Raw genomic sequence first — 72,089 nt, forward strand, 5'->3', positions numbered from 1 at the left:
TTTTAGAATTAAATGAAAAATGATTCCAGAATTAATGAAAGAAATAATTACAAATTAATGAAATAATTCAAAATCAATAAGACCAGGCAACCTACCAGGGTCTTAAAGACCCTGTGTGGGTTGCGTTTCCTCACTGTAGAATTTTTTTCCTTTTGACTTCAGGGAGTTAAGCCCTGCCTTGAAGGATTGTGTAAGTTTTGAGTTAGAAATATGGTGGATATGAATTTTGTGAGTTTTCATCAGAGGGCAGCGCTTAGAGTTTAACTATTAGGGGGGGGGGGTTACATCAAAAATATGCTGGATGCACGTTGTAACTCCATTATGGAGAACGGGCCTTACTTGCCCATTCCGCAACTAAGAATGTGCCCCTGATTTTTTTCCTGTGTAGCGCTGGAGTTGATCAGATATTCACTGTCACGGTTACAATTCTTCTCATTGTTTGATCTGGTTAAATTCTTAATGACAGATACTGTTTTAGTGAATGATTTTTTATATCTCTTAAAATGCTATTCCAAGGAAAATTCTATTTGTTTCTGAGCTGCTGTTGTGTTTTTTTCCCCGTTTTTTGTATTGCATTGTGACATATCTGTGTAACTCCTAGTGATCAAATTTGATGATTCTGTACGCAACCTATTCGCCGTTCTTTTTGCTGCATGATTGTAATATAAGGGCTCCGACCTGTAATGATAATAAACTTATTTTATTTAGGGGGTTTTTAAGATGGCTTCCAGGAGAAAGTACCTCCGGGAAAAGTGTGATTTATTGCTTAAAAATTTAGCAACAAAATTCTAGAAAAAATTTTATGTGAAGATGAAAATATATCCTGTATCTCTCATGTTTGCTAAAAAGTCTGAACGAAATGAATTATTTCTTCACAAAAAATGAATACATAAAAAATTGAAAATTTAAAAAAAAATAAATAAAGATTTGAGAACATATTTATGTTTTTAATACAATATTTGATTATCAAAAATGCGAAAACATTTTGAAAATTGCAAAATATAAATGCTCGGGTCCGAAAGGGTTACACCAGGAGTCTTTAACCTCTTTCAGGCACTGTGAGCCAAATTGAAATTTCCCACGAAGCCCACGGGCCACCAATTCATGTAATTTAGTGACCTCTTAATAGAAAGGGCCAATGGGGGCCCCCCCGAGTTAAAAAGGGGAAAAATAATCGAAGCCGTTTTTTTATTCTGAAATTACTTCTTTTATTAATTATTAATATGGATTAGTTCTGAAATAACAGTTTTCACTAATTCTGAAAATTTCTTAATTAATTACTGATTAAATAAATTAATTCAAAAATTAATTTTAATCTGAAATCGCTTAAATTATTCTTTAATTATTTATTTTGGTAATTCTGAAATTTTCCTTCTTAATATAACTTGATATCATTTCTTTCAATAATTATGCAATTACTTTTTTATTGATTGTGAAATAATTTCTATGAGAAATCACTAAATCATTTCTTTCATAGATTTACAAGTTATTTTTTTCACTAATTCTGAAATTATTTGTTTCAAAAATTTAAAAATTATTTCTTTCGGTAATTCTGAATAAATATTTCTATCCGAAATTATTTCTTTTTCATTATTCTAGAATTAAATCGATTTTCAATGTCTTCAATCATTTTCTGAAAATATTAAAAAGCTCCTAGTGCCAAGGCGGACCATGAGGTGAAAACCCCTGGGTAAAACGAATATAGCCTTTCTCGATGACGTCAGTAAGCAGTAAGAAGGCCTTCTGGCTATAGATGGCGTTGGTGGAATGCGCCGCATATAAAAATGCGACGCGTACCGACGGAAGTCAAATACAATTTTTCCATTGAAGGAGCGACTTCACGGATTTACTGTCTTCAGAATTTCCAAGATGAAGTTCTTAATAGTGTTTCTACTAACAATCCCCTTGGTTTCAGGTCCCTACTACTCAAGCAAGGATGACGTAAGTGAGCGAAAATTTTAAATTAATTTTTTTTAATAACCTCGCAACACATACTACAGTGGAATCTCCCCTAACGGACACTTTTCTGATCCCTGGTCATATAGGGCTTTAATATTATATTAATACAATATTAAGCGCCACACAATACAAAATCTAATTACTTATTTGCCGTCAAATCATTCAATACTAATATTGGTAATTACTCTGCTGTAAACCGATTTTCTGAATTTTATAATGCGCTTCTCCTCAACATCTGGATATTTTTCATTCGTCTGTTACAGACTTCAGAAGATTTTTGCTGTAATTGCGTTGTATATATCTTTGTATAGAATTTTTGTATTTTGCGTAATTTTTGATACTTTTTATTTGCATTTTGTATACTTTATCATGTCGTGTTTTCTATTCTGTGCTAATATTATTTTTACTGCAAGCTGTAATTGGGTTTCAACCTGTAGCTTTGTATTTTAAATAAATAAATAAATAAATTTATTAATTAGATCAAAACCGAGAATTTATCACATTCAACTAATACTATGTTCAATCCCAAGATCGTGTTGATAAATATGATAAATGGTCAATCAATTTCTTAATTAACTGAACATAACTGCAACTGAAATAAATCAAGAGCGTGCTGTTTATTGTATACAGGAATTTTTTTACGCTTTACGACGGACCAAGTGGTCCCTAAGAGCTGCATTGTGTATGCATTGTATTTGTTGTCTTTCATTTGTATTTGTATTTTTGTTAAGTATTGTATGGTATGGTGTCTGTATTGTGTTGTTAAATAAATAAATAAATATATATAAAACTATGGTCCAGGGCAGGACCGTCCTTATCAGACGCGGGGAATGGTGAGAATGTAATATCAGTGCCAAAGACCGTCTCAACAATTTTGGGCCCCAAAAATGTTTAGGACCCCTTTGCCTCGAATTTATTTATTTCCGGGGGGTGCAAATCAGCATCCATTATTTCAGGATGTACAGAAATGCTGAGATATATCCACACACATACAAAGACTTGATTTCTTGAATGATTATATTGCAGGAACGCAAGTGTCGGGGGGAATATGATCGAAGTGTTTAAAATTTCAACGGGATGGACCATAAAAAAGTTATTATATATAAATAACACACTGTCAATAAACTGCTTCGACAAAAGGAACATTTCAAATTTAATGAAAGAAATAATTCCAGCGGTTAAAATTCCGAATTGATGCAAGAAATAATTCCAGAATTGGGGAAAATTCCGAATTGATGCAAGAAATAATTCCAGAATTGGGGAAAATTCCGAATTGATGCAAGAAATAATTCCAGCGGTTAAAATTCCGAATTGATGCAAGAAATAATTCCAGAATTGGGGAAAATTCCGAATTGATGCAAGAAATAATTCCAGAATTGGGGAAAATTCCGAATTGATGCAAGAAATAATTCCAGAATTGGGGAAAATTCCCAATTGATGCAAGAAATAATTCCAGAATTGGGGAAAATTCCGAATTGATGCAAGAAATAATTCCAGAATTGGGAAAAATCCCGAATTGATGCAAGAAATAATTCCAGAATTGGGAAAAATCCCGAATTGATGCAAGAAATAATTCCAGAATTGGGAAATACCCCGAATTGATGCAAGAAATAATTCCAGAATTGGGGAAAATCCCGAATTGATGCAAGAAATAATTCCAGAATTGGGGAAAATCCCGAATTGATGCAAGAAATAATTCCAGAATTGGAGAAAATTCCGAATTGATGCAAGAAATAATTCCAGAATTGGGGAAAATTCCGAATTGATGCAAGAAATAATTCCAGAATTGGGGAAAATTCCGAATTGATGCAAGAAATAATTCCAGAATTGGGGAAAATTCCGAATTGATGCAAGAAATAATTCCAGCGGTTAAAATTCCGAATTGATGCAAGAAATAATTCCAGAATTGGGGAAAATTCCGAATTGATGCAAGAAATAATTCCAGAATTGGGGAAAATTCCGAATTGATGCAAGAAATAATTCCAGAATTGGGGAAAATTCCGAATTGATGCAAGAAATAATTCCAGAATTGGGGAAAATTCCGAATTGATGCAAGAAATAATTCCAGAATTGGGGAAAATTCCCAATTGATGCAAGAAATAATTCCAGAATTGGGGAAAATTCCGAATTGATGCAAGAAATAATTCCAGAATTGGGAAAAATCCCGAATTGATGCAAGAAATAATTCCAGAATTGGGGAAAATCCCGAATTGATGCAAGAAATAATTCCAGAATTGGGGAAAATTCCGAATTGATGCAAGAAATAATTCCAGAATTGGGGAAAATTCCCAATTGATGCAAGAAATAATTCCAGAATTGGGGAAAATTCCGAATTGATGCAAGAAATAATTCCAGAATTGGGAAAAATCCCGAATTGATGCAAGAAATAATTCCAGAATTGGGAAAAATCCCGAATTGATGCAAGAAATAATTCCAGAATTGGGAAATACCCCGAATTGATGCAAGAAATAATTCCAGAATTGGGGAAAATCCCGAATTGATGCAAGAAATAATTCCAGAATTGGGGAAAATCCCGAATTGATGCAAGAAATAATTCCAGAATTGGGGAAAATCCCGAATTGATGCAAGAAATAATTCCAGAATTGGAGAAAATTCCGAATTGATGCAAGAAATAATTCCAGAATTGGGGAAAATTCCGAATTGATGCAAGAAATAATTCCAGAATTGGGGAAAATTCCGAATTGATGCAAGAAATAATTCCAGCGGTTAAAATTCCGAATTGATGCAAGAAATAATTCCAGAATTGGGGAAAATTCCGAATTGATGCAAGAAATAATTCCAGAATTGGGGAAAATTCCGAATTGATGCAAGAAATAATTCCAGAATTGGGGAAAATTCCGAATTGATGCAAGAAATAATTCCAGAATTGGGGAAAATTCCGAATTGATGCAAGAAATAATTCCAGAATTGGGGAAAATTCCGAATTGATGCAAGAAATAATTCCAGAATTGGGGAAAATTCCCAATTGATGCAAGAAATAATTCCAGAATTGGGGAAAATTCCGAATTGATGCAAGAAATAATTCCAGAATTGGGAAAAATCCCGAATTGATGCAAGAAATAATTCCAGAATTGGGAAAAATCCCGAATTGATGCAAGAAATAATTCCAGAATTGGGAAATACCCCGAATTGATGCAAGAAATAATTCCAGAATTGGGGAAAATCCCGAATTGATGCAAGAAATAATTCCAGAATTGGGGAAAATCCCGAATTGATGCAAGAAATAATTCCAGAATTGGAGAAAATTCCGAATTTATGCAAGAAATAATTCCAGAATTGGGAAATACCCCGAATTGATGCAAGAAATAATTCCAGAATTGGGAAAAATCCCGAATTGATGCAAGAAATAATTCCAGAATTGGGGAAAACTCCGAAATGATGAAAGATTGGGGGAAATTCAGAATTGGTGAAGGAAATAATTTCAGAATGAGAGAAAACTCAGAATTGATGCAAGAAATAATTCCAGAATTGGGGAAAATTCCGAATTGATGCAAGAAATAATTCCAGAATTGGGGAAAATTCCGAATTGATGCAAGAAATAATTCCAGAATAGGGGAAAATTCCGAATTGATGCAAGAAATAATTCCAGAATTGGGAAAAATCCCGAATTGATGCAAGAAATAATTCCAGAATTGGGGAAAACTCCGAAATGATGAAGGATTGGGGAAAATTCAGAATTGGTGAAGGAAATAATTTCAGAATGAGAGAAAATTCAGAATTGATGCAAGAAATAATTCCAGAATTGGGAAAAATTCCCAATTGATGCAAGAAATAATTCCAGAATTGGGGAAAATTCCCAATTGATGTAAGAAATAATTCCAGAATTGGGGAAAATCCCGAATTGATGCAAGAAATAATTCCAGAATTGGGAAAAATTCCGAATTGATGCAAGAAATAATTCCAGAATTGGGAAAATTCCCAATTGATGCAAGAAATAATTCCAGAATTGGGCAAAATTCCCAATTGATGCAAGAAATAATTCCAGAATTGGGGAAAATCCCGAATTGATGCAAGAAATAATTCCAGAATTGGGAAATACCCCGAATTGATGCAAGGAATAATTCCAGAATTGGGAAAAATTCAGAATTGATGTAGGAAATAATTTCAGAATGAGTGAAAATTCAGAATTGATGCAAGAAATAAATTTAGAATTAATGAAAGCCTCCAATAATTGCAAGGGTGAGTGCGGGGCCCAACAAAGCTTGGGGCCAGGTGTGACCGCACTGGTCGTACACCCCTACGGGCGGCTCTGATCCAGAATGGTGAATTCGAATAGTAATATATCGGTTTTGTTTTTTGATACGTGTGAAGAAAGCCAACATTACAGGACCGATAATGTTATGTTTTATCTTCCTCACACTTATTTTAATTTAATTTATTTATTATTGCAAAATATGTGTTGTGCACGTATCATGTGTACGTGTGAAAATAATTAACTGGCTTAATGAAGATAAGACGGGTAATGTTGTTATGATGTTTTTCAATGTGTGTTTGTTTGTTTGTTTCCATATTTATGTTTTATATAAAAATGTTTCCATATTTATCAGACTTTCCAATTTTATTTGGGAAATTGTACATAATCACCGGTAAAAGTTATAAAATGTATAGAAATTTAATAAAACTTTCTTTATCGAGACGATTAGAGTGATTATACATAATGACCAGTTTATCACTTTAGCGCACAGTAGCACACGCATTTTAACATTAAAGTTGATAAATGAGTGTTGATGAATTAAATCAGAATCACAGATTTATTTCTTTCATTTAATCTGAATTTTCGCTGGGGCTGGAATTATTTCTTTCATTATAAATCTTAATTTTCGCCGGTGCGGGTATTATTTCTTTCATTAAATCTTAATTTGCGCAGGGGCTGTAATTATTTCTATCATTAAATCTGAATTTTCACCGGTGCTGGTATTAAAATAAAGTGTTCCGGACTCAGTCACGAAGCTGGGCCGAAAGAGATCTCGGCAACGGGATAAGTCCAGTGGCAATGTTCTGGCTTTCATGCTGGAATTATTTCTTTCATTAAATCTTAATTTTCACCCGGGGTGGAATTATTTCTTCCAGTAAATGTGAATTTTCACCATTGCTGGAATTATTTGTTTCATTAAATCTGAATTTTCACCGGTGCAGGAGTTGTCTTTCATTAAATCTGAATTTTGGCAGAGCTGGAATTATTTCTTTCATTAAATGTGAGTTTTTGCAGGGGCTAGAATTATTTCATTTATTAAATCTGAATGTTCACGGGTGCGAGAACTATTTCTGTCATTAAATCTGAATTTTCGGAGTGCTTTAATTATTTCTTTCATTAAATCTTAATTTTCGCGGTGGAATTATTTCTTTCATTGAATCTGAATTTTCACCGCAGGAATTATTTCTTTCAGTAAATCTGAATTGGAATTATTATTTCTTTCATTAAATCTGTGTTTTCCCAGGACTGAAATTATTTCTTCCATTAAATTTGAATTGTCGCCGGGGCTGGAATTATTTATTTCATTATATCTACGTTTTCGCGCTGGAATTATTTCTTTCATTAAATCTGACTTTTCGTAGGGGCTGGAATTATTTCTTTTATTATAAACCTGAATGTTCACGGATTATTTCTTCCAGTAAATGTAAAAGTCGTATAAACGAATTTCTACTGTATATCGTACCTTCCCAATAGCGGACACTCCCCGTTAACGGACGAAACTTTTGTTCCCGTGGGCTTCCGTTATCGAGAGATTCTACTGTACTTTCCAATATTTTCATATATATACATTTATCGTTATTTTTTCTTTTCAGGAGTTTCGAGAAGCATACGAGCACGATCCCCGTGAGTTATGTTTGAAATATTATTTAAATTTAATTGTGCATCGTGACATTACAGCGCAAAATTTTATGACCCGCCGCCCCCTACGTGATTCTGAGCTGCGCAAAGTCGGTTTTGGAAAGGTAGCTACAGAAAAATCGACCATAAAAATATTTCACGCTGTGTTAGCCACGCCTCAAAACCGGTTTTGCAGCTAATTGAAGCTACGTAGCGCTGCTGGTGTGGACTTTATAAACGGTCTTAGCAGACTATAGCCCAGGAATTTTAAGGGCAGCAAATTTAAGGAATGAGTAGCAGGAAAATAAGAATGGGTAAAGGATTTCACTCTAACCTTTTAGAGTGAAATCCCATCCTTAGATTAGTTATTTCTGAAATATAAAATTTCATTTTTTTTTTTTAGTTTATAGACTTAATATCGTGTGTATAATGTAGGTATCGGGAGTGGGGGACATACCAAAACACTATTCAAGTGCTTAGGGCCTTCAAACGTCTTGATCTGGCCCTGAGTGAACACCGTACGTCGTGGATAACGTTGTTTAATAAAAGTATTTAGATTTAAAAGTTTAAAAAAATTAAAAGATTAAAAAGTAAAAAAATATAAGTATTTAAAATAATTTTAAATATTTATATTTTTTAAATAACTTCTCAAATATTTAAAAAGAAAAAAAATTAAAATTTTTAAATTAAATTTAAATGTTATTAAAGTATGTAATGAATTACAGAACGGCTTATAATTTTGGTCCCGTCAGTGGCCGTCGTTGACAGGATTTATTACATAAAATTGTAAAGTATGGACAAGAGGCAGTTAAAGTTGCTATATCTCCATCTCAGAAGGAAACGGAGGGATAGACGTATCATCATATTTTGATGAACAGGGATCTTCATATGGTGTTTGTAAGGGCATTTATGGCAAATAATTAAAGAAATTCCGTGCAAAATCATCTTTAAAAAGTAGCCAAATCACTTCTCTTTTACGGACGATTTTTTTTGTCTCGCCGGAGTCCGCAAAAGATGTTTTACTGTATCGAGTTTGGGCTCTTGCCATTTATGTCGTACTTCTCATATTATAGGCCAGTGATTCATATAGCTAAAATATAATCAATTCATTACAGGTTTTGTGAAAAAAATGTGTTTATACCAGGGTTGTCAAATTTGCTCCCCGGGTAGATACCCATTCCCCCCCCCTGGGTTATTTAGCTTAAAAAACCCGGGTTTTTTCGGGAAATGGTTTTTTTGGGAATATTGTTTGCTTTCGTAGAAAATGTGTTGCTTTCAGGTTAAAATTTCAGTTTGACGTTAGTTTATGTATTCCAAAAAATGCTGCATGGTGCAGTGTTTAGAATATGCATATTTTTAAATGATTTTTTTAGGAACAAAAGTGTGATAATAAATAATTTCTTGGAACCACAAACACACACACTTTTTTTATAATTCTTCTGACTACCTTTTTTTATGTAAGCATTTAGGAATGAGATTCATATATTAAAATATGTTTCAAGAAGCCGCAAACAGAAAATGTAACGATGGACCTTAATTTAACAAATATACCTGATATGTAATATGTGATAAGCATATCCACAGAAATTACTGCGTATTTATAATACACAATTTTTCCGTTATTGAACACACAGTTAAATAACATTGAATAAGAGTAGGGAAAAACCCAGGAACCGAAAATAAATTCCTCTTTTCGCTACGGAAAACTTTCTTCATAGTTTGGATCAGTTTGACCCAGTCCGCAGTATACCGAAAGTGCCGCGGTTCTAGTGTTAATGATGTTTTAATTTATTTCACTTTATTGAACCATAAAATAAGCACAACAAACTTTTGCGTGCCAATTGTTAAATTTTAAGTAATATTAAAAAAATTAAGAAAAATGTTCAATTTCGTCAGTTTTTCCATAAACTTCAAGTACTATGCGCGACGGGAAGATATCAACCGATTTTAAATTTTTTTTACATTGTTTTCTTATTAAAGGAGGCAACTTTTCTGCACTATAGCAATTTGAAAATAAAAACTTAATTTTTTTCGACCCACCGTAATGTACATACATGTTTGAGTTACATATTTTGAGGTTGAGGAAAAGGGGAAATTCAATTTTCCTCCCATTTTGCCCAAAAAACCCGCCCAGACTGTAAGTGAACAATTATTCCCTTATTGTATGGTCATTTTATTAATCAAATACATAGTTTAACATGACTAAAAATATACATTTAGGCATAATGTAAGATGTACACATAAAAAATATACATACATGTTTAAATTAGATACTTTAAGGTTGTGGAAAAAGGAAATTAAATTTTCCCCATTTTTCCCAAAAAAACCCCGGGTTTTTACAACCCTGGTTTATACAGGGTGCATAGGTAATAGGGCGTGTGCATTTTACTAGCGAATCGTTGATCCCTCATTAAATCCCTCTTGATAATTTAGGAGAAAACGATTTTCCCATATTTTTTTAATGCGGTTTTTTTTTCCAACTTTCCTTCGTTTTTCGAACTCAAATATATCTGCAAATATTGCACTTAGAAACGTGGAATTTTTTTTGTTGGCATCAAAAGCGGCAGGGCAACAACTTTCTAACTGGGTTTTTGAGCACAGTGTCCGTATAAAAAGCAAACATTTTTATTTTAATAACTATACAACCCCTTGCAACATGAATGACGTATCTGAGTACTACACGTTATTTGGATACTTTTCCCAACTGGAAGTATGCCTTTAGGATCAATGGTTCATTAGTAAAATTTCATACGCCGTGTTACCTATGCACCCTGTATACTTCATCATTTAATTTGTAAATGATCTTAATTTTCACAATTTCAGAAAAGTAAGTATCCGTAATTCAAGATGTGTTGTTACTTATGATGAATTTATACTTGTTGCAACGAAACATGAACATCTGATGTCTTAAATATAATTTTTCAAACAGTGCTGTACGAGGACGGGCTTAAGTATTTTGCAGTCCAGTGAAAAAACAGATTTGTGGCCCTCTAAAACAGGTTCTGTCAAAACTCTAGGCCAGAGGGTTCGATGTCTGAATTTTAGGTCTTAGATGTCTGAATTTTAGATTTTAGATGTCTGAATTTTAAGTCTTGGACATCTTGAATTTTAAGCTATTACTTTGTTAAGTCAAAATGTAAATTAAAGTCATTTTTTAAAGTAAAAATGTAATCAAATCATTAAAATTAAATCTCCTAAAAATTTTAGCGACCCGTTGCGGCCGCGCCTTTCGTACCTGCCAAAGTCCAGCCCTGGTGCTGTAATTGATTATCTCTTGCTCTCATTCGCCATTTTGCCCAACTGACTTATTCTACGGCTTTAACCAGCTATAGTAGTCTACTTTTCATTTGATTGCATCCGATAATAAATTTCGTTTCCCTTAGGTACCCGATGTACAGCTAAAAATACGTTCTGGCGGAGTGAACCAATGCAAAGCCCGGAGAGCATTGTACACGGTCGTTTCGCTCAGAAGAATGAGTTCCCGTACGCCGTAAGTAAATAAAAGAGTCGTGTGTGTGTGTAACTTTTCAAGAGCGTAATAAAAGTGAAAACTTATCAACATAAAACACGTTCAAGCAACATTTAAGAAGTCAATGAATTGATTGAATGTCGGTGAAAATGAGATAGATCATCAAATCATTGTGCAATATTATTAACCCTCTATTGGCAGTGTTTCTTAACCTTTTTCAGCTCATGGCTCCCTGTCCTATCCAGAGCCCTCTACCCTCATCCAAGAGTGAGATGCTTTCTACATTACTCTCAGCATTTATCGTGCCTCTCCTTTCATCTGATTCTCACCCGTGGCCCCCCTAGAATATCCCAGGACAGCAAGGAGGGGAGCATATAGCCCCAGGTTGAGAACCACTGCTCTATGGAATATCCAAAAAAATTTTACAGCCCTGCTTCCCAATGTGGGGTCCACGCCCCACATAGGGGCAACTGCATTTTTTAAGGTGGGGGTAACTTTATTTTTAGTGGGAGCAGTTTGAGACTGGGTTTTCGAGACAAAGAATTTTTTTTACATTTCTTAGGTTTTTAATATCAAAAAATAAGGAAGTATGCCTCTAGGATCAACAGTTCGCCAGAAAAACGCCATACCCCCGTTTGCTATGCACCCTGTATATATACAGGGTATGCAGGGTGGTAACTATCGACTGCTCAATAATATATAATATACCTGATTCCTTGTGAAAAAAACTAATACAGAAAAGTGTTTTCCGTTTTGTGGGGGGGATCAGACGAATATATTAAGGAAGCTATAACATTTTTAACGACTTTTACCAAGCACTTCGGTAAATGCTGACAAAAATGCGAATTTTCTAATTTCCATAAATTTGAAAACTTGTCATTTATTTATAAAAATGATCCTAATGCTAATTGAAGTCATAATTAATTAACTAATTATCATTTAAATTCGTGGAAGTTAGTAAAAATGCGAATTACATATATATCGCTTTCTTTTTACATGAAACCAGACGGTCATTTATCATTACCGTAACGAAACGCCCGACGAATTTTGGAATTCCTGCGCAGGGACTCTGATAACTGACCTACACGTCTTGACGGCAGCCCATTGCATACGGAAGTATGTATATGATTTTTATATCTCTATAAAGCAGTTCAACCTGTCACTAGCACCACGCGCCTATACTTATCATCAAACAAAGAGCACCTCTTACGGCAAGGGTGCTCAACCTTTAGAGGGAGAGTGCGGGCCACTTCATTGGTTTGAAAACGTGTCGCGCAGTACTTAAGTATGCGACTGCCAATTGATTGATCCGTGAATGTGACGCGGGTCACTTAAATGATCTGCGAAACTGTGCTGTGGGCCACCCAAGATTTGTGTACGTGATCTTTTAAGTGATCTGTGAATGTGCTGCGAGCCGCTAAAGTGATCTAGAACTGTGTTGTGGGCAGCTTGAGTGATCTGTAAATTGGCCGCGGGTCCCTTGTGCGATTTGGAACTGTGCCACAAATCACTCGAGTCATCTGTAAGTATGCCGCGAGTCACTTAAGTGATCTGGAACTATACCGTGGGCCACGTAATTGACGTAGAACTGCACCACGGATCACTTAAGTGATCCATAAATTCGCCGCTTATTCACACGAAATTAGGGTTTGAGGTCACAGACCACCTTATGCTGGCAGGCCATGAGTTGAGCATAGGAGTGAGTGAATGAGCAAATAAGTGAAAAAGTGAGCATAAGAGTGAGCACACAAATGAGAAAACAAGAGTAAGTGATCACAGAAATATATAGTGAATGAACAAGTTAGTAAGCAAGTGAGCATAGTAGCGAGCAAATGACCATAACAGTGAGCAAGTGAGTATAAGAGTAAGCGATTGAGCAAATCAGTTAGCAAATTATTGCTCACTTGCTCGTGATCTCACTCACTAGCTATAATCCTTGGTAAATTGCGTGACGGTGACTGGAACCTGACCAACCACGTCGCCGGAAACGTCTAACTGTATTACGCTACGCGTTTCTGTTTTCCTAGCGTGGCGCATCATCTGTTGTATCGTCTGCATATCCACGTATTTTTGCCATTTTGCACAATAAAATAGGGAGATAGAAAGGAAGGGCAGAAGAGAAGATCGACGAAACGCACGACGCATTCGACTCCTCCAGAAGCTCCTTGGCTATAGCCCGAGGCAGAAAGTTCGGAGGGGCGGCAAATTTGAGGAATGAGTGGTAAAGAAAATTATATTTCAATGGGAGAAGAGCGTGGTGAAACGTTTTACAGCCCGCAAGCGGGCCGCTATGGTGGTCGAGTGGTCATAGTGACGGACTCACATCGCGAGGATCCGGGTTTGAACCCCACCATCGCCATAGTGATGGTCAGCTGAAGTTAGTCTTCTGTGGTTCCCAGCTTCGAGACGCAAATGCGACCCGATCTCCCCGTAAAAGTCTCGCCACAGAGAGCAACCAACAGGCTTACAACAATACAATTATTCAATCATTACACTTCACTCTTGGTTAGAAAAATTGATGGCAGATGGAAGCACTACACACAAAAAACATTACACAGAAATAAACTTCACGTCAGGTTCACTACACATACACACACTTTCCAACATGAACCAATTTATTAGAAATTCCTCAGAATAATATGGACGAGGTGCGTGTGTGGTTCAGTAGTAGTAGTAGTAGCCCACAAGAGCGGTAAAACCATTAGTCAGCCTCTGCCTAGAGAGCGACACACTATGTCAGTGACCAAACGAGTGACCTACAGAATTCGCAAGCATGGGAGTGCACAAAGGAGTGTGCAAGCACGTGAGGGATCAAGAGTTACCAAGAGAGCAAAGAACCTGTCAATGAGTGACGATAAGAGTGACCGCCTAAAAGAGTGACATCATACTTGACCCAGAGGGCAAAGAATCTGTCAGAGAGTGACTTAGAGAGCAAATGACTATATCAGTAAGTGACCAAAAGAGTTACCTAGAGAGATCTAAACGTGGAAGAGTGAATTAGAAATCTCTCAAGGAACCAGGTCAGTATGTGACCAAAAGAGTGACTTAGATAGCTAGATATTATGTCAATGAGCTCCCCAAAATAGTGACCCAGGGAGTGAGGGGACATGGGAGTTGACCTAAAGATCAAGGAACGAGGTTATTGAGTGACCAAAAGAGTGGGCTAGAGAGATCCAAGCGTGGGAGTGACTTTGAAATAAAAAAACAGTTCAATGAGTGACAAAAATAGTGACCCAGGGAGTGTAGGAAAGTGGGAGTTGACCTAAAGATCAAAGAACCGGATGTGTGAACAAAGTTTGATCAAAACATTGTGTAAGCATGTGAATGACCAAAAGAGTGACGGATGAGGGCAGTGACCGACAAAAAGAGTGACGGATGAGGGCAGTGACCGACAAAAAGAGTGACGTCCCACTTGGCAAAGAACCTGTCAGTAATGACTTAGAGAGCGATAGGCCAGGTCAGTAAATGACAAAAAAAAGTGACCTAGAGAAATCTGAGCGTGAGAGTGACTTTTAGAGATCAAGGAACCAGGTCGGTGAGTGACCTATAGAGCGAGATAATATGTCAGTGAGCGACCAAAATAGTGACCCAGGGAATGTAGGAACATGGGAGTCGGCCTAAATATGAAGGAAACCAGGTTAGTGAGTGAAAAAAACATTGTGTAAGCATGTGAAGGACCAACAGTGACCTACAAAGCGAGGAACCAAGACAGTAAGCGATCAAAAGAGTGACATAGAACCTGTGCAAGCTTGACCATAAGAGAAAGAGGAATATTTACGTGAGTTGGAGGGCAAGAGGGATATGGCACAGAGCTGTTAATTCGAGTCAATAAAATTAGACTTGAATGGGGGGAGAAGGTGGGAGGGCAAACCATGAATGCGCCTCTGGTCGGATTCATTGGCGTCTAAACAAAGACGACTGCACTGATGCATGTGAATAGATCTTGACGGTGGATTCACATCTGCAGACACCGTGTCGGTGTCATACCCGGCAAACATTCTTTAACATTAGGGTGGATTCACCTCTACAGACACTCACCGTGTCATGTCAGACACGGCAAACATTCTTTAGCATAATACAGCAATTAACATATTCATATCTATCGTATCGTGGTTGCGCAAGCGCAGGCAGAAATTTTTATGTTAAAGACTGTTTGCCGTGTCTGACACGACACGGTGAGTGTCTGTAGATGCAAATCCACCCTAATTGGGTTTGAATGATGTCGATTTAATAAATTCTATAATGCAGTTACACACACGTTTTTTTTTAATTAATATAGTGCTAAGTTAGATGAGCTTGCCCTGAGCATTGGAGAATATGAAACGAGGAACAAGAAAAAGAAAGCTCATTTGATTCGTCGCATTGCTCGCATTTTCATAAAGGAAGACGACGATATTGGAATCGTGGAATTAGACGACTTCGTCAAGTTCGGATACAACAAAGACATCGGTCGAGACATATTTGCGGCTACTTTGCCTTCTTTCGATTTCAACCTGAAGGATGGTGATGTGATGTTTACGTTCGGTTGGGGTGGCACTGGCAGTAAGTTTCTTATTTTATGCCTTTATTAAAGATTTACGAAAAATTCTCCACCAAACTCTCACCGCCGGAAAATTCACCGCATGCAATTCACTGCCAGAAAATTTACAACCAATCATTCATTACAAATAATTCACCGTTGGAAAATTCATCACCGACAATTGACTGTTGGAAAATTTGCAACCAACCATTCATCACAAATAATTAACCGCCGGAAAATTCCCCACCAATAATTCACCAAAAATAATTCACAACCAGAATATTCACCACCAACAATTAACTGCCAACAATTCATCACCGGAAAATTTACAACCGACAAATAACTGCCAACAATTCACAACCAACAATTCACCGCCAGAAAATTTACTGCCGAAATATTCACCACCAACAATTCACCGCTGGAAAATTCACTACCAATTCTCACTGTCGGAAAATTCACCACCTGAGTGGGTAAGTGAGCGAGTTATAGTGACCGTATTATAGACCGCGTATAGAGAGCCAGTTACTGAGTGTCCGACCGTATGAGTGACTCAACGCTCATTCACTTGCTCATTTGTTCAACTGCTCTCTCACTCAATCGTTTGCTCACCTGCTTACCAGCCTTTTGACACATTTCATAAATCACTCACCACCAACAATTCACCGCCTGAAAGTTCACAGCTGGTGAGTGACCAAATGAGTGGGTAAGTGAGCGATTTAGTGACAATATGAATTAAGCGGTGAGTGACCGAATGATAGTGAGCCAGTAACCGAGTGAGCGACCACATGAGGGACTCGCTCACTCACTTCCTTATCTGCTTACTCATCAACCCTGACTCACTTGATCAATCACTCACCTGCTCATTCACTCGTTCACTATATCATTTTGTCGATAAATTGTTTGTGGTTAATTGTCATGTCGATTAATTCATGGCGGTTAATTTTCCTATTGCTAAATTTTTTTTCACCGGCGTGGTGGTGAATTGTTTTCGGTGAATTTTTCACACTCGGTTCAGGAAATTTATGACTAGAATTGGATTCCCTAACTTTTGAAATGTTCGCGGCCATTGATCTTTGTTTCCGATCACCATAACCCCAAATACAAATACAACGCCACAACAGGCAAAATGCCCAACGAGGTGGCTGATAAAAAGATGCCCATAAAAATATGGATGTCATATATTTAAAAAAAAAACAGCAACCCAATTAAAAATGCAATTATCACAAATTATAAACAATATATACACATGATAAAATATTATACAATGCCCATAAAGAATACCTATGGTTGTCTTATTCTAAGAATGGATAGCTTCTCGATTTGCCCCAATATGTTTATCGTATTTCTTTTTAAACGTGTCAATTGTGTTACAATTTACTACCTCCGGGGGTAAGCTATTCCATTTATTAACAACCCTATTAGAGAAAAATTCCCTGCGACACCATAACCTTGCATTGTCCCTCACCAATCGATACTGGTGTCCCCTTGTAAAAGCAGTCGATTGGCGGTGTACTAAAAGTTCATGGTCCATCCTATCCATCCCATTGAAAATTTTGAGCACTTCGATCATATATCCTCGACACCTACGTTCATCCAATGTAAACATATTCAAAAAATGAAGTCTCTCTTCATAACTCAAGCCCTGTGTGCCAACAAGGACACGCGTAGCTCTTCTCTGCACCCCTTCAACCAATTCTATGTCCCTCTGTAGGTATGGTCTCCAAAACCTTACAGCATACTCCAGTCCGGGACGAACTAATCCACGAAAAAGCGGAAGAATGACTTTAGGAGAACGCGAAGAGACCTTTTTGAAAATGAGACCAAGCATTCTATTCGCTTTTTTGACCACCGCTGAACAATGTTCAGAAAACCTAAGTCGCTCGTCAATGAGAATTCCCAAATTGGTGACTCTAGTTGCATCCGGGATAGTGACACCATTCAACTCGTAAGAGAACCGTGGGTTGTTCGAACCAAAATGAGCGACCATGCACTTATCAAGGCTAAACATCATGCTCCATTCATTTGCCCATGCTGCAATCCTGTTTAAGTTGGTCTGGAGCAACTCCCTATCGCTTTCATTCCCGATTACCCCCATTAGCTTCACATCATCTGCGAATTTGCAGTAATCCCATCGATACCCTGATCGAGTTTATCGATAAAAAGTGAAAAAAGTATGGGGCCAAGGACACTTCCTTGAGGAACTCCACTTGTGACGTCTGTCCAACCAGAGAATTCCCCGTTCACCATAACTCGTTGCGACCTACCTTTAACCACGATTCTATCCAATTCAGCAAGTTGCCCCCAATTCCAATCTCGTGTAAACGCTTCAAGAGTTTGCCATGTTGGACCCGATCGAATGCCTTCTGGAAATCAAGGTAAACAACGTCTACATTTTTGCTCTTACCCAAAGCCTTAGTCACGTGATCATAGAAGCAAAAGAGGTTAGTTACACATGACTTCCCCTTCCTGAACCCATGCTGATTATCCGACAATACATTATTCTCGTCTATCCACTTCACAAACTGCCTTTTGATGATAATTTCCAAAATTTTCGAGAGGGAGCTCGTCAAACTCACTGGACGATAATTTGACATCGCTTCTCTACTACCCTTTTTAAATATCGGAACAACGTTAGCAAGTTTCCAATCTTTTGGGACGATACCCTCAGCAACACTACTATTGTATATCTGTGCGACTGGCCCCAACAATTCATTAGCACATTCCCTGAGGACCCTGGGATAGATATCATCTGGTCCTGGGGCTTTGCTTGCACATACATTTATTAGAAGATTTAGGACCTCCACGTCTTCTACGAGAATATCGTTGAGGGTTTTATTACCCCATGCAACACCCGTATATCGAACATCATTATCTCCATTAAAAACCGACGCGAAAAAGTCATTGAAAGCACTACACATGCCTACATTGCTCGCTACCCTAGAGCCTCCTATCGAGAGGGGGCCAACTGTCCCCTTACATCCATTATTGACGTATCGAAAAAATGATTTTGGGTCAGAGCCAATGTTATCTGCCAACCTAGATTCAACTTCCTTTTTACTATCCCTTATCGCTTTCTTCTTTTATCAGTAAACAATGATAGGTCACCTCGTCCACTTTTATACTCTCTGAATGCCATTTTCTTTTCAAGATAAAGGTTCCGCACGCTATCCGTGAACCATAGAGGGTGCGATGTACAAACACGCTTTTTTCGAACAAAGGGTATGACGTCGTGCAAAACAGAGGACAGCTTCGTACTAAATTCTTCCCATTGACTTACCACCCCTACTGATTCCAACCGGTCTTTGAAAACTTCCGCTAACCTTCCTCTCAAAACATCAAAGTTAGTTCTTCGAAAACAAGGAACCAGTCTTTTGTTATCAACCTTACCCGAGAAAAGTTACAGTGAGATCTGACGATACGATGATCACTGGAAGAAAACTCTTCCCCCACCGAAACATGTTCGACAAGATCCTCAGAACTAGTCAGAACTAAATCCAAAATAGCAGTACCCCTAGTGGCTTCTGATACATGCTGATACAAAAAATTTTCGAGCACCAACTTAAAAAAGTCTCTTTCATATTGATTTCCAGATGAAAGGTTCTCCCAATCAATACCAGGGTAACTGAAATCGCCTAGTATGAGAACTCTCTTACGCTTACACATGTAGGAAATTTCATCATGCAATTTGGCGATGTAGTTTCGATCCCTATTCGGTGGATTGTAACAAACCCCAACAATAAGTTTATGACGTCTTTTGTTCTCAAGTTCAATCCATATGGTTTCAATATCACTTCTCTGCACGTTACACTCTCTAGCCTTCAAACAGGATTTCACGTATATATCAACACTCCACCCCCTTTCCTATCAGATCTATTTCTCAAAAAAGTATCGTATCCTGAGATGTGTAAGAAAGATTCATCCCCATCCAAGCCCAAGATTCTGTAATGGCTATAAGATCCAAGCCCTCCTCAACTATCATAGTTTCTAAAAAATCTTTCTTTTTACCCAAGCTCCTGGCATTTATTAACACACATTTTAATTTTCCCTGTGGTTTAGTGTCAATCGAGAAGCCATCCAAGTCAGAGGTGGGTAATTCCCCGTCAGTACTGTTGTGATTACCATTAACTAACCCGCATTCCCGACTACGTGGTCTGGGAGTAAAAAACCTGACCTAAGACTATCGTAAACCTCCCAGACCCCCCCCTCTTATTTAGATGGATCCCATCCGAACGAAGCCACCTATCGGTAAATGCTGGAAGCTCCAAGAACGTGACCCCAAGAGAGGAGCAAATGTCCTTCAGGCCTATATTGAATTGGTGGATCCTATTCCTATACCCCCTACTACCCAATGGCAGCACTGGAATCACTGCCACATCTGAACCCCCTCCCTAGCGGATAATAGTAAATCCCGGTACTCTGACAGAGACTCACTAATATTCGCTCCTACCTGATTTGTTCCCACCCACAGAATCACCCGCAAGGGCAACTTTCGGCGATGAAAAACGTCTCGAACGTTGCCAATCTTCCCCCCAGGAAGACAACAGCGCTCGAAACCCCGAAAATCCCTACACACTCGGTTCCCAAGTTCCCTAACCGTAGAATCGCCGATGATTAAATCCCTATCGCTATCCCCCCCTACCTCATCCACGACCACCCATTCACCCTCTAAACTGTCGTTGTTCGTGGAGATTGCTTCTTCATCAACAGGTGGCTCGACGACCAGAGGCTCCGTTATAACCGGGTCCTCTAGCACCCTAACTTTTCCCGTAAAGCTTCGACCTCGAGTTCCAGCCTTTTCCTATCCAAGCATCCTCTACAGTTGAAACTATCAGCTACTATACCCCTAGACCAGGCTCTACACAACACTAGTCGAGGTCGAGGCATACTAACACTATTGCTAAAGCTAGATAATAATAATAATTAAAAATAGGAAAATGAAAAACGTTAACAGGAAATTAAAATGATGTAAAATACATTACTATGCGAAATATACGTAAGAGATTGTACGAAAAAATTACGTAAAAAAGAATGCTCAACACTAAATCACGAAGAATAAAATAAATATGTAAATAAAGAATAGAACACTCACTCTAAAAAAAGTATTAAGCTACAAAGTACAATTTTTACTTCTTAGAATTAGCTAACTATCTTAAATACACTAACACTACAACTATAGGCCCAAGTGAAAGGAAAAACAAAGTTAGTCGAGCCAAATGATTCGTTTGGCAAAATATTGTAGAGTATGACTTCAAACCGCGTGTCTATATGTCAATTTAGCCAAACAGAATGCTAATTCGGCATTATTTATTCCGAAAGTCTTTTGGTGTGTACGTCCCAGATGCGCCTACTTCGGATCTTCTCTCTTTTTTCAAGATGACATCTCTCTATTGCAGACGTACTAAGCGAGATCTATCATTCCTTCATAAAGTTCTTCACGGCAGAATCGACTACTATTATTTGACGAGCCTAATTAATATCTCCGTGCCATCTCGCGAGCGACGGGTTCATAGTTCCCGAAATGTCTTTTATTTTCCTCGTGCACGCACGAACATTTTAAATGCTTCACCAATTTTGCGAGCATGCAAGCATTATAATACGGGTGAATTCCCTGATATATTTCACAGGAATTCCATGTTCTACTAGGTACTATATGAATTTGTATATATTTTATGTTTTCTCATCTATTTTGGTCGTTTGTCTTTCTCATATTGAATTCACAATGTTTGCTTCCGTTGCGCATATATATTTTTGTATTATACAATTGTTGATTTTTTCTTTAACGTGTAAATTATTATTATTTGCTTTTCTATTGATTTCCATTACTTTTCCCATCTCTGTAATTGGGCTCAGCCTGTTGAGGTGTGTAAATAAATAAATAAATAAATAAATAAATAAACAACAGCAGCCAGCAAACATTTTTTTTACGTACAGGGTGTCTCACAAATTCGTAAATAGTTTAAAAATTCATAAAAATTGAAGCAGTTTGTACATTTGAATACGGATTGCAAAAAAGTTATTTTTTATGAAGGAAGAGGTTTTTTTTTTTGCTACAGAAAAAAAATTTCTTCGATTTTTTTTCTATAGAGGGCGCTTCACAAAAAGCAAATCACTGTAAATATGCAAATCCTATAAAATGCAGGGCATGTGATTAACAGCTTATTGCTGAATATTTTTTATTACTGGCGATTACATTAAGGTTTTAATTGTGCTGGTGCAAATTGGTGGATAAAACACTATCGGTGAAGTTGTTTTTCCTCAGCCGCGAATCAACGGCTGAAGATTTATTAAAGTTTCAGACAAAAAAGGGATTCAAGAAAGGGTCAGGTCCAATGAGTGTTATCCGAAAATATGATTTTGAAGAGTAATTCCACTCCTCCCCGAAATTTCAAGGGGTATTTTTGTAAAAAGAGGGACATTTTTTATTTCATCAGTAAAAAATATCTATTCGAAAAAAATTACCTAAAATTTGAAGGAGTATTTTCACTCGTCAACGAAATTTGGAGGAATAAAATGGAATGTTGATGCGTGAATCACGCATAGATGCGTATTGACAAACACTGGGTCCACCCATTCCTGCCGATCTGTCTTTCAGCGGCCTCTATGGACAAAAGTTCGAACTAAATTTTTTCTGTACCAAAGAAATACTCCGCCGTGAGAATGACTTGCGCAAACCACATTCAAATATACCAATTCCTCAAATTCTTCTGAATTTTTAAACCATTTACAAATTCATGGGACAACCTGTACTTTGTATAATTAGCCAAATGACTATAATGATCCTCAACCCCTCACAAGCTGTATTAACGAGATATCTCGCCTCCTTAAATGCCTCTTATTTTAGCAGTGACAAGCCCAGATATATCTTGTAAAATTTATTTCCCAATGGAACACTTTTCCATATACTCCTTACTTCACTTGGGTTTAATGATTTAAGGGATTTAGTGATTTTTGCTATGCTTCTTATAGGGTTAATAAGAAAACATCTCTGCTCATGGCAATCTTTAGAACGATATTATAATTTGAATTTTATCGTATGCCACTTATTAAATTTCCTACATGACGTTCTTTACTCCTGAGATTGTCCCGTATTTCAATTATATGTCCTAGTATTAGATAAGTATATTTTTGGGAATCAATCTTGTCTATCCCGTATGATGATTTTAAGACAAAAAATCGATGGCGTTTCATATGAATATGTTTCTCTCCACCAACACCAATTTCCGTACAAATTACACCAATATTGTGGTGGTTCCAAAGGATCCAATTGCATTGGATACTGTCAGAGGTGCAAATAGAGAATAGGCTTTTGAGCAAAAGTTACTACTTAGTCTATACTTGTACTAGAAGCATAAAGAAAACTCAAATATTGCAGTCGTGCCATATTCTACAGACTGAACCAAGGAACTTTTGAAAAACATCGTGAATGGTGCATGATTACGGTGTTTTGGCCTGAAAACACACTATAGTTAGTGTAGTGTGTTTCACCCTTCAAGGTGCCGCCATCCATTATGAGAAGTCAACTTCTCAACGAGAATAGTCACTCCCCCATTTTAATTTTTGGAATCTGCTCTATCTCGAGAGACTTTAGCAGCACCGTTAAAGTCCTACATAACCATCCATATCACTATCTCTAATCGATAATTAGAATTTTATTTTATACCTAAAATATTTGATGCCAATCGGTTCCCCCAGTCAAATGCCACTGTGCAAAATCGCAAAGAATAAAATGTCCAATTTAGCGAATGACTAAACTGTTATCGTCAAAACAGTTTTTTTCTCGCTGAATTCACCGAGCAGAATCCAGTGAAGGTGGATAATGCTCAGCTAACTTTCCTCTGTTCGGCTATAAATCCAAAATATAATCCATTATATATATAAATTTAGCCTTTTTTTGTTATAAAAAATTACTATAAATACTGCCGCCTGGCAGTCGAGTGGTTAGGGAACTAGCTTCTCACTGTGCAGGTCTGAGTTCGAATCCCGGTTCGGGCATGGATGTTTACTAACACTAACAAATTCCCTGGACGGATCATGCTGATCCCTTGGGAATACGTGAGGATCACGTTATTATTATACAGTAATTGGTGAAACAAAGCCAGTGACAGCCCCCTGTACGTTTAATACTTCTTATACGAGTGATTATCAGCTGTAATGGTCGAAGTGCGTTTAATCATTTCTTTAAAGACGGTACCAAACCAGTGGAGCTGCGCAGAATTCTGCAGTACAGAAAACCTATTTGGGATGTGGCTATAAACGCAAAAATTGACCATCAAAATTGCCAGTCTGTAGCCACGGCTCAAAAAAAGGTTTTGTGCTGCAGAATTCTTCGCAATTCCGCTGGCGTGGATCCAGCTTTAGGCGCAACAATGGCGCACGCGATATTGCAACCCTGTGTGTCGTCCTTCTTACATTTCCCCCTTCTCTCATCAGCAGACAAAGAGAATTTCTTTCACCCGTTTTAAAATTGTTGCGAATAGAAGTCGACACTCAGCAACTTTTTGCAGCTAAAACACGACAAGACTTGAGCCACTGGACCGTTACTTTTGATCCAGGCTCATGCGCAGGCGCAATATGAGAGTAGGCGATTTCTTCGAGCAAAGTGTGTCTCCGGGTATTACGTTTGGCCACTTATCGTCAAACACCAGCGTTCACTAATGATTTCGATTTTGTTTTGTCATGATGTCTCGACGCTCACGCGATAATATTACAATGATACATAATTTAATAATATTATGATATAACATAATTATCATAATATTAATGATATTGACATGCAATAAATACAGCGGTTTGCCGCAACGCAAATTCTACGTTTGGATTCCTAATGAATCTATTTTCATTATGAACCAAGAAATGGATTGGCTCCCTACGGTCACCACCCTACGGGAGCAGCCCCCGTATTCCCGTCTCACCACGTTCGCTGTTTGGGAACAACCCCCCTAGCCTCGTGCATCTGGCGATTGGTTTTGAAAAATACAATGAACCACATTTAACCTGTGGAACGGTTCAAAAAAAATTTAATGTCATAAAAATAAAATTTTATTAACCTCTTTACGATCACGGGCGTAATATTACGTGCAAACACCAGTGGAATAAATTCAAACAAGTTCGCTGTGTTTTTTCTCTCTCTCTTCACCATCGCGAAGCTTTATAACAACCCTATTATCACGATTGTCCGTTATCTACGGAAGTTGCTTTTTCTTTTCCTCATTTCATTATAATGTACATTTATAATGTATCTTTCTATTATGTCCACGTAGAGCGAAAGAGAACACGTTGGCCTGTCAACCCCACCCTCGAGAGAGAGTGAGTGTGTGGGTGGGGATGACAATTATGTAATAGTAGTACAGTTACTGCGTAACATTTTAGTCAGTCTACATTGACAATGACCGATGTCTAAGGACAACTACAGATATTTAAACTAATTAAAAATATTCGATAAGAAATTAAGGATTTTTTGTTTGGTTTTTATTTTAAAAGCATCATAATCTCGCCCGAAGGCCCCCTCCACCCCTTGCGTATTCCAGTGGTAACAAGAAGAGTAGCAGCAAAAAAATTACCGGATATAAGTATAAACCGCTCATAAGAATCAAAATGGCTGAACAAAATGTGATTATTATAAGCGGCAGCTACCGTATTAAAAAAAATTGAGTGACCCATAATAATTCCGCCGGATTTTTTTATATTTCTGTACATATCCAAATGAGTAGAAATAAGTGGTAATTTTTTCAAAACTTTTAAAATACGTCACTTTGGGACCCTTTCCTTGTCGCCCCCCATTTGCGATGTATTACGTGTTTTGTATGCTTCACTGTTAGGGAATCCTTGTCCTATTTCATTAATTGTGTTGAGTGAGAGCTTAACGATCTGTAGTCAGGAGTATGTGTGTCTGTAAAACAAAAGTTTATAAAGGCATGCTTAAAGTGATGTTCCAAAGGGAACATCCAAATTTTGTGCTAAATATCTATTCATTTCTATTTCACAGATGAATCGGACTCAACCATACTCAAAACATTTGACGCCTGGTATAACAAATCGTACTGTCAAACCTCCGACAACATGATTTGTGTTGTCGGAAATCGCAACAATGTATGTTACGTAAGTATAAACTTTCAATATTTAAACAGTACACCATCCAGGCTCTGTCGACACGCCTATTTTAGTCATTGTCCCAGTTAAGGGCTAAAGTTAACTGCTGAAGAAACAATCAACGGTTCAATAATTGCAGAAAAGGTACTCAGAGTAATTCAGAATAGAATTTGTTTTCAACAACGAAGGGGATACACAGCAAGAAAATTAATCTTCACACTATGCGTGAAGTGTATTGATTGAATAAGTGTACCGCTATAGGCCTGTTACTTTCTGTGGAGAGACTTTTTAACGGGGAGATCGGCTCGTATTTGCGCCTCGAAGTTGGGTACCACAGAAAACCAACTTCAGCCGACCACCACTGTGGCAGCGGTGGGGTTTGAACCTGGGTCCACGTACGAGAAATAATTCCGTCACTATGACCACCACTCTACCATCACAGCGGCTGCCGCATTTTACTGGCAAGCTGTTGATCCTAGCGGCATACTTACAATTGAAAAAAGTATCCGATTAGCGCGAAGATACGTCATTCATATTGTCGTGAGCACCATTTTCCCGAAAAAATATTTGAACTTCTGAAATTGCATAGGTAGAATTGTTCCAATTTTAATCAGAGAGAAATACATATATATTTATTTATTTATTTATTTTTCATCGTGCTTGGCTTCCATGACTATGACCAAGTTCATACTGAATGGTGCCTAGACATTATAACATAGGTGTAAATATCATTCCATTCACACGCTTCAATTAACCAATCAGATTAGAGCTTTTTCTGAAACCTAGAAGTATTTCTTAGTCACTTAAACTTTCTTTGCGGACTTTGGTGTGTAGGGTTCGCGTATTAAGTAGTTCCCTAGGCACGGCCTCCCTTACCAGACGCGGAACTCGGTACAAAAATAATAGCGAGGCCGAGAGGCGTTCTAATAATTTCGGGACCTCTATAGCTCCGATTTTATATATTTTGTGAGAAGGGGGAAACGGAACATCCAAAAATGCATACATTATAACAAAATATAAGGGAATGCTGAAAAATTTCCATACAAAAGATATACGCACACAATTAAATTTGAATTTACAAAAAGATTTTAAATTGATGAAAGAAATAATTTCAATACCAATTATCCTTATTAAGGCCCCCACCTTAATCCCTTCACCCATGAAAATTCACTATAAATAAAAGAATTAACTCCGGAGTTAATGCAAATTCACAATAAATGAAAGAAAATAGCTCAGGAGTTGATGCAAATTCACAATAAACTGAAGAAAATAGCTTAAATAACAAAAACCGAATTAGAAAGAGGTTGCCCCGCTTCTCCCGAGACCAAAAAATATGATTTCATGTTTCTAAGTGCCTTATGCTCTGAGATATTAGAATTCAAAAACGGGAAAAAGTTGACAAATAACAGCCTAAACGAAAGAAGATAGCGTTGTTTGTTGGTTTGTGTTGTTCTCAACGTTTCTCTGATTTTCGAGTTGAAATATCTCAGTGAATATTGATCTTAGAAACGTGGAATTGTTTTTCTTCGCCTAGAAACAGGGCAGCAACTTTCTACTTGGGTTTTTGAAGACAGGGTGCCCATATAAACAGTTGATTTTTTTTCCATTTTGATAACTATACAATCCCCTGGAACATGAATGACGTATCTGTGGTCTACACGTTATTTGGATACTTTTTCTTACTGGAAGTATGCTTCTAGCACAGGGGTCTTTTACCTTTCTCGAGTCACGAGCACTGCCTATACTTATCACCCCTTACTGCAAGGGTGCTCAACCTTTAGGAGAGTTAAATGATTAGTTTAAATGATCTGCAAATGGACGGTGGGCCACCCAAGTGATGTGGTGCGAGTCGCTTGAGTGGTCTCTAAATTTTCCGATGCCGCTTGTGTGATTTAGAACTGTGCCACAGGTAACTCAAATCGTCTGTAAATATGCCGCTAGTCACTTGAGTGATCTGAAAATTTGTCGAGGCCACTTGTGCAATCTGGAACTGTGCCACAGGCCACTTAAGTCGTCTACAAATATGTCCCGGGTCACCAAGTGATCTGGAAAAATACACCACTGTTCACTTGAGTGATCTGTAAATACACCGCTGTTCACTTGAGTGATCTGTAAATGCACCAGTGTTCACTTGAGTGATCTGTAAATGCACCAGTGTTCACTTGAGTGATCTGTAAATGCACCAGTGTTCACTTGAGTGATCTGTAAATGCACCAGTGTTCACTTGAGTGATCTGTAAATGCACCGTTTAGTTCATTTTCACAAAATTTAAGTTTTAGGTAGCGGGCCACGAGTTGCCACCGTCACCACAGTGGTGGTTGGTTGAAGTTGGTTTTCTGTGGTTCCCAACTTCCAGGCGCGAATGCGAGCCGATCTCCCCTTTAAAAAAAGACTCGTCACAGAGAGCAACACACCTACAAACAATACAAATGTAATTCAATCATAACGCATCACTCACTTCACTTCTAAAATATAGATGGCGACACTGAAAAATCAAACACATGAAAAATCAAATCTACATACGCACTCAGACTGTTAGGTACACACACAGTTACACTTCCGGTACAACTCATTAGGTAGTAAATCGCCCATAGATGGCCATAGACCTGAGTTGGACTTGGTTTGAAAGAAAGAAAGGCCACATGAGAGTTGAGCATGTATGCCTTACGGCAACGTATGTTTGAGATCTGCATCGTAATTCTTGAATGCAATTTTTAGAGGGTATTTAATTGAAAAGTTGATCAAGAGAGAAGCTCGTGAGCACGAAATTTGGCATTAGCAATGAGCAGTCTTGGTGCTCGCGAGCAACAGTTTGCTTGCTTTCCAGTATTTCTTGTTGCACAGGTGGCTTAATGAATTGCTTGCTTCTTGTCAACGTGGAGCCCTCATTTTGTCACCACCAAGACACTGTGACATCCCCTACTAAGATACAAGAGCCCAAGTACACAGCTGTTTACGACTATTAACATGCATGATAAAAAAAAAAATTGATACTGTTCAGATTCTGAACAGTGTCTAAAAACAGTACAGGATACTGTTAAAAATTATAATTTTTCTGTTTATTTTTAGTCGATTTGTGAGCTATCGAAAAATGCATTGATAAATTACAGAAAATTTTTATTAAAATTTCCAAACATTTTCTATCACATTTTCAGAAATTTCAAATTGTGTTCCGCCTTTCAGTTTTCTTTCAGTGTATAAATTTCGTTTAAACAATAAAATCGTTTATATTGCCTTGAAAATAGCGCATTTGCATATTTGAAATGTCTCGCGGAATAGCGGTGGAAATATCTTTGTATCACCACAGAGGGTATGAAATGAAAGAGGGTCAGATATGAAAACGAAGATATCGTAGAGTTACGTGAATTATCGTAGAGGCGGAAGCAACGTGATTGGCTGTGTGGAAAAAATTACGGGAAAAAAATCGTGTAATATCGCGGAATAGCGGTGCATTTGCGAAATATGCAACCCGGGATAATGGATCTTACATGTTCATAAGATCTGGTCACCTGGTGAAGCCTCCATCCAGGCTGACTTAGGCCGGGATTACACTATAAAAGTTTCATAAAAGTTCGTTTATAAAACTTGAAAAATGCAACCAATAGGCGCATCAGTTAAGTTCTCTCGAATGTAACAGACGTGTTTATTGGTTACATTTTTCAAGTTTTATAAAATAATTTTTATCAAAGTTTTATAGTGTAATACCAGCCCTACTCTCGCAAATTATAAGCATTTTATTGTTTTCTCCTAAAGCAGTGGTTCCCAAACTTTCCTTCCCACACCCCCAGAGCAATGCGACACCCCCTTGGATAATACATTTTTATCTGTTAGAAAATTCAGGTTTTTTTCTGTAATTGATTACATTAATTATCCAATAATTAATTTCTATGAATTCTTTTACCTATTGTTTAATTCATCGGCTATGACTAATATTTAATTTTGGTTTCATTTTTTTTAAAATTAATTCAAAGAGGAAACAAAAACACTATTTTTCAAAAACTTTTTGAGATTTGGAAAAGATTCACATTTCAAATAGTTATTGACTTATTGATTCCAGCCGCAACAACTATAAATTAATGTTTCTTTGACACGTGACTGCATGCATGAATTTTCTGACGTTTTTCCTGAGTCATGTGTGTTCACGACTGTCTAAAGTCTAAGCACAACATGTGCTAATAACATGAGGTACCAATGTAAACAAACCCCGAAATAGTTTAAGTAAATAATGGTGTTTATTCTCAACCGAAATGGGAAAGTATTACGATCGCTAATCGAAAAAAAAACTTTTGCAACGAAAAATTCGCATGACACATTTGTGCGCGCAGAAGTCAGAAGATGAGGCGTCAAAATATTGGTCAGATTAATATTTTTTTTAGGAATTGAAAAATTAAATTTGATTTCAATTTACTGGAATCTTGATAACCTCAATTTTGAGAGAGAATCTTCAATTCAATTCTCGCACCCAAAATGCTTTCCCTGCACGGGCACCCCCCGGTTGCCAATCACTGCCCTAAAAGGAGCAAAATGTTATTAATTTATTGATATTATTATTATTATTATTATAACTAGTCGCGGAATGTTAACAGTTTGGCATTCGAATGTCGGCTTGGCCAACACCTTCTATAGCGGAAAGCCTCCGCGCGAAGCTTTGAAGTCACTGAAGTCGTCCATTTCACGTAGAGCCATTGGATATAGCAGCCAGGCGCATGCGAAAACTTTACCTTTTGTTTGCAGTTTATCCAATGGCTACAGCTGAATCGGACGACTTCAGTGACGTCACGAGATTCGCGCGGAGACTTTCTGCTATAGAGGGTGTTGGCTTGGCTGTCAGTCTTTGCTGGATGTTTATTAAAGTCTTGTTAGGGGTTCTCGTTCGTAATCTATGTAGTATAGCGTCACTAAACAACTTTTATCAAACTTTTATAGTATAATCCCGGCTTTACTGATGTATTTGATTATCCTACTTTTGAATTGTATTCTTAAACTTTTTTTTCCCAGGGTGACTCGGGCAGTGGCCTCATTAGTCGGCAAGGTCGACACGATATGGTAATAGGCACTTTGTATGGAATGAAAAACAATTGCTCCCATCCACTCCAACGAATGTTGTACACCAAGGTGAACATTCACAGTTTTTGGATCCTTTACCACTCCGTGGAAGCTTTTTGTAAACCCAATGTCGTATTTCAAGATGGCTGGCAGCATGGCGAAGAATAAAATCATGTGATCAGTCATTTTATCGTATTTATTTGTACACATCTCAACAAGTAAGCATTGCCATTATACAAGGTGCCCCGTAAGTGCTAATGCGGCCTCATCAACCGCCCGTCATACAGGTATGATTCCAGTTTGAAAAATGAACAAAAGGCGTTCAAAAATTACCCTGTGGCAGTTTTGAGAGTGAAAATGCGGCGTGTAACAAAATAGAAATATAAATTTTTATACGGTCCCCTTGTCCTCTAAATTCCAATTAGAAAGTCGTTGCCCTGTCTCTCCCAACGACAAAAAAAATCCAAGTTTCTAAGTGCAATATTAGCTGAGATATTTGAATTAAAAATTGGAGAAAAGTTATGAAAGAACAGAAAGAGCTAACGCACAGCGCTCCTTTCCCTCAGCATGCCGTCCTTTCCCAATTTTTCTCCGATTTTTGAACTCAAATATCTCAGCGAATATCACTTAGTAACTTGGATTTTATGCCATCAGGAGAGACAGGGCAACGACTTTCTAATTGGAAGTTAGAGGACAAGGGGACCGTATAAAAACTTAGATTTCTTATTTTGTGACACACTGTATTTTCACTCTCATTTGCATTTTTTAAATTGGAATCATACTTCTACGACGGAAGGTTGACGAGATAAAGGCCGCGTTAGCACTTACAGGACACCAGAGGCGCATTCATGGTTTTACTGCCTGCGGGCGCTATTCGAATTTTGCCGCTCTTCTCCCATTCTAGTCTAGTTTTCTTGACTACTCTTTCCTCGAATTCGTCACCCTGTCCTATAACCCGTCTGGCCTCTTGCAAGTATACCCCCGTTCTAAGTCAATCTTTTGGTCACTCCCATACTCACACAATTCTATATAAGCAACTCTTTTTTTTTTAGTCATTCACACGCTTGCTCACTGTTTTGGTCACTCACATGCTTGCACACGCTCTAGGTCACTTTTTTGGTTGCCCACTGACATGGTTTCTTGCTAGCCACACACTTTTTTGATCATTTACACGTTTAAACATGCTCTAGATCAGTGTTTCCCAAAGTGGGCAATACCGCCCCCGGTGGGCAATGGAATTATCCAGGGGGACGATAGTAGCCACGCTAACTACATAGGATCTTATGGGTACGCTTGAGTTGGGGGACGATGTGAGGAAAAAATTCCTGAAGAAGGTGGCGATGGAACAAAAAGTTTAGAAAACTATGCTCTAGGTCAGTGTTTCTCAAACGGGGGCAATATTGCCCCCCTGATGGAATGGTTCACGGAGGCAGTATTAACTTCGGGTTTAGTTAGGATCGTAAGGGTTGGCGTGAAATAGGGAGCTATAAAAGAAGAAAAAAATTTTGAAGAGGGTGATGGAACGAAAAGTTTGGGAAACTATGCTCTAGGTCATTCTTTCGGTCATTACATATTTGCACGCACTCTAGATCACTGTTTTGGTCACGAGTTTGCACACGTTCTAGATCAGTGTTTCTCAGCCACCTGGCCGCGACCCGCTACAGGGCCCTGACATAGTCGTACCGAGCCGTGAGCGATTCACTGTTTCATTTTCCCTCATTTAATTATCATTAGTCGTGTGTATGACCGGGCCTTCCACTCACAAAAAAGAATCAACCGGGCCGTGAGCTTCCCAAGGTTGAGAACCACTGCTCTAGATCACTCTTTTGTTCACTCACATGCTGGCACACGCTCTAGGTCACTCACTGGCCTGGTCCCTCCCTCTGTATTTCATTCTTTTGGCCATTCACATGCTTGCTCACACTCTAAATCACTCTCTTTCGCTCATTCACGTACTTGCAAACTCTCTAGATCACCTTTTTGGTCACTCACCTTTAGCTGTCTGGACAGAGGCGGGTTTATTGAAGCTTATACAAATTTTGCCGTACTTCTGCCATTCTACTAATTTTCTTGGCCGATCATTCCTAAAAATTGCCACCCCTCTGAACTTCCCACTCAGGGCTATAGCCCGCTAACGACCCATATTTAGAAGCCACCCTCTCCCAAGTTTCGGTCGTGACCCGTAGCTTAAGAATCACTCCGAGTGGATTTGTACTACCCAGGTTTGGGTCGCGACCGATAAATTAAGAACCCCTGGTCTGATTTAATTGCAGGAAACATAAAATCATGTACACTGTAGAGTATGAAGACTTGCACACTTTTAAAATAAACTAAATATAGTGAAACCTCGCTACAAAGAGGCTCGATATAACGATAAACCCCTCTATAGCGGTATTTTTTTCAAATCTTGTTTGGAATCGCCTATAGCCTCCGATGCTTCGATATATCCTTTACTACGCTAAACCCCTCCAAGAAGATATTTTTTGCGGAGATTTTTATACCGCAAAGCGATATATTTTTTAATATTTAGCTCGAAATATCCTTCTATATATTTTTTAACTCGTTACATATTTTAGCTCTCCCGGGGACATCTAACAATATTGGTCTTTGCAGCGTTAGAATTAAAAAATTAAAGTCACTGGTCCCAGGGACCAGTGAGTATGAGAACTTACTGGTCCGCAGACATCACGACTGGTCCGATAAATCACAACTGTTTATTTTGTGTTGTGGCTTCATCGAAAAACAAGTGTGGAGGAGGTTTAAAGAGGTATTCTTTTTTTGAAATTACATTTTCAGAAAACATTCTGCAAAAGATACTCTTTTCTAAGTAGATAAACCCAGTGGCCAAAAAATTAGAAATACCCGATATCGTGTGGGACCAGTGGCGGATCATGATTTTGGGAGGCCCCAGGCGCAACCTGATCTGGAGGCCCCCTATCAGGGGCGGATTAAAGGTAGGGGCTGTCACCCCCCCCCCCCTCCCCGAGAGCAGAAAAATTAAATGGAAAAATGTTCTCTACGTTTTTGACAGAATAACAAACCAAGAAAATAAATTTGCTTAAAAAAGGGGGAAAATTCAGAATTTTTTCCAAAAAAAATCAGAACCGTCTTGAAAAATTGAACACATGGTCACAACCACCGCCCCCACCCACAAATTTGCGTTTATCCACCACTGCACCCTTTTGGCCCTAATAAGAACGAGATGGTTCACTAAAATGAACAATATTATGAAAATCATAACTTTTTTTTTATTTTTGCATCACCAAAAACATAAACACAATAATAAGATAAGGAAATATAATGATATTCTCTGGTACTAGATGAAAAATAATCACACTCCCATTAAAAAAAAAAATCACAGTAAAATTCTGCATCATATTTTTAGTAATCTAAGATGTCCGTCCTGGTGCCTTCAGCCACACGGCAAAAATGGAGATCCGTCATAGTTTTAGTAATTTAATATTACTGATTAATAAAGATTTGATAATATCTCAAATATAATATATTTGATTTGATATAAAGATACTGATAATATTTAATAGAAAAACATTTCTTCAATAGAGGGAATAGAGGGAAGAAATTATATCAGAGTAAATATAAGAATTATATTTTTAATGGAAGAAATTAGTTCAGAATGAATTAAATTTAATGAAAGAAATTATTTCAGAATGAGTTTATTCTATTTTATTTTTACTATTATTATATTAATTATTATTATTTTCTCTTTCAGCCACCTCGTTGGGCACTCTGCCTGTTGTGGCCTTTGCCTTTGTATTATTTGTATTCAGAGTGAATAAAAATCTTCTATATTATGCTCCAAGGGCGTAGCCAGGGGGGGGGGACTTGGGGGTCTGGTCCCCCCCCCCCGAAATGTGAGAAAATGACCGAAAAAAGGGAAAAAGATGGCCAAATCCATTGTTCTGTCACTTTGGTTCCCCCCCCGAAATGAAAGTGGTCCCCCCCCGAACGAAATTTCTGGCTACGCCCCTGTTATGCTCCCCCCCCCCCGTTTCGTTTAATAACGAAAAATGCCACAGTATAACATTGTGGCCCGCGTACTTTATAAAATGTTTCAATATGGCCTGCTATGCCTCAAAGGTTGAAGACCCCTGCAGTAGACTCTCGCTAATCCGGTACGTATTAGACCACGGTGTGCCAGATTTTACCGAAATTGCTGGATTAACTTTGAAGAAACCCATTGAAATAATATATGAAATTTCGTGCAAAGACATAGTCAGGACTTGATCAGCAATTAAGAAATATTAGAACGTGTTAAGGAGTTAGGGCATCAGGAGAAAAGTGACACCACACCACCTAAATATCCTGGACTACTGGACGTGCTGGATTAGAGCACGACCGAATTCTCGAGAGACTACTGTAGTTGAATTGAAATGCTCAAGTAAAAATTTATCAGATAATTTATATATTTTTAGTTTTGCTTACCGTTATTTTTGGAGATTCTGCAATCTAAATCCTAAAGGAAATCTTGAGGATCGGCATGAAAATTTTTTTCATTACAATAACACACATTACAATTACATTAACAATAAACACTTTTCGGTCTGACACAAAGATGTTGTCTACCCAAGCCTCCTTGACCAATCCAAAAATGTAGCTCTTTTTTTAGAAAGAAGGAAAAGAAACCCCCTTGATTTTTTTCAGCTGGGGAGGGAGTGTTTAAAAGAGAAACAGAAAAATCACGTGATTCAGAATGCATGTCATTCAGCATTCATTTCAAACCCCAAATTTTTTTTTATTCATATGGTCGTATGGTTCCAGTCATAGATTGCAAATGTATATGTTGTTTGAACCAGCTTATAGTATTTCATTCAAACAAGTGGGAGACAAAATCACAATAAGAGCTCTACTACATTCATTTTAATTAGTACGAGTGTCTCTTCCTGTCGATGTCGCCGCTTGCCGATAGCCATCTTGCCATCCATTATACTGTATACAAAAGCTTACACCAAAGCTGTCGTATTATCGGCGCCCATAAAAGCATTTAATATCACATTAGCACATCTGTTTATGCCTTCACTCCAATTTTCATTTCGGACAGACATTAGGACCTGCTGTTCTCACCCCTCCTCCTTCTTGTGCCCTTAGGGAAATACTGTTTGAAAATGACCCTCCCTGAATGATCGCTTTACAATGTCTCTTCATTCTTTGTCGGGGAAGAACTGGCCCTTGAGAGCTGCATCTTGTAAATTGTTCTTTTCTTTCAGTTCCCATTTTTCTTCCCTTTATACGTACAGTATACATAAAAAAAAAAAAATTGCGGTTAAAAAAAAAAAAGGAGAGCAGATACTGTACTTAGTTCAAGAGATTTGTTGATGCGCATGTAAATTCATATGTAGGATGAAGCACACAACTATTTGGAGGCCCCCCCGCTCTGCCGAGGCCCCAGGCGCGCGCCTCATGCGCCTGTGCGGTAATCCGCCACTGTGTGGGACCTCCTTCGGCTTTGATGACAGCAGATATTCTTCTAGGCATGGACTCTACAAGTTGTGGAAACCATTGACCCATAAACGGGTGCACGTGGTCTGCAACGATGTGGAGGTAAACGCTGGAATTGACGGATGTTTCCAATGGAAATAAGGGACTAGGAGTATACAAGGGAAATGCTGCCCAGACCGTGATTCCACCAACACCCACTTGAACAGTTGTCATGTGGCGTGCCGGATCCATGATCACTGCTTGCGCCACACCCGGATCCTGCAACTAACGTCATGGAGAAGAAGTCGTGACTCGTCGGATCAGACAACCTTCTTTCATTCATCAAGCGTCTAATTTCGGTATTGAAGCGCTTATGACAATGTGCACTGTAGCACTTACGATGTTAAAAAGTGGGAGTCATCTCAAAAAAAGTAACACATTGCAGCCTCTTAAACGCATCCATGTATTTTTCCGACCATAATTCATTTTTCGAAATTGAACTTCATTACATTAAGAGACTCACTTGTCACACGCAAACATTCGTCACTACATTGCAGATAATACATACTTTTTCATTTTTTCTTTTAATTATGTGTAAAACTGTGTTCACACAATCATAAATAAACGAGCCATCAGAACATTTGCGATATCCATAACATCTTCAGATTCCGTTCCATCAACAGTTCCAGCTTCTGAAACAAACACCCGAGTGTCGTGGTGGTAAGATGCTCGTCTACCACCTTGGAGGCTGCCCCCAGATTCGAATAAGGGAAAGAATATAAATAATAAGATATTTCCCTAACGAGTTTGATGCGACCACCGATAGCTGGTACCTTCATATCCAACCCAACTCGGTTACAGGTAGGGTAGTAAATTGCAATATAGTGATATGGCCGGAGTTGGTGTTTAGAGAAGTAGCTCCTGAAACAACAGAAATATGGAGTTAATAATGATGAATGTACAGGGTGCATAGGTAACCGGGCGTATGGTATTTTACTGGTGAACCGTTGATCCTAGAGGCATACTTCCAATTAGAAAAAGTTTCCAAATAACGTGTAGCACTCAGACATGTCATCCATGTTGCAAAGGGTTGTATAGTTATTAATTACATAAAAATGTTTACTTTTTATAGGGACACCCTGTGCTCAAGAACCCAATCACAATGTTGTCACCCTGTCCCTTCTGATGCCAACCAAATAAATTCCACGTTTCTGAGTAAAATATTATTCACTGAGACATTTAAATTCGAAAAACGGAGAAACTTTGGAAAATACGACGTTAAATGCGGGTTAAATGGTCTACCCGTATTTAACGCTATTGATTCTATGATTATTAATTTTGATTATTTTTTCTTTCTTCCACTAATTATAGATGCTTTTTGTAAGTACCTATTTCAAGCATTTTTAGTGCTTTTTTGTCTGCTCATTTTGGCCATTTTTAGTGCCTAAACTTCCGGGCTCTAACGTGGGGACGCGGTAGCTCAGGTCGAGATAAGCTACTCGCCTAAAGTACCAAAGGATGTTTAGAGATGTCGCGAATTCGATACCCGGTTCGTCCTTGTCAGAAACTTTCCTGACGCAGGGGTGCAACAGAAACGGCGACATGACCTCAGGACAAGATTGCTGCAGCAGGGAGTCTCACACCGAGGGGCTAGCACTAACCTCTCGGTGAGTATAAAAAACAGCTGCCGTTCGGAATCAGCAATAAATTGTATGTACCGGCCTAATTAGTCCTCGTGAGCAGAAAATGACTGTGGTGCGACGAAAATGATCTACTAATAAGTAAGGAGATTAGGAACCCTGGTTTGAAGAATTTTATCCGGCGTTTTGTGAAACATTTGAGTTGTCTAAGAGGAACATAATGCTGCTCGTGGAAAAAGGTGTTCGATCATATACACACACACAATACTAACGGTATGTTTATGAAACTATTTTACAAAACTTGAAAAAAAACAGCTAATAAGCCTATTGATTATATTCGCTCTAATGTTACCGATACGCTTATTGGTTGCATTTTTCAAGTTTTACTTAAGAACCTTTATATAACTTTTATAGTATAATACTGGCCTTAAACGAGTAAAAGGATAATAAAAATTACTTAATGGCGATAGACTGGGGTTGTTGGTGGCGAGGAAAAACGAAGGTTATCGTAATGCATTAAATTCCGATATATTCGATGTAGAAGAAGAAAAAAATGCAATATATAGGAAATAAATCTTTGAAAATGTCGCCAAAGAAACCATTTCTACGAAGGGAAGAATTTCTGATATTGAAAGTATAAATAAATGATGGGTCGTAAATAAAACCCACAGAATAATATTCTCGAAACATTTTTTATTTTTGGCATGGTTTTTCCTCTCTAATGTTGGCAACATCATCATCAGCCCACCATTTTGGTTTTTTTAGAAAAATCATTCCCAATGCCTTTAAAACATGATCTTGTAACCGATTCAATTCGCTCTAGAACTATATAACAATTCCTTCTAATAATACTGTAAAATCTGACACTTAACCAAATCTTTCGGATAATCCAAACACCATCCATATCTTCATTGATAAGGAAAAAGTCCTGTAACAATCTGCTTTTATTGTATCATAGACAACACAACTTATCGAATCAGCATTATGCTCCCCACTGTCGAGTCACAAAACATCCTCTCCCGCGTCCCCACACTTGGCGACTGCTGGCCACAGTCTTTGGTGAGCCACCGCAGTCCTAAGGTACAAGGGGATGACGTGACTCTCCGCTACCATACGAAGGTTTTAACAACTGGCTGTTGCGAAGATATATTTTGGAAAGAGAGAAAAACCAACTGCCCCTGCGGGGAATCGAACCCACGTTCTTTCACTTATCCGGGTGAACGCCCTAGACCACTAGACTACAGAGGCACCGAATCGCTCAATCTTTCCTTGGAGCTCGTGTAACTGAAAGGGACCGTACATGGACGGCCGGACCTGACTCAGGCCAAGCTCAAAACTGCTGACGCTGCCACCAGATGGCGACTTATACAAAGGTGTCGTCCTCAAAAAGTTATGAAACAAATTAAGCACATTTATCTCATCCAGAAACACAAATTAGCGGCGGAATGCACTTATTAAAGTCACAAGAAATTGTTAAAAACGGCAACAGTTGGCTACTCATCGCCTCTCTCACTTCTTGGTGATAACTATAAAATACTTCTTTTTTTCACTCTGTCTGTCCTCTAACTTCTCTCGTCAAAAAACTAGTTACAGTAAAACAGGTTTCCACTGTGAGTAGAGGTTCAATTGGTATAATGTTTAAAACAGTGTAAAAAAAATGATTTTGTTTGCATTTGAAGAGGGATAAAGTAAATAAAATTAAAACTAACGTCGTTCGTTTTATAATCTATAAATTACCAACATATTTACCACTTTATATGGTACATTATATATTAAAAGTGACCAGTATATGTAATACATACATGTATATAATGTACAGTGCATCCGGAAAAGGGCACTCCCAACTTTGAATTTGAATGTCTTAAAAACACAGTGAATGATATATATTTCTTTGCATGTTTGCTGGATAACCTGTAAAATTTTAGCCCTCTGGTCTGACGAAGTTACGTTTTGATTTGAATGATAGGTGGCGGTACAGTTAACAAACTTTCATCGGCCCTCAGACGCAGGTTCATGTATCCGATAATTAGATAGATAGAACCGCGCACAACCCCGGACTGATGCAAAGCAACTTACTACTTAGTATACGACAGACCAGACACGACCCAGGCTCTGTCCCTCCCGGGATATAAGCCTTTTACCCGTGTGGGTTGGGTCGCACTGGGGAGCTACTTAGTATCCGGTACAAGCACAAACACTCACGGATCTCTACTTTGACTCACTCAATCAAGACTCTTCAAGAAATTCGACAAATATAGAGGCTGACACAACAAATTTGGACCAGTGTTGTGCCATCTATAGATGAAATGTTCAGGCCACTTCGCGTACTGGCCGGGTCAATATTTAAAGAAATTGGCCAATTCGCGACGGGGCCGGCAACTTCGCGAATTGGTCAATTTCGGGCTTTGGAAGTAACATATATATATATTTAGGGTGACACATTGTAATTCCGCCGGATTTTTTTATATTTTTGTGCCTATTTAAATGAGTGAAATTAGTGGGGCAAGTTTTCAAGACGTCACCGAGGGGTAATCTTTCCACTCGAGGTTAAGTCTAGATTAGGGAACTTTCCTTATCTAGTCATAGCCGGTTTCGAACCCACAGATATGTTTTATTTCTTGGCTACAATATTTTTAATGGGCTGACTCTATTATCATTATAGTTTTGGAATTCTAAAATGACTAGCTTCTCAGCGATTTATGGGAAATTCACAGGAGAGAGAGGACTTTTAAATGGTAGCCATTTCAAAGAGATGGCATCGAGTGAATGTCAAATTGATGATCCGCATCAAAAGCATTCAAATTGGAAAATATATCGACGTCATCTTTCAAGTCTTCAACAAAAGCGAGACGGAGAGAAAGAGACGAAGGAAGGTTCCTTTATCTTACAAGAAAGACGATTGTTAAGACATAGTACGCGAAGATCCACCATGATATACGATAGAGCCGGATATGTATAATACATATATCATTAGGACCGGTTCGGAACAGCGATCAATGTCCAAGCTTTTATAATGCTGAGTTAGACAATGATTCCAGTCTTATTCGAATCCTAGACTGTTCGGGAAACGCCATCTTGAATCAGTTCAGTATTGATAAATAACATTTGGCACTACAAAGAACTCCTTAAAATCTTTGAATTGATGGAACTCACTGCGGAGAAGCATCTGCCAATACAATAGGAGGCTTTCGCTAGACGTCCTTATGCTCCACATAACAATTTTCAATTACTTTATACCGGAGGAACCTTTCGTCAAACACGAGGGAACCCAAAACTCCCCTGGGCGATGTAATACAGTATTCGCTTGCTACGTCTCATTTTAAATTTCTGCCTTGTTTTGAAGCGGGCCCTTTTGACCAGCGTTTCTCAGACTTTCTGAACCCAAGGACCACTAGAATGTCTGAAACAATTGGACGGACCACTTGCGTCCCGTATTACGAGACATTCCTTTAATTTTTGTTGTTCCGATTGTTTCATACAATAAATATTGAATTTGCAATATTTACTAAAGACATGAATATACACAGCGTTTCTATAATATATAAATTATATTACGATAATTATGAGAGACAATATAAATATTCATCTCACGTTTTTCAGGTTCAACGTTTTTACGTTTTTTCGCAATTTTAGTAACAATTGGTGATCGTGTCTATTTCTGGCAACGTTTTTGATAACAATTGGCAATGTCCTGTATTTTACCCTATATTTTTAAGATCCTAGTTTAACCTATTTTCCTCAATGAAATATGGTCATCTGATCATTTGAACATCTTTTTGGGAAATAAATATTGGGAGCTCGCTGAATTTTCTACACACATTTCTATAAGTGTGTAGGGGATAGCGACAGAGAGAGAGGGGGTGGCCCTGCGGTAATTTATAAAATAAATAATTAGTAGGTTTGATCACATATTTCCCAAAGTATGTGATATCGCCCTTGGGAGTTCTAGAGTCTACCAGAAGAAAAGAGCCTATAGGTGCAGAATTAAGGGTAATTAATTAAGCAGTTGAAGACTATCATGGGCTCTTGAGCGAAGAGATTTTTCTCAGGACCTCCCCCTCCATGCCTGCCTGCAAATTTACATTGCAATCTCAAAGTTTTCAATCAGATCTCATTTTCATGAAACTCCCTTTGCACTTTGGGCCCATGCATAAAGACAACACTGTTTATAGGCTCCTTTGAAGAAAAGGGTAGCTGAGATTTTATTTATCACAATCAAAACGAATTCCCACTAAGCTAAATATTCTAAATATTAACCAATTTCAGGCCGAAAACCAAAGTCACAGAAAGCAATTTCTGCTATAAAACACATTGTACAGTACTTCTATGATTTATTGCCACCATTATTTGCTCAGAAAATTTAACCTTTTTGAGATGTGATCGCATAATAGAAGTAAACTAATTTTTGAAAGAATTTCTGACTTAAAAATTGACCTCGCGATGCGAGGATCCGTGTTCGAACCCCACAGTGGTGGTCGGCTGAAGTTGGTTTTCTGTGGTTCCCAACTTCAAGGTGCAAATGCGAGCCGATCTCCCCGTTAAAAAGTCTCGCCACAGAGAGCAACAGGCCTACAACGTTACAAATATTCAATCATTACACTTCACTCAGAATTTGAAGTATAGATGGCAGCACTGAAATATCATACACAACACTAGCTACACACTCAGACTGTTAGGTGCACTCACTTTGTTCCAGACTCTGCCACGAAGCTGGGCTGGAAGAGATCTCGGCAACGGGATAAGTCCGGTGGCAGAGACCCTGGCGTTCATTCATTCACGACTTAAAATTGACCGCATCAGGCCTTACCGCAAGGGAGGCCCGGTGCGAAAGTAATAGCTGGACCAGAGGTGTCTTAATAATTTCGGGGCCCTTAGCCCCGATTTTATATATTCTGTGGGAGAGGAGAATCGGCATCCAAAAATCCATGCATTATTACAAATACAGATACAAATACAAATACAAGGCCATAGCAGGCAAAATGCCGAACGAGGTGGCTCAGAATAAGATGCCCACAATATGGATGTCATATATTTCTAAGATACAGCAACCCAATTAAAAATGAAATTTATAAAACTGAAAAGTATATGTACAGGAAAGTGTCGAATGTTCTGAAAACTGGATTTATCCGTCACAGAATAGATTAACAAAGAACCATCACCTTTGCGCATGTACAGTTCCCTCATGGCACTAAATTACTCTTGAATATACCGGAATGCTGAAAAATATCTATACAAAAAGTATAGACAGAAATAAATGTAAATCAACACAAAAAAAATTAATGAAAATACCTAACGGAAGAGAATTTTAAATCCATTAAAATTAAAACCAGATGAAAGAAATTGACCGAACTAATGAAAATCCGAAGAATTTTTTCCAGAATTTTAATGAAAATTCAGAAGAATTCCGGAATTGGTGGAAATTCAGAATTTATGAAGGAAATAATTCCAAATTATTTCTTTTTAGATGAAAATTTAGAACTGCGAAATTGTTTCTAGATGAAAATGTAGAATTCCAGAATTATTTCTTCCTATATAAAAATGCAGACAAAGAAATTATTGTTATTGTAAATGCGGGGCCAGGTGGGACTGCACCTGTCGCACATCGCTAATGGCGGCTCTGGACCGTATAGGATGCGACCCTTTTATAAGCGTGACCCCCTAAATAGAGTTTATAGTTATAATTACACAATTGAAGTTTTACTTTCAATTAAAATCGGATTTAGGGATCTATTAGAGTACTTCATCTTCTCCCTTTAAGTGGTACTTCGAGGACTTGGCAGATCTCAAAATAAGGACTAGTATCCAGACGAAAGTCTGGTATCTCCTTACAAACATGTTCTATTCGCAATTTAATCAACTCGAACGACTAAAACGCTACAACTACCTCTTGCATGGCTGCAGATATATGATACGGACTCTTGAAAGTCCATGTATTACAAGCTCGGAGATATGACAGGATAACGCTAAAATGGCCATTTGAAACGCGTCCCGAAACTTAGTTACAACAAAGTTTCGATTCGAGTTTTATAAGCACCAAATATACGTATAGGGACGGAGTAGAATCTCTAATTGAATATTTGGCAACACTTTTAAACGTTGACTTGGCAGACGCATTGGGATATTGGTTGGGGAAAATGCCCTAATTACTTTTGGGGCTCATCTCTTCGTCCTGTCCGTATCATAATAACGAGCTCATAGTAACGGAAAATTCTCGACGTCGCCACTCGAGCCATAAAATATCGAATACAGCAACGAGGATACGTTTCTCTTGCGATACTACCTTCTTGAAAATAATTATTGTTAGTTATATTTTAATTATCAATCACTTTTATTGTTTTTTGATCTGTCATTATCTACAATCGATAATTAATAGACCAATTCAAAATAGTCCTTAACGGGATAGTGTTTTTTTTGGCATAGACAGCTTTATTCTAACTAACGATATTTAAGTCGTATAAAATATTAAAGTGACGCGTTTAGGCTTTATATCTTATTTAGACGTTGTTTTAGGTAAAAGAACACAAAACTTTAAAAAATTCTTTTATATTTGTAGCATTCCCTATTCCCGATATCAATGTGTGTGTGTGTGTGTTGTTGTTTATATGCCAGTAGAGGGCACTAACACTTTGGGGGGGCTTTTTTATTTCCTACAGTATTTAAGGTATCCGACTACGTTGAAAACGTCATTTTGGAAGAAAATATGGATTTTAATTTTTTAATTTTTTATAAAAGCCCTATTTGTTGTGATTCCAAAACGGGCCTTGTTTTGTTTATATGATGCTTAGAATCAAAGTTACATTCACTTTAGTGTTGCGTTTTTACGTACAAGTAATACGCGAATAAAGACTTTAAACGTGTTTTACGAAGAATGCTATTTTTGACATTTTACTTGACTTTGTGACATGATTTTGCTATATATTGTTGAGGTTATGAACCAAAATCTAAGGTCTATCACATATATTTTTTGAATTATAGTGTTTTATAGACAAAATGTAGGATGAAATTTCAAAAAATTCACACGTCTTAAACATATTTTGGTGTAACTTATGAACATATCATGCAAGCCTTTAAATTTTGGTTCATAACCTGCAACATTACTAGTTAAATGCACTGTGAAAATCACAAAGCATTTCATTAATAAAATTTTTTGCAATCATGTTTCGAATATCACATGAATTTTGCCTAAAATTTGACATAAAAGCGACTCTTTCATAGAAAATATAATAGATAGACCAAAATTTGTCACTGTTTTCACCATTTCTAGACACTTTCTATCAAAAAATGTATTTAAAGTTCACTCCAGAACCATTTTAAAGAAAAGTGACAAGAACGGTAGTCGGATACCTTAATGAAATTATTTGATAATTATTTTTTGATAATTTATATATATGATAATATATAATTGATGTTTATTGTATGATAATTTGTCTTTTTTTCTTTCAAACCGAGCATAACTCCGGTCTATCGCAATGGGCAATTTACCACCGGTTGAGTTGTGCCGGAAGTGTGAGCGTGTGCACCCAACAGTCTGAACGCGTATATGGTATTGTGTAAGAAGTAAGAAATTTTAATGCTACTGTCTATATTTCAAATCGAGAGTGAAGTGTAATGATTGAATATTTGTAGCGGTGTAGACCTTCCTTTTCTCATCAGAAAAAGGAAGGACACCGACCTCCCCAAAAACAGTTTCAGTCTCCCCATTCGAAAGCATATCATATTATATCTTAGCAAAAAGAAAATGTCGCATTTCTTAAGCTCTAAGTAGGTTGTTGTCTACCCGTGCAACCATCGTTGAAAAAAATCACTTACCAATTACCAATAATTTTTCTCGGTTTTATGATTTTAGCATATAATAGAGAATGTAGAAGTTTTGCCGAGGTTATTATCACAATTTTTTTTAGATTAAATGAGAAAAAATCGAAAATTTTCACTGTACCATTTTCTCATATTTTTTCCTGTACCTAAAATTTGTTCACCTATAAGTCGATAAATTAAAAAGATACTAAAAGCTAAAAGATGACTACCTTATGCTGTCATCTAATAGCTTTATTGATTGTTAGAAAACATATTATTTTTAAATCGACCACCCCCTAAACCACCGCCCGGCTGAGGGAAAATTTTTTGAACATGTGGTCTCTTGCTGCGAAACCACCGTCCCTCAAGGGATTGAAGGGAGGGGAGACCCTTTTTATTGTTTGGAAGAAGTTGAAAGCTGTTAGTTTATTTCTTGACAGATAGATGGCGCTGCACGAGAGGGGGCAATAAGGGTTTAAGCTGCCAGAAAACCGGTTTTTAATGCGGGAAATGAGGAAAGAGCACTAGAAAAACAACCAATACGCCACCTATATGTCATTATAGTAACTTCAAAGCATCTGCGTTTATTCTGTTCGCCAATAAGTGACCTAGAAGTCAGCTACGTCCACTGTTTATAAAATAATAAGAGGGTTTGAATGTGTGTGTGTGTGTTCAAAATGACCTTTCGGCACTGTCGGAATTCGTGATTGTTAAAACCATATAGTGAAAAATAATCACTTTGAGTTCTAAGGATGAATATTCTACCCAAAGGATATGTTCTAAGAATAAAAAGCCAAACAGTGCTCTCTACTGGTGAAAAAAAGAAGATTAATGGGATGTTGTTTGAGTAAATAAGGAATTGGTTGCAGTTTCTTGCAAATCTGTGATTAAAGAGTACTCTTTTACCAGCTTAGGTTTCTTGCGTTGTTTTCACCCAAATAGCACCTAAATAGGCCTCTCCTAAACAGGTCATGGTCCGCCGCTCTGTCTCAACGAACAGATATAAGAAGGTGGTTACTATAGCCTAAACACGTCACATGCATCAACGCATTCCAAATTTTTCAATATTCACTGCACCCTTAGGAAATCAGGTTAGAATTTTGAGTATCTCGCGGAAATTCGAAGGCATCCTAAACAACCATGGCTCACCCTAGTTAAGAGTCACAACCATCTCGATACAATTTCATCTCGAAGATATTTTGTGGCAAATTGAAGATCATTTAAATCGCCTCATGGAACCTAAATTTAAATGTCATTTACCTCCTCCTCTTCTCCTCCTCCATTTACCGAATATTAAAACTAATCAAAAATGGCGTGGTGGTCTTGAGAATGCATTAATTTAGGACAGCGTAATTGGCACAACTTTCGGCGTCACCACGCTTATCACGGTTGAGACAAACGACAATATGAAGCGGAATCGGCTCTTAACCGATCTAATTAGCGCCACTGGACATAAAATGACCATGTCTCGAAGAAAAACGATCAAGCGGACATCGAAAACAAAATACTTTAGGTCATTAATAATCAAAGAAAATGGACTAGAATTTAATTAAATCGTCGACTTTATCTAATTAATCTTGCTTTTTTTTTTCTGCTTGTCTCGTCTTTGGTGTAGATGTCGAGACATAATTTTATTTATTTTTTATTTTTTTGCGCTATAGCGGACAAGTTGTTGAGTTGGATCGAGAAATACATCGATTACATCGCACATTACGGAACAGGTGCTCCAGACTTAAAACCAGTCAATAGAACCCCTCGACATTTGAAAAATGGCTCTTCAGTATTTTTTTTTTTGCTTGGGCTATTGGACACAAAAAATAGAGGGGGAAATCTTTTCAATTTTTTTACTTTTTACCAGAAAAAGAGCTTTTTCCCTTTCTTTTGAAGGTTTGATATCCTTTAACCAGATTCTTTTTCCAGATGGAAGAAGCCATTATCCACAAAACGGATGGCTATATCATGATCTTTTCTTTTCTCACCGTGGTCGTATTATGCACGTGAAGGCTAATTTAGACCCGATGTTGAATTCCGTGGAAGGACCTTTATGGCTAGGTGCATGGGGGTGGGGGGCCTCCAGCCCTGTGGCCTGGCACGGTTCTCATCATTTTTTATTTCTTCACGCTATAAATTCATCATAAAGGGCCCTAAAAGAGTCTAGTCTGGGGGCCCGCAGAAAATCCCAGCCTGGGGACATCCTGCTTCAGGATGTGGGGCCATGGTAAAGTATGTACTACACCAGCGTTTTATAGTCCGGGACCAGAGATGGTCCGTGACGATGGTACAGGTGATCGGCAGGCAGACTTGATTATTTTAATTCTAACTAAATGAAAAATACTTTTATTGATATTGGTAAATTCTTATGGGTTCAAATAAAAGTTAGACCTTCATAGGGTAGCCATATCTAATCGAAGAAAATACTAACAATCGCAATATTGAATATAAAGTAAATTGTAACCAAAAAATGCAATTTATAACAAATTCGCTAAAATTCCTGAAGAGTCGGGAAATAAAGGAATGTAGCAAATCGTAGTAAGCTAAAATGTATTTCATGAAAAAAAAACCATTCATCATTACTGGAGACCACTTTCATTACGGAAAACTGTGACATGAAATATTGCAAAAACGGAACAATATCAATTATCGTCAAAAATGTTGCCATAAGTTAGCAAAATCACAAATTATTGCTGAAAATTATGAATCAGTGGAAAAGTGAAGCACTCTACTGCGAGTTGAAGTGAATCGAAATGTAGTTCACGGAAAAAACCTTGAACACGACAATATATGTAAAGTCTACGATGAGTGCATATATTTTCAGTCATAATTATCATAGTATAATTTATATGTTATGAAACATATCTTCATTCACCATTTTAAGTAAAGATTACAAATTAAAATAAGCTTCGTTGAACCCCCCCCCCCTCCACCGTCAAAGGTAGAGTCGACTGATCTAATATATATGTGTATATATGAATTGACGTCATCCTCATCGTGCCCCCCCCCCCCGACAATAACGACTGTGAACCCCCCAGACTTCCAAGTCTATCTCCGCCTATGGCTGGCTGATGCGAAGATATATTTAGGAAAGAGAGAAACTTCTACTGCACACAAGGAAAGATTGAGATATTCGTTGCCTTTGCAGTCTAGTGGTCTAAAGCGTTCTTCCGGCAAGAGAGAGGACGTGGGTGCGATTCCCAGCAAGGGGACGAACTCCGACGAACGGTGGTGAAATAAAGGCTACATTAGGACTTCCAGGACACTCTGTACTTCAAATCGGCTATCAACACCTTTCGTTAACGTAAAAGAGGACTTTTGATGCGACAAAATAATTGATATCATTATTCGATCGAAATACTGTTCTCTGACAAATTGGCCCGGACATAGATGATTACAATAAAAGTACAGTGTGTTTCACGAATCGTAAATTTTAATCGATAATATTTAACGTATGTTTTTTTTTTAATTTTTCAACCGAAAATGACTGAAAATTTTAAGTTAATCCCGTTAATTAGAAATTGATAATCAATTTATTGTTATGGGGTGGTCATTACCAGCGGTAAACAACAAGGAACGGACACCGAGTTGAGCTTTTCAATATCGGTATCCATTATCCGAACTATTCAAGTTTTGAGAATTTTGAAAAGTATTATAATATGAATAAAATAATAATAAAAACAACAGAGTAAAGAAAAAAATATTCTGATATTGATTTTCAATATGACACACGAGAGAGGTTAGCCACTGGAATTCCGATTGGGATCGTTGTTACGAACGATAACCAATAAATACATCGACGATGCTCCAATGGAACGAGTCGATGATCCGGATTTCTTTTGACTTTCGTTTATCCGAATAACAATGTCAAGAAAAAAAAAATTCGATCGAAAACAAAAGAAAATAATCTTTGGATTTTTCATTTTCTCATAAATAAGCTTCGTTTCTTTGCCCGTTAAAAGCCGAAACCGATTTCTGATCAATATATTGTTATCTGAACATTTTTGTACATTGAAGGCATTTGCCGCAATTATGACAGAATAATTATGTAAATATATATGTTACTGTAAATGTGATAAATCGGTTATTATACATATTAACCGGTTATTATGATTACTTACCAAAGGTAAGTTTGATAAATTTATCACTTTTTACAGCGAATATAAATAATACCCAAGCATCGTTGCTAAATTTGATGAATACTCGAAATTTATCGCCTTTATCAGTGACTATACATAATACCGTAGTGACCCGAGAGGCACAGATGTAAGATATTAGTTCTTCCACTATGCAGGTTACCGTCGAGGTCCACGGGTTCAAATCCAGGAAAGAAAATCACAAGGAACAAGTTCTTTAATTACTGAGCCTGGGGTGACAACCGATACTTGGCGACTCCATTTCCCACCAAACTCCATTGGTTGTAGAAGAGAAAAAAAAAAGTTGAACCCTGCCAGAGCCGTCTACGGCATCACAGACCCACGGGCAGAATAATTTTTCTGGAGCTCCCTACTTGGCTAGAAATACCTGCTACCCAATTTCATACCCACTGTCGAGAATTTGACCAGATCTCATTTTCCCGACGCCCTCGGACCGTGCCCGAGTGAGCCCCTTTGTGTTTCGATTGACGTTACAAGCGAGGTCAGTTAGCATTATTCTCCATGGGAATTTGTCAGAATCACCAATTGATGACGTTATAACTAAATTGTCGCTACAACAGAAGTCGTTATAATCGAGTTCAACTGGTAAAAAAAAAAGAGAACCCGGGGCTCTGCCATAGAAGTTATGTACTTTAAAAAAGGGCTCCGTGAGTCAAAAAAGGTTGAGAAACACTGCTCTAGGCCAATCGATACGTTGGAATGTTCTTTCTAATCAAGGCACCGATTCAAAACATCTAAAAAACTTTTTTGGTTGAGTAAAATAGTTGTAAAGTTATATATAACATTGGAGAGAGAGCCATTTGACAGCAGCTCGATCCACTGACATTTTCCACAAAAAAATGATAAAGTAATGCTTTCATTTGATACGGTTGCGACCTTTAAAAATAGAAGAAAAAAAAACCTTTGCAACAATAATATCAGAAATAAGGGCTCCAGAGGAAAAGTTTTGAAATGTGGAAAAAAGGGACCTCCCACGGTAAGTATTCGTTCGTTCTTTTAAAAGTTTTGTCCAAAAACTCCTTTATAAACGACTTTTTTTTTCAGAAAAAGTCTCTGAAAAATGGCATCTTACATTACAAAGAGCTTTTCTTGTGCTCAACGTTCTTTTCTGTTTCTGCTGTCAGCTAGGATTATATCCTGTTTCGAAAATTCTAGAGAAAAAGTTCCAACATTTCCGATTTCTCTTAATTTCCACATTTTTTCCCCTCCCGTTTTCCAAAAATATGCTCTTATTTTTATATAAAGATGCAATTTCATTCAAGAACTTTAGGTTCCAATATGCATATTGATGGTTGATATTCCAAGCATTTCATCATTCTTGCCTCTCCATAAGTTTCAGTTAGAACCAAGCTTTTCTTATCCAGCTTCTATATCGAGCAGCTTCTCTTATCGTCTTATCCAGCTTCTATATCGAGCAACATCTCTTTGTTTTCTACTCGTGGTGACATCTCTCTTTCACAAGTATAAGTGCACTTTCGATTAGACACGAATTTCGGACACTATAAGGTAGGCCACATTTAGGCATGTGCAACATGTAGAAAGAGATCACCTTTTGGATAAGATATTAGACATAAGAACAACACACACACACAATATAAATATTCAAACAACGTCAACATTGGAGATGTGGAGCGATTCGTAAAATCCAAGTCGAAAGGCGTCTAGCTGTTGTTTCATCACATTTTGGGTATAATTATGTTGCTGCTCTTATGACTATATACAGAGTGATTCAGAAGAGATGAGAAAAACTTTAAGAGGTGATAGTACACGCCAATACAAACAATTGTCACTAAAGAATTCATGGTCTAACATGAAACGCAAAGGCACTAGCGCGTTTCGAAACGGCCGCTCGCAAACGTTAAAACGGCATTCCTGTTGAAATTTATCCGAAAAAAAGGACATCATGCATGCAAATGTATCCTGGGGAAGAAGAAGAAACCGTATGCTTTCACTGTGTCACAGTGAATAAAAAGCACGGACGCCAGTCTTGTGAAGTTATTCCAACGTGCAACCGTTCTAACAGTTGTAACGTACGCGATAATGGCACACTTTAGTAATACTGAAAAGCAGACGTAACGCTCACGTACATTAGTGTTCCCTCTGTGGTACTTCCGTTTGCAGCACCGTAAATGAAATGCATCTCTGCTTTTTCAGTATTACTAAAGTGTGCCTTTATCCCGTACGTTACAACTTTTATAACGGTTGCACGCTGGAATAACTTCAAAGGGATGGCGTCCGCGCCTTTTATTCACTGTGAGGCAGATTTGCATACGGTTTCTTCTTCTTCTTCCCTAGGTTACATTTGTATGCATGCATGGTGTTCTTTTTTTCCCGATAAATTTCAACAGGAATGTCTTTTAACGTTTGCGGAGCGGACGCTTCGAAACGCGCTAGCACGTTTGCGGTTCATGTTAGACCATGCATTCTTTAATGAAAATTGTTTGTATTGGTGTATACTATCACCGCTCAAAGTTTTACCCATCTTTTCTGAATCACCCTGTGTTGCACATGTGTTTCAACATGCACATCAAAAAATTTAGTTGAAGAAAAAAATTTAGACCGATATACTTGAACTTTTCTTGAAGTTTAGGTTAGGCAAGCATTCTTTTTTGTTTCTGCTGTGAACTAGGATTATATCCTGTTTCAGACATTCTAGAGCAAAACTTCCAGCAACGCTTCGATTTCTCTTAATTTCCACATTTTTTTCCTCCCGTTTCCAAAAATATGCTCTTATTTTTATATAAAGATGAATTTTCATTCGTGAAATTTCTATTGCAATATGCATATTGAGGATTGGAATATTCCAAGCATTTCATCATTCTTGCCTCTCCATAAGGTTCAGTTACCGAGCATCTCTTATCCAGCTTCCATATCGAGCAGCATCTCTTTAATTTTTACTTGTAGTGCCATCTTTATTGCAAAAGTATAAGTGTAATCTCTAGTCAAGGATGATTCCGGTAATGACTGATCGTTTTTCAAATTTATGAAACCACAGGAGGGCCTATGCAAGCGCAAATCCAGTGCGATGTGACGGGAAGAGCGAATTATGTAAGTTCGAGCGCGTTTCATTGCCATATATATTACTGGACAGACAAATTTTCTCATATTATTCGGCTCTTGGGACAGCGGCCGTTCCCATCGCCCCCCCCCCACCCGGATCCGCTCCTGAGCGAAAGCACCCTACCTTCAGATAGGAATGAAGTGGATATCTTCAGCTATGAATGCGAATGCAGACACCTTTAGGCGCAGATGGAATGGAGGCAGGTAGATCTAGGGCAATGTGTCGGAGAAACGACTTGTTCAGTAGGTTCATCGGATCATCTCTCGATATAGAAGCTGGACAAGAGACTCGATATATTGAACTTTAGGTTAGGCATGATGACGTGAAATACTTGACTGCATAGTAGCGATATACACTTTAAATACTGATTTAATTGTATGGCTTTTGTGGTTCCAGCTGGATTTTTATTATGTGTAGCAATTTGACTAATTAAATTTACTGTAACCAAATGGGAGGGAAAAAAAGTCAGCCAAATCAGCTCCTTGTTTGGTGACATAGTCAAGTGAATTTGTTTCTGCTTTAACCCTTTATGAAAAATGGAATAATTAACATGTCAGTTTTTTGGTTCATGTGCTTTTAGTTCTAATTAAAAAATCTATTTTTTTTTTCAAAAAACTATTTAGCACACAACGAATTAATTAATTTGGTATTTTTCAACAATATACGCTTACAATAAAAATAAAAAACACCAATTTTCTCTCAAATATGTCGAATTGTACAGTTGCATGAATATTTATTTATTTCACCACCGGAGAAAACCATAATTTACTTTAACATTTGTTAGGGAACACTTTGTGGGGTGCAGTGTTTATTGCATTGCACACTTTTATAGCGGTGAAACATCTAACTTAATTTTTTTTATTAATCAACATATTTAGAAACTAGTTGTCCCATACTTGTGCTGCTATCATCTGGTAATCGTAAAGTAGTTAGTTATACAGATGATACTTTAAAATATCAACACCCAACAACGTATGTGATTGAACGGGGGTTAAAATGTTGGAGGTACTTTAAAGTAATGTTACTGAAAGGGTTGAAAGGTACTTCATTAGTTTCTTTTTTCACCCTGATGGTACCTAAACATTTTAGATGAGGGGTGTTCAATTTGTGACCCGCGATATTGATGCGACCCAAAAAGTGATTTTCAAAAAACAACAAATACTATTGCAATATTTGATGCAAGATATTTAGTAAACTGGATGTTTTGTGAAGATGCTGTTTTTTTGGAAAGATGTTGATTTTTTTTAGGAAAGAATTCATCTCTGACTCTACCGGGAATCGAACCCGGACCCCTCTTTTGCCGGACGAATGCTCTCATATAGCTATAGTCATCTGGTGGCCTTTGTCATTTACGAGCTATTAACTAGTAGCGTCAGACTGTTCATTGCACCGTCCCGTTCAGCATATGTATATGCTAAAAGGAAAAAATTCCTTCTGTAGCTTAGTGTTACGAGCACTCGTCCGGCAAACGAGGGACAAAGGTTCTATTCCCGGTAGAGGCAGCAATGAATTTTTCTTTCCTGAAAAAACCAACATATTTTTTCAAAAAATATGATACAACATCAAGTTTTCTATACGTCTTGCATAAACAAATGGAGAGCAACATTATGTCGCATACAATATTTTAATACTGTTTTCGAGTGATTTCAAGTCATTTTCCACCGATTGAAACAGAAAAGAACAATTCTAATTTTCACAGACTTAGAATGGTAAAATTGTCTTCAAAATGCTTTTATGAAGTATCGTTTGTACTTCTACTACGGCCCAAAACAATTTTTCTTTTACCAATGCGGTTCAGAAAACTCAACAGACTCTTTTCAGTTCATTGCCTATTTCCTAAATTATGCGTTATTTTGGAATATTATATATACACACACCCGTGTAGATCTTTATCTACCAAGACCTCACTTCACACCATATTTTTAAGTCAGGTGAGGCCAGATTTTAAAGCTGGTTTCCCTCCCCAACGCTACATCGCTTCAAGCCACCCAAAAACCGGTTTTGAACGGCAAAATAAGTCAAAATCACAATAGCCACACCTCAAATACCGGTTTTTTTAGTAGCTCAGAGCGTTGCATTCATAGATCCGGCTTAAGAACAAAAAATGCCAAGATTGAAATGTCCAGCACAAAGTTTCAATGTTAATATTCTTGAACTATTCATAACGCCTTCTAAATATCCTCAAATAACAATTCTCTAGCAAAGGATAGTTAGTTTTTAGCAAAACAATCAATACATAGTTGTGGACTCTAGTCTGAAATGACTGTTTTGACTCTACTGGGCAAGCTTCCAATTGATTTGTAGTACAAGCGTTGAGATTTGTCGTCATTCTTCCATTAAAACCTCTGCTGGATTATTAATTTATTTAATTAATTTAATTATTATTTTTTTATTTTTTTTATTAATTTAATTAATATTCTAATTAATACTTATTAATTACTTATAATGTCGAGATACGATGAGCAAGTACCTCGACCGTATTTTATAATGTCGAGGTACTTGCTCATTCCATAAATGTCTGATCAATTTGCGGCACCGACTCTGAGTTTGGTAAGCCTAAATAGCTTCAAACTAACTTATTCCTGAAGTATACTGGATCTGTTCTAAGGCACTACGACATTGTAAAAAAAGGTACAACCACCAGAGTTCATGGCTAAAGGCAAAACGATACATTTCAGCTCTTTCTAGCGAAAAATAAGCGCAAGCTAAAGCCATAATTTTGAGATATTCGAAAATTTCTGACATATAGTAAAGCAAACCCAATTTCAAAACCGAAATTCACCTGCGGGTCATTTTGAAAAAGTTTCTTCACTGTGTACAGGGAAATGTCTGAAGTATAAATTGGAGAGAAGCTTTTTATTTTTTTTATTTTTTTTTAGTTCTTTTATGGAATATGGATCACTCGGCTCGATCTTATCTCATTTAGAACGTAAGACAACCACTAAACAAAATGGCTCTAGGGAAGAACAATCCAAAATCTCAGGAATCTTAATGCAAATCAATCGGGTTGTGCTTAAAAGACGCGGCATATCCGAACCACTTACCCGTAACTTTTAAGCAAGATGATCTAATTAAGAATCTCGTCTTGGTTAATTACATTTCTGATAAGCTAAATCACGCCAAATTATACTTGTAACGTTAAAAGTTTCAATTTATTTTATTTTCCTAGTCTATTAGATATCATTTAATAGGACGTTTCTTACTACACTACATACAGGGCAAGCATAAAGTCTCCACACTTTCAAAGATTCATAAAAATTTAACACAAATTGTATTAAAATTCATGCCATGAATCGACATTTTTGGCATCAAAAAAACAAAAATTAGTTCAGAGTTGAACTAATTATCCGAGGATGATGTCACTCTCCGCTATCTATACGAAGGTTTTTTAACAGCTGGCTGATGCGATGATATACCCTAGTGTGAATGCCCTAGACCAGTAGACTGCAAAGGCGACGAATAACTCAATCTTTCCTTGAAGCTCGTTCAGTGCACACAAGCTCCTAGGAAAGATTGAGATATTCGTTACCTTTACAGTCTAGTGGGTTCACTCGGAAAGTGAAAGGACGTGGGTTCGATTCCCCGCAAGGGCAATTGAGTTTTCCCTCTTTCCTAAACATATCTTCACATATCCAGCTGTTAAAAAACCTTCGTTTGAACTAATAAGTTGAAAATTTCCGAAGGAGTCTGGCATTTTTTCACGTGACTTACGGTTGCTTGAAGCATTTTGCGGTCTGTGTCGAACAAAGACATTGTATTACGTTTTTCTACTCCGCGTGACGACGCTGGAATCGTGGAACGTCCCCTTAAGCAAACCGCATCTGGTCCGCGGGCCGTAGTTTGCTCATCACTTAGGCTAAACCATTTAAAAAAAAAAACACTGCTCTAAACACTACCACGCATCCATAACTGTTGAAACGTTTCAACGCAACTCGCCTCTATTTGAATAAACCAGTAATAAATAGCAGCTATATAAGTGATAGATTGGAATTGTTAGCTTTTGATGGGAGACTAGCTTGAATATCCGTCTTTGCAGCTGGAAAACTACAGAAAAACACAACTTCAGCTGAATTTTTTCCGAAAATTCATGTGAAATCACAAAAGCTGTTCCCGATGTCATTTATGACTTTAAGGGAAGGGAAAAATCCTGTAAAAAAAAAAAATGAATGGAAGTGAAGAGAGGAATAAAAAAATGGTGGAATGGAATGAGATTATACATAATTGCGTGAACATCTTCTAAATTGATGGTCTCGGAAATATTCGCATTTTTTTAAATGTTATTACCAAGCAAAAAAAAAAAAAATTCCATTTTCATCTTCTTTTTTCTGAATCTCTCTGATGTATTCGAAGTGCGTTAGAAATGAGATCATTTTTTATTCTAACATCGATTGATTAATATTATACATACGTTGTTCGGCCGATATTTTGCCAAGACGCTCTTTTAAGGGGGTTTTTTATATATAAACTAATGGGGGGCGGGAAAGAAATTGAAATTGCTAATTAAGATTTTGTTTTTATCAGAATTTTATTAATGTTTTTTTTTTTGCAGCTTATTTAAAATTTATGAGCACAATTTCCAGAACAAATTAATGTATACGATTTTGAAATTAATTAATGTGCAAAATTTCGAGGGTAATTAATTTGTACGAATTTGTATCCATCACCAAAACGAGATTGTACCTAATTGCAGGGAAAGATGAGCACCTGTATATCCATGAACAAAGAGCACCCCTTGTATTGTGAGCATTACGTTAGAGAGTTGACAACTCTAACGTTTGCTCACAAATCAGTATAATAACTAGGGCTCAGATTTTTATGACCTAAAAATTAAACATCGTTGCTGATAGGCTAAAAAAACCTGAATTTCAAGTTTTTTTAACCGATCAGCAACGACGTTTCATCTTTATGCCATAAAAGTCCGAGCCCTGACAACATTGCGCAACACTGATTTTGTTCTCTTATTATTATTATTATTTATACAAGGCCTTATGTAACAAGGCCAGATATTGTGCTCAAAGATATTTCAGTGATTATAGGGTGATTTTGGGATGCTGATTCTGAATCTGGCATTGGTTTTGTCAGATCGGATGTAGTTTTTGAAATGAAGCGATGATTAAATTTCAGTGATAATACATAAGCACAGCATACAAGTCACATTGTTGAAAGTTTATCTCAAAAACTAGACCCAAATCAACAAAACCAACACCAGTTTTGAAATTTGCAGCCCCAATATACCCTAATACAATTAAAATTTCTTCAAGAACACGAAAAGTTGTTTGTTTGTGTGTGTGGTTTTTTTTTTAAAGCAGTATAATCTTTATATGGGCTATTTCATTAAGATGTCGATTAACTCTTTTAGTACCACATTATTAAAAAATGAAATAATTTACGTAGTACACTTTAAAGTACCGTCACACTCTACGCTTACAATAAAAATAAATAATACAAATTCAAATATGTTGAATAATACAGTTGAAGGAATATTTATTCATTTCACCACAAGAAACCAATAATTTGTTTCATTAATTTACATTTGTAAGGGAACACTTTGTGGGGGTGTAGTATATAAAAGTGTAATGAAGTAAACACTTTTACAGGGGTGAAACATTTAATTGAATTTTATTAATTAATCTATCAATTATAATTTCTTGGTCGCAAATACAGTAAATAGCAACGGTGGTATTAACAACTTGGATTTGGAAAACATATGAAGAACAGTATAAATCTGGTGGGGCACTATGTGTGATGGTGGTCTGCCTCCCGATACAAATACAAAATACAGTCAAAATGCCCAGCGAGATGGCTGAGAAAAAGATGCCCATAACAAATATGGATGTCATATACTTCTAAAATACAGCAACCGAATTAAAAATGCAATTACAAAATCTAGAAATTTTTATTTATATATAATAATAAAATATAAAACAAAATATATTACATGATAAGTCCATAAAATATATTTACGGTTGTCTCATTCTAGGTAATAGGGATTACAATGGTAATCCCTATTAATGATTTTTTTTCAGTCCACAGAGTATCCTTATATCGAGATTTCATTTATTAGTTTTAAAAAAAACCGCTCATTCAAATTATAATTGAATTTTAGTTCACCATTGTTTACATACAATCTACACCTCACACACCATATACTGACGGTACTTATACGTACCAGCCACAAATTTGCTTGGTATTTGAAACATAGGTACTATTTCAGAAAAATGGTAACATGAACCGAAATATGGACCAATAATGAGTAAGGAAAAAACAATATTATGCATTCACCTCAACTGTTTTCTTAGTACTACGCCTCTGCAAAGTTGTATCTATAACTGCTTACTATGATGACCGGGAAATTGAATTTTTATTCATAAATCTTCGTAATATTTAAAAACCTAGTTATCCCTGAAGTCCTGGGTATATCCATACTAAGATTAACATTATTCAAGAGGAGTAAACGGCAATAACTTACCCAGAATGCAAATAACACAATGCACAAATTTGGAGGCTTAGATGACATTCCACAGTATTTAGTGCCATTGGTGACTAATAAACTTATATACAGATAACACCGCGAAAAATGAGTCTAGGAACTCAATTAGAGAGAGTTTTTTGTCAGCAAGCCTTGCGATTACTGATCCAAATGGGGCTCGTGACTAAATACTTCAGTCATTTTAAACAGCGTAAAAGAATATATTACAGCTAAATTCCGATTTTTCAATACCATTTTTATTCGATTTATTCATTCAACTAAACGAAAAGAAAAAAAAACACAAAATATGGACAAAACATTTTTCTTGGGAACAACGTCTCAAGCCAACAGCAAAAATTCCAAAAATGACGTCTCTGGCAACGACCAAAAATACAAAAAGAAACAACGTTTTCTCATTTTTTAACGTGATTCTAAGTGAATGGAATGTGAAAGGGAAAACCTCTTATTTATCCTGTTTTCCCCTCGGAATTTCTTATTTCTCAAAGCCTCTTTAACAAAAAAATAACAGCATTTTTTGCTCACTGAAAATCTAAAAAGCTTTCTTTTATTAGATTAATAACTTGAAACACTCACGCAATACTTTCTCTCTGTAATTTGTTTTTTTTTTAATTAAAAACAAATGCAATACACAGTACACAGGCACGTCAAAAAAATGCACGCACAATACTTTGGTAAAAGGAAACAAACATTCAGCAAGTGGCCTTCGAAGGATTTGGAACCTTTCCAACTGGGAATATGTATGTGATGAGTATTTGAAATATTATTCTTTTTTTGTGCATGACCCTATACTTTCCTTTCCGAGTACATTTACATACCTATAGATATATATCATGAATACTGCACTTTAAGGCGCATTTCAATTTTAAATTCTGCTAAATATAGTGCTGTTGCGGGTCGCGTTATTCTCTCCACAGAAAATATTTAAATTTTCTTTCACTAAAATTTCCCGAGGTCTTGAGAGGATTTAGGTGTTATCCTTTAGGTTCATTTCCTCTCGTTTTTTTGCTATGTTATTCTGATGTTATATTTTGTTGAGGTTTGATTCCATTCTCTCTTGTAGTTTTTGGTATGCAGAGGAAAATGGAGGGCATACTAAGTATGTGAATTTTATCCTATGATTTATTCTATTTTTATGTTAACAGAATATGCAGGAATATGCTGGGACGTATCTAAAGGATATTGTTCAAAATGTTTCGTCTACATCTATAAGAGTGACATCTTTGGTGGCGACTGGAGCAAAATACTGACACAACCTCAGTGGACCCAAGTTCTGCTCGGCAAAGATTTTAGATTAAGCCGGACACGGATTTGCGACCTCTAATTTGGAATGTTGCAGAGTTTTCTAATCCCAGAATCGTAAACTAAATCAACCAAAATCACCATTGGATACGATTTGGTTTCCACACGATGACTCTGAAAGATTTTTCCAAATCGTCTGATTTCTCACTAGTGATTTGAATTGAAACTATTCGTCTCTTCATATATGACAGCTCTGTATTCTGTGATTACCTGAAAATGAAGGGAAAACACTAGAGGACTTCTGCAACCACACAGCTATCTTTTGAGTACTTTGCTGGTACTATAACCGTAGTTTCAAGGGTTGCTGTATCCCAAACGGCTTCACGAAAGAGTGCTTTTTACCCCAGAAGACACACTCAAATCCTCGATAAGACACAAGAGAGAACTTCTAGTATTCTCTAAATCCAAGTTACGTGAGCAAACGTTGTCTTCAATAAGGAATATAAATTCAGTCTAGGCACTTTGTCTTAATGTACCTTGATCTGAAAAGCACCGGGATTCGATGCCTTCCCGCTGTGGTGGTTGAGTGGTCATAGTGAGAGACTCGCATCGTGAGGACCCGGGTTGGAATCTCACCGCACCAGAGTGGTGGTCGGCTGAAGTTGGTTTTCTGTGGTTCCCAACTTTGAGGCGCGAATGCCATCCGATCTTCCCGTTTAAAAGTCTCGCGCCAGAGAGCAACAGGCCAATAACGGTACAAATACTCAGTCATTACACTTCACTTATAGTTTAAAATATTGATTTCAGATGGCAGCACTATAACAAGCATTACACCGAAATAAACTTTATGTTAGGTTCACAACACATATTACACATATCCCAGGTTTTCTTCGTAAACATGAGCTACTTTGGCTCTTGGGTCCTTCTGTGTCCCAAAACAACAGAAAAACCATTTTCCGAACTAGTTTCTGTAGTAGGCCTACCTAGCAGAAACTACGGAAACTAGTTTTGAAAATGGTTTTCTACAGTAATTACAGTACGTGCTATTATTTTATCATTTTGGGACAAAGAAGGACTCCAGGGATAAATTAGCCTGTGCTCACGGTAGATGGATCGGGCAGTCACATGTCCGAACCTGAAGCTGATTCAACAGGGATGCATTAGAGGCTGCACAAATTACCAACCGCGAGAACCATCATGTAGCTGAGAACTGCCGCTATGCTGTCGTGTGGGAATCGATATGAACTCGCCTGGAGAGGATGCAGAATCGAACCCCACTGACGGCACAGTGGTAGTCAACTAAAGATGCTTTTCTGCGGTTTTCAACTTTAAATCATGAATGTGTGCTGATCGCTCATTTCAAACAATCTCTCCAAAAACAGCAACCACGATCATGAGTTGGCACTTTCATGGGTTTTTTTAATGGCAAAAAATTCCGCGGAATTTTATCGAATTGTGCCCGGTATTTTTTGGGCAATTCGAGAATAATACGTTTATTGTCTTAATTTCGAACACCACCTCAGAGAGAACGTTTTCCGACACGTAATGGGTGACCTTACCCTTGCAATAGTTGAGAACCAATTCATTATTAAAATCCACTTCGAATAATTTTCTGATGAAATATTAAAAGACGAAGCAAAAAAAAGTATAAAAACCTCCAACTGATAATTGTGATAATTTTAATAATTGCTAAATACCACGTTGAAGAGATAAATAACGTGTCGGAGCAAAGTTTCTTGTCCGCGCTCACAAAATGGCAATCAACAGAAAAGTTTTATGGTCCCCTTTTGCGAAACGAAATTAAGATACTACTTAACGTGTGGTGCCATGTGCACATGTGAGTAATATCGGTAATACCGAACTCGGAGACTTAAGAGCCGCGCTGTTAAATGATCCGCTAAAAGAATCTAAGATTCTTTTCTAAGAAGTTTCAACGTGGCATACACCTTAAGTCGAAGAACTTCTCATCCGAATCCCAACACACAGAAAAGTTTCTATTACTAACAATTAACTCTCTCTCTCGGTAGTTTTAGAATTAGTTTTGTTTTGTCGGCAGGTATATGCAAATTAAGACAGAGAGAAATAGCGAGAGATTTATGAAAGACCTCGTCTCCAATAACTGACAAATCTCTCCGGTTCCGTATAAAAGCTTTATTTCTTTTTAAAATGAAAATTCCTTTTAATGCATTGAAGGTATCAACGATGATACCTGTCAAACCGACTTAAACCCCATCGAGGGATCGTACAAAACGTAAACCGCGAATATGTTTTAGGATCGTTTAGGCCAGTCTTTCGTGCTGGGGCACTCTCTTAAACTAGGATTAAACACGCGACGGACTGTTTTTAGCGACCTCTGCCCACGTTGATTTATTGTGGTCATTAGTTTTATGATGACGCGTGGTCTTTCCCGCGGTGATTGTTATTTCAGCGAATCTTGAACAATAGGGATACAGTAAAGACCTGAATATATCCAGAATGTTCTTTGGAATATCGTCTTTCGCGATCTTTATGGACAGTTTAATGGCTACTGCTGTTCTCGCCACTTAAAATAAGGGAATTGAATATGATTGCCTTTGCAAATTATATTGGTAATTTTACATAGAAATTCGCTTTAAGTGATGAAATATCGTTTCGGTAACACTTGGTATCCAAGTGTTTATGGCATTAGCATCCAACTGCTGATTCCTAATTAAATTCTGGTGAAGAGATAAAAGCTTCTAGACGCGTAGTCTCTCTTTCGAATAGTCTGAGTGCATAAAATGAACAAAGAGAATCAAAACCAAGAAATTAATTCAAACTTTGATATGCGGAACTGGAGGTTGGTGAGCTAATACTCAGCTGCCAAGTGACTACGGGTAAATTCGAGTATATTTTACCTGACAGAAAATACGAAACCATAAACAAATTAGAAATACAGATTAAGCTACTTATTATGAGTATTATTTTAAATTCCTCTTACACTCGTAGAGTGGCCGAATATACAGAATGATATTATTTTAAGTAAAGGGCAGCCAAAACAAAGCATCATGCTATCGGCTATCTGGTCTAGCATTGATAGGATAAGCGTTCCAATGCAATTGGGAGGTGTTGCTGATGATGTGGGGCTGTTGAAATTCTATAGTTCGTCTTTGTTTGTGGGCTGGGGAAGAACATTCATTCAACACCCAATTATGTCTCACAGATTCTCGTTTTCAGGAGGGTATGAAGATTATTCTGTTTGTGGAAGTGTCTGGAGTTGTTGAAGATACTGCCTCATGATGTTCGGTGAAGTAAGGTGCATTATCTGGTTCAGTACTAGGACTTGCCTTTAGTACGGTCCAAAGATAGGGTAGCGTGACAGGCTGCATCACGTCACCAACGTGCTGGCATTCTGTCATTGTACCAGAAGGAATCTGCTTTCGACTCTGGTGGTAATCTAAACATTCTCAAAGGTTGACGAACTTCATGACGTTCAACAGTAACAAGAGGAGCTGCTTGATTTCATAACCTCAATCGGCGCCTATCATTGTTAACAAAAAAGGAAGATACATCATTGACAACCACGAAAAGTCATTCATTATCAAGTTCTACTCCACTGCAATCATTATCGTTGTTTTCAGAACATATCACTTTACCCACGTTTTAAAATTTTGTCGTATTTCATGAACTTTTTCAAGGTGTTGCAATTCTTTATCTGGCAGGCTATATTTCTTCGACATAGTCTAGCCTTTTATCAGGAAGCGATGGCTAAAACTGGCGAATTCCGACAGAACCTAGGCCGTGTTTTCGGTTTAAATAAACGATAAATTGTTCATACAAAACTGTACCTTATATATCTTGACAATCTCTTTCATTCGTTCAACGATAACATGAATGAGTTAGAAGAACCAGATGATCTCTTGTCATTGCACTATGGGTTGTTATTCTTGAAGTTACATTTCATCTTATGGCAGCTGAGATACCATGATAGAAAGCAACTGGTTCTTTTAGCAAAATTTATTACAGTTGCCTTCAACAAACGAGTTGATTAATTTCAAATATAATAAGTACAGTAATTAAGGAAAACATTTTGGAAAAGACAATGAAATAATTCTTTTCTAAAAATGGTTTCGAGTTTTAAAAACTCATATCATTAATTTTAGCCAAATAAAGACGGAAAAACATTTCTTTCATCAAAGCTTTCCATTATATACGCTCCTTTTCTCTCTCTATGCATATTCACCGCTGACATTTTGTAAATTTGTTCAATATAATGGAATCACTGAAGAAAACGAAATGCTTTTTGATTCACCAGCCAAGTTAATGATTTCGATCCAAAGAGAGAGAGGGTATTCTTTTTTTCCGAATCCTTTCATGAGATTCTGGCCACGCATCTGCGATTGAGGTTATTCTTTAAGAATACCGATTCTGTCACTCGCAGAACAACAATAAGGAAGTTGTATCTCTGAAACTTTGGCTCTTCTCGAATTGAAAATGGTATTAAAATGTCATTCTTGTATCTCTCGAATCGAGAATTTTCTTTCCTGTTTCAGAAACAAGACTTGGCATCTAAATAGATGTATTTTTGGTTTTTGTGTGATCAATGCAAGGCATAATTCAAAATACATACATGAGAGATGATGTATTTTCGATTTTATAGTATACAACTTCTCTATCCAGTTCTATCATTTGACGTGACATTAGTTAGTTTTCGATGATGGAAATCGCGATCATATTCGTCACCATTTTACGAATCACCGGCTCTATTGATGAAGTCTCAATAATTCATCCGTACAAAGCTTTGATACATTATTGATTAGAGACTCCGTAGTATTTCTCGCTCTTTCACTCGTCGTGCACTCACTCATTCTTTGAATATGTATGCTCAAATACAACGATGCCTTATGCAAATATACAGTGTTCGAGATCCGAGGATTGAAGCATATTTGAATAAGTTCGAAGACAATTTCCGAAGTATCCCAACCAACAAATAAAAATTGCAGTACATTTTGGAACTCATGAATATGTAAATGAGCCATTAAAGTATCTCAGAAGAAGTGATTTAACCAAGAACATTCTGGAAAGTGATGATATTTTTTTCTCGTATAAAACATTTCAACTAAGGAATATCGATGTTTTATTGATGATTCACTTCCAATCAGTCCATAAGGAAGATATACGGAAATGATTGTAAATCTTTATTTTACACAATACAGCCAATCAATATTGAACTATTGAGAGATATTTATTTAGTTCATATTACACCGAATTGATAAAATAAGGCGCTGGATTATGGATTATGTCAGAAGCGACACACAACTGAAAATAGTGTTCATCTAATGATATGTGTGTGTGCTGCTGTTTTTCTTTCTCCCTAACATGTGCATTCATGTTAACATCAAAATAGCAATCGTAGTTCTTGTATACTAGACCAGCGTTTCTCAACCTTTTTGAATAAAAGAACCAGTAAAGTATCGGAGACAATTCGATGGACCTCTAATTTACAGCATGAGTAGCGTGACCATACATCCCGTATTTTACGGGACATTTCTGTGTTTTTGTCTGTTCCGATTTCATACAATTGTCCCGTTATTTTCAACGAAGCTTATTCGTATTTGTAATCTTTACTTAAAATGGTGAATGAAGATATGTTTCATAACATATAAACTACACTATGATAATTATGACTGAAAATATATGCACTCATCTTAGACTTTACATCTACTGTCGTGTTCAACGTTTTTGCCGTGAACAACGTTTTTCAGTTCACTGCGACTCGCAGTGGTGCTTCATTTTTCCCCTGATTCATAATTTTCAGCAACAATTTGTGATATTTTGCCGACTTATGGCAACATTTTTGGTCATAATTGGTATTATCCCGTAGCTTTTGCCGTATTTCAGATCGCAGCTTCTCGTAATGAAAGTGGTCTTTAGTAATGATGAGTGTTTTTTTTTCATGAAATACATTTTAGTTTACTGCGATTTGCTGCATTCCTTCATTTCCCGACTCCAGCAATTTTAGCAAATTTGTTATAAATTGCATATTTTGGTTACAATTTACTTCATATTTAATATTGAGAGATTTCCGGTATTTTCTTGGATAAGATATGGTTACCCCTAAGTATGAAGGCCTAATTTTTATTTGAATCCATGAGAATTTACTAAAATATCAATAAAAACATTTTTCATTTAGTTAGAATTAAAATAATCAAGTCTGTCTGCGGACCACCCGTACCACCGTCACGGACCATAGGTTGAGAAACGCTGTACTAGACTATAAATAACAATTGTAGCTAGTGTTTTTTTTTTATGATAGCAGAATGCCCCATAGCACATGTTGGAAACCTAAACAGTATCACATCATTGGATGAACACTATTTCAAGTTGTTTAACTTCAGAAACGCTGTTGCGCTTTGTATTCCCTAGTGAAATTGGTTTGTTAGAGCCTGACCGAAACATCAAAGCGATACGATTCGTTTGGATATAACCGGTCGAATAGTTTTGATTATATAACTCTTCAGAGGCCGAACGAAAATCAATGGAAGTGTCTGAGGCAGGCATTCGTGAATTTATGTATTGCCTTCGGACTCGGTTCTAAGAACGTCTTGAACGCCGCTTGTTTAATAATCTGTGAATAACGGCCTGTCAGGTCCGGCAGTTTCTCTGCAGCAGTTGGTGGTGGAGCAAGATCGGTGCCTGCTGGATACCTGTGGAGAGAGAACAACAACCGTCCCATTACTACCTCTCACTGGAAAACTAATTCCAAAAAGTACACCTCCTAACACAGATGAACTTGAGAGCGGTGACGTATCGCAGTTGAGTTATAATACCGGGGATCTGAAAACTATGGCGCAAGCACATTTGAGATTAATCCATCACCTGACAGAAATTGATACCTATCTCTCTTCCGTAGAAACTTTCATCGCGCTCATGAAAATCGCTCAACAAAATTATGTCTGCGAGTAATATAAGAATTGGGTCTTCGAAGGCAATATTGCAGATAAAATGTCTCAACATGGTTCCATCTTTATATGTAGGGAGTTATTTTATTCAAAATAATCTTAGGCCGGGATTAAGTCGCCCCCTCCCCCCCGTATGCATGGGAGTTACGTTCCAGGGGTGACCGCGAATACGGAAATCCGCTAATAACTGAAACCATAGGTTTTTTTCATATACCTTGTTTACTCAACATCATGGGAAAGAGCAAGGTGACACAGAGGTAGAAGGGAATATAAAAGAGGAGTGCAGCGATTGTTGGCGGTGTTTTCTGAAAGAACATTGTGATTTCTGTTTGCCGTTTCTTCTTCATATCATCAAGTATTTAGACCATTCTCAAATCTCTCCCAATTCAACATGCCGACTTCTTCTTACTTGTCCCACAAGTTTTTTTTCCCACACTTCTTTTGAAATCCCAGGCTGTGGTCTTGGGCCCTTATGTGCCACTGGGCGCACGTGCAATTTTCCCTCTCTAGTGAATGGGTTCAGCTATCCATTTTAGTCATATGGCTTGTGTGTTACATCAAGTTGATAGCTGCCTTCATGGGGAGAACGACGTGAGTGATTCGATACTTGCGAGCACGGGACTAGGGGGAGGGGGGCAGTGCTATAAATCTTTGCTAACTTTTTGAGACACAACTCTGCCTCTTTTTCAAGTAACAGAAATAAGTTGCTTTGCATTAGTTCGGGGTTGTGAGCGATTCTATCTATTTATGAAAAACCACTATTTAAGTGATAAAATTCTGATGAAATAGACATTTCACCAGGCCGAGGTTCTCAGCCACCTCGTTTGGGCATTTTGCCTGTTGTGGCGTTGTATTTGTATTTGTATTACACTATATAAGTTTTATAAAAAATATTTTAAAAAACTTGAAAAAACGACCAATAAGCGTATCGGTTACATTCGAGTGAAAGTAACCAATAAGCTTTTATAGTGTAATACCGGCCCCTTATGGACGACATATGTAACAAGACGCCTAACACCCAAAGTATACATAGTGGCTCAAAACTGCTTTAAAACTTCCATAAACGTTCAAAAAACGTTTGGAGAAGGTAGCAAACATCCTATAGGAAAGCTTTGTGATAAAAAGAAGTTCATATAAAATACTATCAGTACTAAAACATGCGTGACATGTCATAGGCATTGGTAGCTGTGCTTTTGCGAGAGTTTCGTTGATACCAGCAATGACAATTTTTGCCATGAACAGCGTTTCTTAGGCAACTAGCGTTCTCACCCTATCGCTTCGAGGATCCCTCTCAGAAAGTTTTATTTGCACAACTGAAGGGCGGTCGAACCTAGAAACTTAGGATGGAGTTTCAGGTTAGGCTTTCCTTTATTGAATATGGTTCTTTTTGACATTCTTTATCTTCCTTAAAGTTTTAACGCGGAGTTTTCGAGCCATCCCGTATATTTCAGGATAGTACTCAGTAGGTAAAGTATCAACAAACTTTGACTGAATTTAACTATTTCCATGTTATTGTTGACTAAGATATGTTAGGACTTCCATGCATTGTTAGGGAAACGAACAGAAATTGAACTCCTGGTTGTTTTCTTTGGGAGCCACATGAAGAACATGTGGCACGATCGCATGTTTCTCCAATATTCAAGAGCAATGTTTTATTTGATTCAGCCCTTGATGAACAAATAAGTCGACAGTTCCCGTGGCATTAAATCAACTCAAGTTTTATTTCTCTCAGCCCTCTTAAAAAGCTTCCATTCGGGGGGGAAAAACAGGAGATATACAGATAATACTCTGTTTGCGCTTTTATAACTTTTAAGAGCTATTCCCGAAATAAAAAAGTTGGATTATGTCACGATAATAATTATCCTTTCTCAAAATGGCATGCAATGAAGGCCAGAAACGTATATCGTTCAATATTCCATTTAATCCTTTTCTGTGTTTACTCTTCGGTGGTTTTATGATTCCAGCATCCTACACCGCTTTTCACCGCTTAATTGGTTTAACTCCAAAATTTTACCGTCAGTTTCAAGTCATAGATTGAAATTGGTATGTATCTATCTTTGAAAGGTTAATAATTTTCTCTAGGAAAAGCCAATGTGGAAATTCCCCATATTTCCACTGAAGTATCTCGTGGTGGAGATAAACAATTCTCTGATAGGATACGGAGAGAGGATCAGGAGGAAGCTTCTGATACCAACGGTATGTGTGTGTATTCCTCTACCCCCCTCCCATCTCTGATTCAAATTATATGCGATTCAATTTCAGGCTTTGAGAATCCAAACTTAACACCACGTTAGTAATAATAACTTGTCATTTAAACAGCGAGTGGCATCTATAAAGCCTCCCTATTTGCTATCCAGAACAACGGTCCTAAGATTTTCCGAGGAAAATTCATGCTAGTTCTTGATTGCTCTTTTCAAGACGCTATTTTAGTATTCTAGTGGCGGAAAAATCATAAAATCACTACATACAGTGTTGGAAAAACTATGAAATCACTACAAACATTGACTATCTCGAAAAGGGCAAATCCTACGGAAATGAAATTTTACAGATATGCAATAGGTGCCAGTTTTATTAGCAAATACACTAAGTAATTGTGTAAACGCCATTGCATATGACCGTTTTATATGTCTACAGCGTGTAAGCCAGAAATGTAAACTGTTGTTCAAAATTTACATGCTTTCCGAATCTGTCAAAAAATACAGGACAGAAATCAATAAAATCGATATGGATAATAAGACAGACGGCAATTCATAGCACACGACATGTAAAAATACCCGCTCATGATGGTGAATAATGCTCATGAGAGAAGAAATGCCCACTACTGACGTTGCAAGATTACACTTATAATGAAATTATAGTAGGATGCATGGTCCTTTTTATATATAACACACAGGCATAGAGGTCGTACACCGGGTCATATTTACTACGAGACGTCATCATATTTCTCCTGCACTAACGCAGTTTTTAGCCCCTGGATGATTTTTGGCGGCAGTTCGCGATTCGCAATAGCCCTCCCATGTTCATCCCAGACATATTCAATCAGAATCTGGTCTGAATATCTTTGTTTTTATAGGAAATAAGACCGTTTGCTCAATCCACTCGACGAATATTCTCACTTTGAATATATTCGCGCATCATTCAAGTTCTACTCTTTAATGTACATTGCAAGAAAGCTATTGTGTAATAATAGCTAGAAATTATTCGATCGCGAATAAATGGGGGAGACGTTATACCTTGGAACATTATTTTTAAAACTATTTTGTCTCAATCGCAATTTTTTTCCTTAAAATTTCACTAAATTCATTTTTAGCATCTGTATACTGTATGAACATCACATGAATTTTAAATTATCTTTCGCTGTTACTGTAATCATAAAATATGGATTTTTGAATAGGCATAAATGTTGCAATGTACAACAAGGGGTCTTGTACCAGCATAAACTGTTGTATCTTGAAATAGGGTAAAGTTACAAACACATACAAATACTACTGAAAAATAATATGAGTACTTTTTTAAATATATAAATCATATATTGAAATAAAAAATATCAAAAAAATGACACAAATATGATTATTAATATATATACATAATTATTATATACACATTAATATATAATAATTAATACACATACATAAATTAACAACAATGAAGGTAGGAACGTATTTATATAGATGAAATGTGTAATTATTCTACGGTACATTGTACAATATGTACAATGTACATTGTACATTGTACTAATTGCGCGAATATATTGCAAATAAGGAAAATGAATGTTTTGGGTGAAATCACAGTCATTTGGCTTTGTGTGATTTCATTAAAGAAACAGCATTTGCTATATCTGGCACTGATGAACAATAAAATATTTTCTCACCTCTCCTGCTATGGAAATTTACTTGGTAAAGGTTTTTGTTAAACGCATTCCTCACAGTAAAATTTGTTTTTCAACAAATTTGACTAGGAAATAACCGAAGGCGAATAGAAGAGAATGGGGATAGCTGAATTTTTATAAGAAGAGAAAAACAATTAAAATTTAAAATGAAAATTCTATTTAATGGCAAAAAAAGTGTTTAAAAAATAGTATAAGTTGGGTATTCCGAGTTAAACTAGAAAATTTCAAGTTTTATGCTGTTCCGAGGTACCCGATGTTGTTTGTTTCAAGGTTACACGATGTTCCACCATTAAATGGCAGAACATCGTTTACCTCGAAACACAAATTTTACGAAAAATATTAATACATTTTTTTCACGGTGCTTGGTAGAAATGAGCACTTGGTGCGGTTCATCAGGTGATTGCATCGATTACAATCACTCATAGTTCACCCTGATTGAAAAAAAAGCTTGTAACGTTGAGAAGAAACGCGGCAAAAACAAGCGTACCATTTTGTTACCGAGATGTGCCAATCTCAAAATATCTGTCAAAGTCACAGTTAAATAACTGAACACACAT

The 72,089-nt window shown here is 37.2% G+C and overlaps 1 protein-coding gene across 1 annotated transcript; it reads left to right on the forward strand.

Annotated features, from left to right (window-relative positions):
* The first annotated feature begins 1,814 nt into the window (after positions 1-1,814).
* LOC149072165 (elastase-1-like) lies at positions 1,815-31,099 on the forward strand. Its single transcript, XM_089246806.1, has 7 exons — positions 1,815-1,941; positions 7,768-7,798; positions 11,176-11,282; positions 12,268-12,377; positions 15,541-15,803; positions 25,766-25,878; positions 30,868-31,099. Exons 1-7 carry the CDS (start codon positions 1,870-1,872, stop codon positions 31,081-31,083), a joined length of 912 nt encoding a protein of 303 aa, XP_089102932.1. The 5' UTR covers positions 1,815-1,869; the 3' UTR covers positions 31,084-31,099.
* The last annotated feature ends 40,990 nt before the right edge of the window (positions 31,100-72,089 follow it).

Source organism: Pholcus phalangioides, unplaced genomic scaffold (genome assembly GCF_987345545.1).
Source record: "Pholcus phalangioides strain wild (caught in Gottingen) unplaced genomic scaffold, Ppha-v1.0 ptg000017l_1, whole genome shotgun sequence".
Lineage (NCBI taxonomy): Eukaryota > Metazoa > Arthropoda > Arachnida > Araneae > Pholcidae > Pholcus > Pholcus phalangioides.

Bases quoted from the DNA above. Each gene is read 5' to 3' on its own strand.
- LOC149072165 (XM_089246806.1), top strand. From the start codon at position 1,870: ATGAAGTTCTTAATAGTGTTTCTACTAACAATCCCCTTGGTTTCAGGT. The intron at 1,942-7,767 runs GTAAGTGAGCGA...TTTTCTTTTCAG, and splicing joins ACTACTCAAGCAAGGATGAC to GAGTTTCGAGAAGCATACGA. The intron at 25,879-30,867 runs GTAAGTATAAAC...TTTTTTTCCCAG, and splicing joins ATCGCAACAATGTATGTTAC to GGTGACTCGGGCAGTGGCCT.